Genomic DNA, 70,189 nt, shown 5'->3' with positions numbered 1-70,189 from the left:
TTCCCGATGGAAAGAAAAAGCCCTTTCCCGGTGTGCCAGCGCCGATTTCACAGCACGCCTCGATTCGGTTTAACCGCAGCCGTTTAACCTTAACCGGGAGGGTTTGAACACCCCCGTGGGTCGGACCCGCTCCCTCCCCAGGGCTGTGCAGGCGGGTTTCCACACGCGTTAGGGGCTCAGCACCGCGCCCGGATGGCACCCACCCACGCGTGGAGGGGGACACGGGCGACCCGGGGCTGCCTCTGCCCCGGGCACCGGCAGCTCCCCCGGCCCCGCAGGAGCTCGGCGGCTGCGGCTTCACCCCCCCTTCGTGGGGGAAACACGCGATGCTTTCCGTGAGAAACGGTCCAATTCGATCGTTTCCAAACGAATGATCCCGTAGGAAAAACCATGACGCTGCAAGCTAAGCGCCCGGGCAGCATCTTTCCCCGCAGGTACCCGCGAAATCTGCTGGGAAAAGGGGTTTGCTCCCAGCACCCTGGGGGCCAGGCAGGACTTCCCCCATTCACCGATTTTAAAGGAGTTAGGCGCAAACTGATTTTGCGTATTTTAAGGAGGGGAATTTAAGGGGGATCAGGAGCGCGGAGCTGAGGGTGCTCTGCCAAACGCGCTGCCAGCCAGCGGCTCTGAAAACAGGAAAAGCAAAACCATTTCTGCGTTCGTTATTCGGATTTTTAGTGAGCTCTGCGCCAGTTTTGGTGGGGGTTATTTTACAGATTTCTTCCCCTTTTCTCTCCGGCTTTCAGCCACGCACACCCCCTCCCCAAGCCCCCAGGTGCGCAGCGGGAGGATGGATGTGCCCCTTCCCATCCGCAGCCCGGTTCTCACAAAAAAAAGCAACCGCTTTGCTGCAGAAATCGGTGAACGTCGGGGCATAACACCCAGTGCTGCGGAAAGCCTTCCCACCTTGGCTCGGGCATTTCACCGAGCCATTTTCCCGGGAATGCCAACGCTGTTCCCTGCGGAACATTTTTAAAGCCCCCCCAAAAATCGCTTATAATATTTAGCTAGGGACCAGTCGTGCGAAAGGGATCGTTTTACGCGGCGTTATTCGGTTTTTTTCTAAGGAGGTGGGAAAGGTGATTAACCAATTTTTGGTGTATTTTAACTCTCTACGCTGGTACCTGCAAAGCAAAGGGGGTCCCGAATCTGCAGCACCCCGCGGTGCGGCTCCAGAGCCCTCTGATGCGTTACAGAGCGACCAGGGTCCGCTAAATAAGCGATCCATCATTAATTGGGAGTTTACTCATTAAGAAAATAATAATAACCATGGGAAACAGGTTTTGCTGGGAGAGCTTCCAAGGAAAGGCATCCTCAGATCTCTGCAAAGAGGGGAGCGGGGAACTGCAGTTGTTTACAGGGGGGATTTTTCACCTTGTTTGTGAAGATGAGCCCCGAGCCCCCCGATTTGGGTTGGGGAAAGGGGGGGAAAGGAGTGTAGATGCGGGATTTATTATAGAAACAAGGTTTTAAAAACTCAGGAGGTTGTCCTGGGGCGCAGGCGGGAGCTGTGCGGGCAGGGGGTCCCCGGGGCGGGCAGGGGGTCCCCGGGGCGGGCGGCAGAGCCCGCTGCAGCCCCCCCGGGCCGGGCCGCCGGCCTTTGCCTTGGCCGGGGCAGCCCCCCGTCCGCCTGCCGGGCGCTGCCCCTTTGCCTGGGGGCTGCAAGGCCGCTCTGCAGCCCAGCCCCTCTCCCTGCAGCAAAAGACGCGGGGAAACGGCCCACGGGTGGGGCTTTTTCCCCCCCCAGACGGATGCTCCGGGGCTCCCTCCAGCAAAAGCCGTTTTTGCAAGTGGGGCTGACCTGGCCGGTCCCGGGACAGCGTGAGAGCTCCGTGGGCAGAGACCAGAGGGACAAAGCCCCTCTGCTGCACCAGGGACCTCCTCGCACGCCGGGACCCGCCGGGGGCTTTGCTCCCCCGGCCAGGTACCTGCGCAGGTCGGTGCCTCCCGGAGACGGTGCCAGCCTTTCCCCGCTCTCCCGGGGGAGCCCTGCCCTCAGCATCCTTCGCCGGCAGCCGCTGTTCTCGCCGCATCCCTCCCCACGGGGGACCGCCGCGTCCTGCGTGGGTGGCTCTGCCGCCGCAGCCCCCTCTTCCCTCTCGGCAGGTGGCAAGGCAAAAAGGGTGGTGGCTGCTGAGGACCCCGATGCTGGGGACCCCAGGGACACTTGCCCGGGTGCTGGCACCCCCTCTTCCCCCGGGGGCCTGCTGGTGCTCCTGCCTCTGTGGTCCCGGGGGGGCTGTGCTGCACAAGGTCCTTTCTCCCTCCCGAGGAGCCCACCCGGACCCACAGCACCGGGCACCGACCCGGGGCTCTGCACCGCCCCGGGAACCGTGCGGGACCCCCGATCTCCCCCGGGGTTTTCCTCTCAGGGGCCCCGCTGCCCGCACCCCCAGCCAGGGGAGCGGGGTACCCCCGCCGCGCCGGGCCGGGCGGCCCCCTCCCGGCACTGAGCACCGAGGGGCAGCGCGGGGAGGCCGCCACCTTCCCAAAAGCCGTCGGGTTTGTTCGCAGCATCTCTCGATATTTAAGTGCAGCCGAAGCCGCCGGACTGGTTATTATTTAGCCCGACAATACACCGTCCCCGCGGCTTTTAGTACCCGTGCAAGAAAAGAACGGTTTTCTGTTTGATTTGGGCAATTCCGTTTTAACTTCTCTCACCTCTGCCTGCAGACGGATTTTGTGTGGTGCCCCAAAACGGGGCCATCGAGGGGGCCGCTGGCCCTCGCCTACCCGACGCTAAAAATGCCCCCCTCCGCCAGCACCGGCACACCAGGGCGATTTCCACGGGGTTTTGGTTTAAAGTTGGGAAGAAAACAACGAAAAAAAGTTCAATAAGCCTGGAAACAAGGCTAAGCCCCGGGGAAGCCCCTCGCCCTCCCCGTTTGGCGGGGACTCCCTGGCCCGGCCCGGCCGGGCTTTTCGCTCCCGGAGACTTTGGGGGCTGGAGGCGATTCCCGACCCCCAAAAACTTCAGCGGATCGAAAGGTTTCTCCAGCACCGCCGTTCCCATTTTACCGCTAACCCGCCGCAGTTTGGGGCTAGAAAAGCTGGAAATGGCTCCTTATTTTTTCTGCCTGCCACAGTGCTCTGCCAAGGAGCTGGGAGAGGGGAGCGTCCCTTCCCGAGGGTCCGCTTGGTTTTGGGGCATCCCCAGCACCGGGCCCCGTCCCTAGAGGAGCCCCCCAGGGGGAAAAAAAAATTGTCCGAGAAAGTATGGATGGCTCAGCAATGCCAGCCTGGATTTACATCTGGATTTACACCTGGATTTACACTTCGGGCCGCCTTTAAGGGCGAACTTGTTTGCTGAGGGATGGCCGAGAGCATCACTCGCCGGGTCCCAGCTCTGCTCCGGCTCAGCCCCGCTGTTCCTCTCGGTACCCAGGTCCTCGGGTCTGAATCCCAGCCAGCCAAAAAGCATCCCTCCGGGAAAGTATTCTAGCTATCTGTCCCTGAGCAGGGATATAAATACCCGGAGATATTTTGAAGATCTCTGTGGGAAGGGATTGTGTCTCAGCGGTAGCGCTCGGAGGTTATTACCGCTGGAAGCGGTTTGTATCGCGGGGACTGCGTCCCGCCAGAAAACTCCTAAAAAATCCCGCGCTGAAGAAGGCTGTAAATTCCTGTGCTGCAATATTTCATCCAAGGACGTAATGGAAAATGTGGGCTTCGGGGACGGCGGGGGGGACGTCTCGGGACGGGCAGAGGGGGGAAAAAAGAGACAAAGCGGGGGAAAAACGTGTAAGATTTTACTTTTTTTTGTGTGTGTTCCCCCCCCCCCCTTCTCTGACCAAAGCCTGAACTTCTGCCTGAGGCACGGCGGCTGACAGCCAGCCCGCACCGCCCCGCAGCTTTGCTTCGCACCCGCTCCTCATTTCGGCTTATTCTTTCCCAAAAATCTCCCCCAGGTCCCGCCCGGTCCTGGAGGCCGGGCTCTGCCCGCCCGGAGCCCCGGGGGGCCGGGGCTGGGCTCTGGGTGCCACCGGGCAAGGCCCCCCCCACCGGGCACACGCACACGCGTGGGGCAAAGCGTTGCCGTGGGAGGGAGCCGCAAAAATGGTCGGGGGGTGCGTGTGTCCCCCCAAATACCACCTCTCCCTCGGCCCGTTCACCCCCTCCCCAGCGCGCCTCTCCCTCTGCCCAGCCTTGAGCCCCTCGCTTGAACGCACCCCCTCGGCCTTAAATAAACATTTAGGGATCAATTTGTCGCGGATTTGGGGCCAGCGGCCACGGGGATGGCCGCGACTGAAAAAAAAAAAAAAAAAGAAAACCAAAAAAAAAAAAACCCAGTCGAGGGAAAAGGGCCGGTGCTGGGGAAAAGGGGGGGGGATCCTGCGGGTGGTGTTAATGCAAAGCAGGGGCAGCGGGGAGGGGGACATGGGGCGGTCACTCCCCTCGCCCTGGGTGGTCCGGGCTCGCAGAAACACCCCGGCCCCTCTCCGAGCAGCACCCAGCCCGCCTATAACAATACCACCTATATACATTTCCATACTCGGATTACACCCGGCCTGGTTGCAAAGTTGACTTCACTTAAGCAATTAGCTAGTAAAAATACCTTCGGCGCAGGAAAAGGAAGAAAGCTCGGATTTGTCTATTTTTACACAAAACACTGCCCGAGTTTCGGGGAGGGGGAGGGAAGGGGAGCGGGTTTGGGCCGGAGCCGGGCGGGAAGCGCAGCGGGGCCGGGGGTGGTCGGGGGGAATATGCGGGGCCGGGCCGGCAAAACGGGCCCGCAAAGGTGCGGGGATTAGCAGGGCTAATTGCTCTAGGTGATCTTTTATTTTTCTTCTTCTTCTTCTTTTTTTCCCCTTCCCTGCATCTCTCCCCCTCGGGGGCGGGGGCCGGACCTGCTGAAACCACCCAAACCCCCAGCAAACAGCAAAAGCGAGTCCCGTCCCTCTGCGGGGGCCAACCCGCAGCCTCAACCCAGACATTTCCCCGTCCTCTCCCCTCCAAAAACCCATCCGCGGCCCATCTCGAATCTGAAAGTGCCTCTGGGACCTGCGTGGAGGTTTTATAAGCAATAAAGTGTCACCACCAGCCCCTCTCCCGGCGTGTTTCTCCCCCCTCCATCCCTCCGGACACCATCACCCCCCTCCTGCATCAGACACCCCACGGCCCGGCATTTTCTCCCCAAAACTCTCCTTTCCCCAATTCCCGGGCTCGGTTTAAAACCCTCCAGCGTTTCTGCTATTCCCACGGCGAGGCCTATAAAACCCGGGGCGATATATTTCCATTTTTAACGTTTGCTGGCTATAATAAATACACGGAAAACCAAATTTTCACACTCCGAAAAGATACTGCGAGAGGGAGAAAGGGCAGTCGTGCCGGGACTGGTTTTCTTTGAAGGGGAATGGTTTGATTTCCACGGCGAGGGTGGTTTTTTGCCGGGAGATATTTTCTTTCCTAGTGGAAAGGCTGCCGGTGGCGACGGTTTTGAACGTGGGTTTCACACGAGCTCTTTGTGTTGTGTTTCGAGCTCCATCCCCGGGTGTTTTGGGTGCAGATCGGGGAGATTCAGTCGCAGAGCGATGTAAAGCAAAGCAAACCACCGTTTTCGCGGCCGGGGGTGGGGGGGTGTCATTCGATGCGGAGCAAAGCTCAGGGGCAGCGATGCGCTCCCCCCTCCCCGCCAAAATAACAAGAAATCCAGCGAGAAGCGGAGGGTTTATTCTGCACCAGCCGCCCCGGGGCTGTGAGCAGCCGGGGAAGGTGATCCCTTCCCCAAAAAGCGATTTTGGGGGTGGTTTTTTCCCCCCCGTCCCTGAGCTCCGCGCTCTGCTCCGCGCCCGGCGGCCCCGCTCGGGGGGGAGCAGCGGCCGCCGCACCCCGGGCAACGGGAGCAGCCCCTTCTCCCCCTCCTCCAGGGAAAAACTCCAGAAATAACTGCTCCCCCCTCTCCCACCCCCTCCCCGGGTACCTGCCCCCGGCCTGGGGTTTGCCCAGAGCTCTCCCCCGCCTGTCCCCGTCCCCAAAGCTCCCCCCTTGCCCCGGGAACAGCAGGGCCGGTGTTTTCTGCAAGAGGAATTATTTTGCGGAGAGGGGGCAGGCGATGGGAAGGGGAAGGAGAGAGGGGGGCTGGAAAAAAAAAAAAAATGCCCCTGATGTGAAATCCCTCTTGGTTGTATCACAGATGTGACAGGCGCCCCGGCGGCTGCTCGCAACTGCTCGCGAATAACGCGGAGGGAGTTTGGAAACCCGACCGGTATCTATCTTTCTTTTAAAAGGTATTAAATTATCATTAAAAAACTTTAAAAGCGAATCTGGAAGCCGGGGGGGGGGGGGGTCCCCCTCTCTCTGCAGAGGGTGCAGCGGGACAGACCCACAGCACTGCGGTGCGGCCTGCAACCGGGGGGGCGGGGGATTTTTTTTCTTCTTTCCCCCCCCCCCCCCTTCCTTTCTCTCTTCCTTTCCCTAATCTTGAAAGCGAGCGGGCTGCAGCGGCCAGCACATCTGCTCCGCTCCCAGCCGGCAGCCCTGAAAGCCCAGGCTGCTGCAGCCCTGCCGCCCCCCGCTGCCCCCCACCCCCCCGGAGCGCAGGTTTCCACGCGCGGTCCGCAAAAAGGTGACAAAAGTTTAAAGGGACTTACCTTGAGTGACAGCTCTCCTGATGGGCCGATGCTCAAAAGGTTTTTTTTTTTTTTTTGGGGGGGGGGGATCTGTGACCCCCTTTCTTTCTATTCTGCTTCCCCCCACCCCTTGTGCGTGCCCGTGGCATCGCCGGAGCTGAGCATCGGGCTCCTGGCATTCAACTGCAAACCTTCAGCACAGATTTATATACCCCCCCTCTAAAAAAAAAAAAAAAACAACAAAAACCCAAAAAACCAAACCCACCCTCATCCCTAAAGCAGCCTCGGAGCAGGCGAGGGGTCCCAAGCCCGTTCCCATCCCCGGCCCGGCGGCGGAGGCAGAAAAGGGCATTTCGCGAGGCAGCAGGAGTTTTCGCCGATTTCTTTTTATTAAAGCACCCCCGAGCCCGTGTTTACATTGCGCAGTATAAACATCCTGCCCGGGCCCGCCGAGCTTAAAAAGAGCGCACGAAAGAGGGGGTTTAAAGTGGGTGAAGCTCCGCGCTGCGCGGAGGCCGCGGGCGGGCAGCGCCTGCGCTGCCCTGCGCCTCCCGCGGAAGCTCCGCGCTGCCCGCAGGCCCCAGCCGCCGCGCCCCGGCCCCTTCCACGGCCCGCGTGGGGCCCTTCCCACCCTCCCCCGTGATTTTCAGCAGAGGCGGTGGGGAGAAAAGAGGCGGGGGGGCGGGGAGGGAGCGGCCCACGCAGCGCCGCGGTCACGCGTGGCACCCCCCCCCCCCTCCCCTCCGTACGAGGCGGCTCCCCCCGCAGCGGGCAGGGATGCGTCGCGCAGCCCCCGCGTCGGGCAGGGCGGCGTGGAAAGGGCTCTTTAAAAGCTGCCCACCAGCCGGGAGCGGGGAGCGGAGGGGGGCCGGGACAGGGCGGCGGAGGGGGCCGCCCGGGAGGGCGTGGGGGAGCGGGTCGGGGCGGGGATCTCCTCTCCGCTCTTACGTCTGTCAAGGAGCGGCAGACGCCGCTGCGAGAGATAAAGTAAAAGGCGAGCGGCGGGGCCGGGGGCAGACTCGACAGCCACCGCGATGGGAAGCAGCTCCCCGCAGCACCGGCAGCGCCAGCCCAGCTAAAGCCGGGGGCGGGGGGGGGGACGGCGGCGGCCCCGGGAGCCCGGCCCGCCGAGGGGCAGCGGGGCAAGGCGGAGGCGGCGGCGGCCGCCGGCTTCTCTCTCTCTCTCCCCCTCTCTCTCTCTCTCGCAGCAGCCGAGCTCAGATCGCTTCCACCCGCCCCCCCATCCCGCCTTCCTGCGGCCCCCCCCGACCTCCGCCTCTCGCTCGCCTTCTGCAGCCGGGCTCGGATTTAGGGATAAAGTGGGAGGAGGAGGGAAAAAGGCGGAGGGGGGGGGGGGGGGTCGCTTCCATTTGTTTATCCACGGAGGGTTGAAGTCTCCCGGTGGAAAGAAACCCCTCCGGGGGGCCGGGAGGAGACCGGGGGTTGGGGGGGGGGGGGGGGGGGTGAGTGGCGGCGAGCCCCCAGCAGCGTGGCCTTTTGGGGGGGCGCGGGGGGGAGGGTGGCGGAGGAGGGCCGGGGCTGGCCGCCGCGGACCTGGCCGTAGATGACTGCAGAAGCGCAGCAGGCTCTGTCCTCTCAGCCCCCTCCTCCTCCGGTGCAGAACAGCTACGGCCCCATGTCCTCCGTGGCCGAGAAGCAGCCGCAGAGCTCGGCCATGGACGCCGCCTCCGCGGCGCCCGGCGGGGCGGCCGGCAGCGCCCCGGGCAGCGGCGGAGCCCCGGGCAGCGGCGGTCCCAAGGCGAAGAAAACCAACGCTGGGATCCGGCGGCCGGAGAAACCGCCTTATTCCTACATCGCCCTCATCGTCATGGCCATCCAGAGCTCGCCCTCCAAACGCCTGACCCTCAGCGAGATCTACCAGTTCTTGCAGAGCCGCTTCCCTTTCTTCCGAGGCTCCTACCAGGGCTGGAAAAACTCGGTGCGCCACAACCTCTCGCTCAACGAGTGCTTCATCAAGTTGCCCAAGGGGCTGGGACGCCCGGGCAAGGGCCACTACTGGACCATCGACCCGGCCAGCGAGTTCATGTTCGAGGAGGGCTCGTTTCGCCGCCGGCCCCGCGGTTTCAGGAGGAAATGCCAGGCGCTGAAGCCCATGTATAGCATGATGAACGGGCTCAGCTTCAACCACCTCCCCGAGAGCTACGGCTTCCAGGGCTCGGCCGGCGGGCTCTCCTGCCCCCCCAACAGCCTCTCCCTCGAAGGGGGTTTGGGGATGATGAACGGGCATTTGTCCAGCAACGTGGAGGGGATGGGACTTGCGGGACACTCCGTGCCCCACCTGCCCGCCAACGGCGGGCACTCCTACATGGGCAGCTGCACCGGCTCCTCGGCGGGGGACTACCCGCACCACGACAGCTCCGTGCCCGCCTCCCCGCTGCTCGCCGGCGGCGGCGTGATGGAGCCCCACTCGGTTTACTCCAGCTCGGCCTCGGCGTGGGCTCCCTCCGCCTCGGCGGCCTTGAACACCGGCCCGTCCTACATCAAGCAGCAGCCCCTCTCGCCCTGCAACCCCACGGCCAACCCGCTCTCCTCCAGCCTTTCCACGCACTCCCTCGACCAGTCCTACCTGCACCAGAACAGCCACAACACCGCCGAGCTGCAAGGTAAGGCGCGGACACGCGTGGGAGAGCCCCCACACCGCCTCCGCGGGGGTCGGCCCGGGGGCTGCCGGCGGGGGCGGGCGGGCTCGGCCGCCACGCGTGGATCCCGGCCTCGCCGAGCCGCCCCGCTTCGTGGAGAGTTTTAATGCACCCACCCGGGGGAGGAGGCCGCCGTCCCCCCCCCGCTTCTCGCCTCCCTCCCCGGGGGCAACCGGGCAGCCGTCGGGGCTCGCCCCGCTGGGGGACCCGCTCGCCGCCGCTGCGGGGCTGGCAAGCGCCGGGCCAGGGCTCCGCTCCGCCGGGCGGCTGCGCTGGGAGCGGTGGGCTCAGGCAGGCGGGGAGCTGCGGGAAGGCGAGGCCGGGGATGGACCCGAGGGGTCTTCCACCTCCATCGGGACCTGGAGGGGGAAAAAAAGGGGGGATTTCCCCACCGGGGGGTCCGCCGGCCCCTCCCGGCCCCCGCCATCAGCTCCTTTCGGGGTTGCGTTTTCCAGGCCCATCGCCTCCCTCCACCCTCCGCCCATAGGGAAGCCGGTGGCCGGGGCCCCCCGAGCCCCGCAGCCCAGGCCCGGCCCCGGCCCCGGCCCCGCAGGGAGCTGCCGGGGGTGGATTTGCCCTGGCTCCCGGAGCGGAGCGGGGAGATGGTGTTTTGGCCGGGAGGAGGCCTCGGCAGGGACGAGGCCGGCGCTGGGCTTCGTCCTGCGGCCCAGCCTCACCTCGGGGGGGGCTCTCGGGGCACGGGGGAGCCCTGGGAGCCGTGGCCGGGGGAAGGGGCAGGTTTGGGGGTCCCCGCACATCACCCCGGGCCTTCGGGGGAGCGGGAAGTGCCTGGCAGAAACGGGTGTGAAACGGAGCGTTAGCGGGTCAAAAAGACGAAGCGAAACGGGGGGAAAAAAAGCATCAGCCGGGCCGGTACGGAGCGGCCGAGGCCGGGCACAGCACCGGGCCGGGGCCGGCGGGCACCGGGGCCCCTCCTGCTGCCGGGCCGGTCCCGGCTCCGGGCGAGCGCACCCAGATCCGCTGGAAAACGCAGCAAAAATCTGTCCCCAGGAGCCCCCGGGCCCGCCCGCGGCCTTTAACCGAAACACTCCGGACTAAGACCCAAATTCCCGGCGGCGGAGCGGCGGGGAGCGCGGTCCCTGGCCGGGCGCTCCTCCCCAGCGCACCCCAAATTTTCGGGGCGGTTTTTGTGTCCGGAGCCGGCGGCAGAACCGGCAGCAACAGCCCGGCCCTCGGCGGCTTTTCGCCCTCGGCCTCTCCGCCGGCCCCGCTGGGCGAATGTGCTCCCCGCTCCGCACCCCGCGGACATTCCGCGCGGGCGGAGGCGATGGGAAAAGCAGCCGGTACCTTCAAGGGGACAAAATGGGGGGAAAAAAACCGCAAAAAAACCAAAACAAAACAAGCCAACTACAGTAAACCCAACCCAAAGCAAATCCCGTCTCCTCGAAGCGCCCTTGGGCCGCGCCGTCCCGCGGCCGCGGGGGTTCCCTCCTCCGCACCTGTCCGCGCCCGCGGAGCCCCGCCGGTGCCCGTGTTATTCCTGTGCATGCAAACATATACCCAATTCCGCGCTGAGACCCGGGGGCTGCGGAAGGTTTGGGTTTTTTTGGGGGTGGTTTTGGTTGTTTTTTTTTTTTACCCCCAGGCGGCGGCTTTCTCCCTCCCGCGCTCAACCTCCTCTACTAAATATAATTCCGATGGCTGACAATCTCTCCCCCCCGTCCCGCAGGCATCCCGCGGTATCACTCCCAGTCTCCGAGCATGTGCGACAGAAAGGAATTCGTCTTCTCTTTCAACGCCATGGCCTCCTCCTCCATGCATTCAGCGAGCAGCGGCTCCTATTACCACCAACAAGTGACATACCAGGACATCAAGCCGTGCGTTATGTGATACGGGGCGGAAAAAACACCTCCTGGGACCGGCAAGGCCTGACCCGGGCACCGAGCCCCCCCCAGGACCCTCTCGGTGGAAGGGGGGGGCTCTGCAGACTGGCTTTGTCCAGGAGGTATAGACAGGAGCCCCGGGGAGCGGCAGGGGACCGGGGCGAGCGGCCCCGGGGCTGAGCCTGCCCCGCAGCTGAGCATCGGCCGGACCCGGCCTCCAACGCGGGTCTTAAATCACAGACGGTCTCTGCCTTCTTCTGCTTCTTCGCTTTGGGGTTGGGTTGAGAAGAAAAGCAAAACCAGCCCCCTCCCCGGCCCGAAAACCTCGACGGCGAGTTTGGGTTAAGGGTTTGACAAATGAGGTTTTGATGCTTCTTTAAAAAAAAAAAAAAAAAAAATTAAATGACGAATTGGGTTGTGTATTGGCACTGAGCGATGCCACCCTCCCGGCTGGGCGGCGCGGAGCCGGACCGGGCTGGGGGGGCCGGGAAGGACCCGGCCCCAAAGCCGCCGCATCCCGCGGCCCCTGCGCGCTGCACCGCGGGGGGGAGCGGAGTCTCCGCGGGGTCCCCCCGCCCCAAACCCCTCGGTCCCGTCTCACTTCGAGCCCCTTCTTCCGAAAAATACCTTTTTTTTTTTTTTTTTTTTTTTTTTTTTTGCCGGCAAACACCCAGCGGGCAAAAATCTCTCAGAGGGATTTTTTTTTTTTCTTAGTTATTAATATTTTTTCTTTTGCCTGCATAAAGACTGCAGGATGAGACCCTATGCAGAGAGAATAAGGCACTTTGAAAAGAGACAGCCATGCTCATTCTGTTATTTATTCTACATATTTTTGTTGTTGTTGCTAATAATCGAGACACGAGTAGTCTCAGTTGATCAGTATTAAATCGGTGAATCTCTGTTGGCAATATTTGCCATATAGATTTTTTTTTTTTAGTTAACCTTTGTAAATTTTAAACCGATCATGGTCTCTGTGTAAAGACAATCCTCCATATGTTTTTATAGAAATATATATATAATGAAGGATTATTCCCCTCCCTCCCCCCTCTATATTTTTTTTTTCGCCCTAACTTTGTCCAGTTCGGTGACACCTATTTTAATTCTTTCTGCACTGTATAAAATTGTAATTATGTGGGGTTTTTTTTTTCGTCCTGCCCTTTTGTGTACGTTTTGTCCCTAAAGAAAAAAAAAAAATCGAACCGAAATAAAACATGTATGTTATTTGTACATGGGCTTCACGATTGTATGAGCAGCAAATAAAGGAGCATGCGGTGTAACACGCGTAGTTATATCTCGGGAGTCGGTGGGCTCCGCGGAGCGCTGCGCAGGGCGCGGAGGGGCCGCGGAGCGGAGGGGCCGCCCGCTGCAAACCTGCCTGCGTTTGGGGCGATCGTTTCCCAGCTCGGGGCGGGCTCGAAAGGGCGTTTTTGGGGGGTTTGGCTGCGGCTTCCGAGGGACCCTGTGTCCCGGGTCCCCCCCCTTTCGCTGCGCGGAAATATTTAAAATCAGGATAATGCAACGAGGAGGGAGGAAAAGCGGAGGGGATTTTTATTTTTATCTTTTTTTATTATTATTATTTTATTCCCCCCCCCCAAGTAGAAAGCGAAAGGCGGTGTTTGACAGCTCTTTGCCTCTTGCTCGGCTGCAGGGGTGCCCCCGCGGCTCCTTTTTCCCTCCTCCTGCCCCCCGGGAGGGACGCGGGCGTTTCTCGGGCAGCCCGAGCCGCCCATCCCCGCGGCCTCGGCCCCGCGCCGCGCAACCTCCGCTGGCAGCGGCCGCGCCGAGAACCGCGCTAAAGCTTCCCGCGGCTTTTTTTTCCCCGCGTGGAAAAAATCATCATCATCATCAAACCCAAGCAGATAAAACTCCTGCACCATCACCGTCCTGCGCTGGGCAGCGATAAATTCGCAGCGAGGGGAGAGCGGGCAGCGGGGAGGCAAGCCCGGCTCTTCTGAAAAATAGGTCTTTTCCTGCAAAGTTTGGGTTTATTTGGTCTAATTCAGGATACTATCACATCCAAGCAATTTTGCTTTAATCCGTGGGCCGGTATGTCTCTATCAACACTCATACTGCAAATATACATGCACAGCAAAAATAGATGCACGCGAATTAGTCTGATTATTGGCTGTGTATTTCTGTCTTTGTATAGGGAAATTAGGTTACTGCACACTAATTAGCCCAGCTGTGTGTCATCAGCTTAATTAAAAGCAAAGCTAGCTGCTAACAACAAAAATAAATCTAATTATTCTTTTAATTAAGGCAGGTGGGAAAGGCTTTATCAGAGTTGGTGGATGCCTTTCTCGGAGCAGGGGTTTTTGTTGTTTTGGGGGGGAATTGTTTTTTTGGGGGGGCTTTTTTCTTTTAAGAGTAGGTCTGTTTAAGCTAGCTGCAATCAACCTGCAGTAATTATTGGGGTTTCCCTGCTTTTATGCCTTTATGGATTGATCCTTCCCTCCGCCGCCCACGCCGCTGCCCGTCGCTGTTAGAGGTGAGCCGTGTTGTTACCGTCCTTTTTATACACAAGCTGAAGACTGAGATTTTTGCTCCTGAAGCCCAGATTTGCGCTAGCTGTGGCTGAGGTAAAGGTCCAGGGTTAGGGGTTCAGCCTCTGCCAAGTGGTTTTTTCCTTCCCTGAAATCCCACTGTCGCTCCTGAGGTTCGTTTTCAGCCCTCAGATTAATTTTGGACTCGTTTGCACGCAGGACCGATGCCTTCGCGGCCTGGCCTCCGCCGGGCTGGAAAGGGCAGGCAGGCACCTTGCGAGCCTCAGGTCCGGCTTGAAGGGGTTTGATATCTGGCCCCCAACAAAGGTTTACACGATTCATTTTTTTCTCCCTCCTGTCGGTTTCCAAACCTGGAAAAACAGAACCACCGCATACCGTGGACGCCACATATTCCTCAAGCCAGTGAGCGCAGTCTAAACAGACAGCTCTCCATCTCAGACACCTACACCAGGGAGGAGAGGGTGAAACCCCACAGGCTCCTGCCCCCAGCCCTTCTTCTGCACAAGGCAAACTTGATTTTTTCCCTGCGTATATCATCCCAGGGGATGGCAAACAGCCTAGCTGCTATCACAAGCGGTCCCTTTGTACAAGCTCCGCTCGCACGTTTGCGGGATCGGTTGGGCTCTGGTAGGAGGCGAGGAGAAATAAGCTTGCTCAGAAGTGCTGTGGGAGCCCTGTAAGAGGAGATGAGACATAGGCTCGCTCAGAAATGCGGTATTTGCTCACGTAAGGGCCCGGATCTGCCCCGGTCAGCTGCTGTGTGTTCAGTATCAGCGATCTGCTCACTGCTCCTCGTCACCCGCTTCCCAATCCATAGGTGATACAACAACGCCCTTTTCTTGGGGTTTTGGGGCATTTCTGCTATAGGAAAGAGTTTCTCATTGCAGACGTCCTGCGCAGGCCCATGAGTTTTCTACAGGGCTGAAATTCTGGAGCAGAACAAAGCAGGGAAACAGGGCCTGGTGTTGCCACCTGGATTGGGCATGAGATGAACCCCTGGCTCGGGGGACCTGGGGGTCCCCAGGCGTGCTGCACCCACGGCAAGGACTGGGATGGCTGCTTCCCTCTGCGCCTTCCCTGGGTGCTTCCTCCCGTCCTTGCAGGGCCACCGCCGGGCTGGAGCTCCGCATCTGCCGCTGTCACCTGCCCCGGGCTTGTGTCCCCATGGGGGCACAGGGTCGGGTGTGGGGGGCGCAGCGCGGGGTGATGCAGGGATCCCAAAGCAGGGCCCCCCGCAAAAGGAGATGCGGGGCTGGGTCCCTGCTGGGGGGTGTCTGGATTTGGGGGGGGGGGGGGGCGGCGGGGCGACCTGCGGCCCTTGTTGGGGGCAGGATGGTGCCGAGGGAGGGGGATTGGGAGGGACCCGGGGGGAGCGGGGCCGGGGGCGGCGCCGTTCCCGTGGCGGCAGCGCCACCTGCTGTCGGCGGACCGGCACCGCCCCCGCTCCGCGCCCGGCCGCGCCCTGCCCCGAACCGGGCTCCCGACCGGGCCGCTTCGGCCGGTTTCCGACCTTTTTCTCCATGGGCTGGGTGTTAAAGGCTTGTTTTCTTTTATTTATTTATTCCCCCCCCCCCTCCCCCCCCCCCCTTCCCTTTCTGGCATCCGGAGCTCTGAAGGGGAACATCCCTTTATCCCAGGTTCAGATTTAGCATCGCAATCATCGAATCATAGAATGGTTTGGGTTGGAAGGGACCTTAAAGATCATCTGGTTCCAACCCCCGCCATGGGCAGGGACACCTTCCGCTAGGCCAGTGGAAGCCCCATCCAACCTGGCCTTGAACGCTTCCAGGGATGGGGGTATCCACAACTTCTTTGGGCAACCGGTTCCAGTGCCTCACCACCCTCAGAGTAAAGAGCTTTTTCCTTATATCTACTCTAAATCTCTTCTCTTTCAGTTTAAAGCCATTACCCCTTGTCCTATCGCTACGCTCCCTTGTAAAGAGCCCCTCTCCAGCTTTCTTGTAGGCTCCCTTCAGGCACTGGGAGGCTGCTGTAAGGTCTGTAAGTGCAATATTGGCGATCGAACATGCCAGGCGAAACTCATTTACGGGACGCTTCTGGATCAGGCCCTGTTCCGTGCCCAGGTGGGGCAGATGGGGACGCTTGGCACAGGGTAGCATAAAGTAGCCCGTGACCACAGACACTCAGCACATGGTGCTCTCAGATGGGGTTGGTTGCCCAGGCTAGCAGAAAACTGGGTACCTTGGGGACTTAACTGGTGGGAACAGACACTTTGAATCTTAAACAGGTATTTGGAAGGCCAGGTTCTGAGTTTGGTACCAGCTTTTTAGTAGGTAAAAGCTCAGATCCATCAGAATAATTGGGTGCCTGATTTCTCCCTCAAAACGAAGAAGTTTGGGACCTATGTACCTTGGGGGATCCGAGCCACAGTTCTTGTCGCTTTTGAAAAGGGGACTTTGATTTCTATGTCACTGAAATGCTTTTGGAAGACAAGACCTGAAGGTTTGTTCCCTTTCCATGCACGTTTACAAGCGTAACTGCTGCCTGGCACCGATCTCCGCAGGAAAAGCCATTGCATGGGGTGCTCCCCTTGGCTTCGCAGGTGCACATCCCTGCCAAGGATCTTTGCCAGTGGGAGTCATCCTCAGGGACAAAACAGCTGATGGAGGTGAGCTTGTGTCTGGCTAAAGGAGAGCCCTGGATGAGCAGGAGATGCCCTGAGCGCCAGCAACAGCTCCGCAATCGTGAGCTGGTGTTTTATTCATAAAACAATTATTGGATTGGCTCGACAAGTGAGGAAAGGCACGCAGCTCGTTTTTTTTTAAGTAACTTTCACTGCCAGTATTCATCTTGCCCAGTAAGAAACTAAAATCAGAATATTATTAAGGAAAGACAACAGAAGGAATAAACCTTATTGTTATTGGGTTGGAGCTCTGTCTATTTGCACAGGCTTATAAAAAGCTCTTTGAGACCAATTCCCATTATCACTGGTTGCTCTGATCCATCAAACTTCTGATAAATGTTTTAAACCCAACCTTAAAATGAGCTAAACATTTGCAAGGGAGACGCGGGTCCTTCAGAAAAATTCACTGAGGTGGATGGCTGTGTAGTAAATGTGAATCTCCTCTTCTCGGACACTTCTCGCAGGTCCTCTGAGCGATCCCAAGAAGCCTGCAGGCCATCAGAGGGCAAATGACAATCCTCGAGATCAAACCATCTCTGTTTAAATACGGAAAGAGATGCGGGGGCACTGGCAGTGCCACTTTACTTCAGTAGTTCTTAACTGGTGTAAATACATGAGCTGAACATAGGCGGTTCTTTATTTAAAGCGGCAGGAGTTGAAAGACCCAGAATGGTACAGAAAGTACAGTTCTGCGGCTCAGCTCAGCTTCGGGCTAATTACTGAAAAAACAAGCAAACACACCTGGGAAAGCAAGACGACAGGGCCTGGAAAGTTTTGCAGGGACTTAGAGTACCAGGAGTTCACTTGGAGCAGGACTTGCTCCAGCAATTGTGTTCCTCTGCGGTGGGACAGAAGAGCCGCTGCAGACCAGCTACCCGAGCGATCGCCTCCTTCGGAGAGATGGAAACGCCACGCTTCGGAGCCTGAGCAGTGCAGGTGCCTGGAAACACTCTGAAAACACGATATCCCTCTGGAAAAATGTAAGTATTACTCTTGTCTGAACAATTATTCACTTAAAAATACTAAGGAGTGGCAGCAATGGGTACACTAACGCCTAGAAATGTAGAAGCTTTTGCAGCATCTCATGAATGTTGCCCTTTGCCCCCTCCCACCTAACAGTCCCGTCTGTTTGCCTTATTCCTTAAGGAAAGAAAATCAACCTGGTTGAGCTCCATGTGTTGCTGCGTGGGGTGGGTGGACCGTAACAGATGTATGTGACCTGCGAGGCCTCTGGAGGAGGCAGGTTTTGGGAAAAGTATTGGGGTTTCTCTCTCCTGCCTTGTCTCGCAGGGCAAGAGAGCTGTGGTTTGTCCCTGGGCTGGCGAGAGGCTTGTGTGGGCTACCTGGACCGGAGCAGGGGGACCCGCAGGATGGCACGCTTCCCAGCCACGGCAGGGCTGGCCGGTGTGCGGAGGCAGAGCGACCACGCCGCCGCAGCTCTCCGTTGGGAAGCAACAAGACGCCGGTCTGGGACACCAGGTACCCATCACATGGAAAAATCCAAAGGCTACTGCACTGTGGGGTTTTGGGGGGTTTTTTGAGAGCTTTTGATGAGTTTCTAGCCTGTTCTCTCCAGTTGTTTTCCAAAGCGGTAGGAATTACCAGTTGGATCTATCAGGAGCCGTCTCCGCCTTCCTCATTTTCCCATCTGTAGAAGGTGGGTGTTACTGGGGCCGCTGTAAAGATGGACTAGATAGGTCCGTATCCTGAACTCATTTCTCCCAGTGACTTCAGTGGGATGCCCAGCCCAGAACAATGGCAGGATACACGACCCTAAACATTTCTGCAGGGCTTTGAAAGATGAAAAGCAGTGACTTTTATACCTATGTCCGTGTAGGGGCAGGGAAACGGTTCATGATGTTTATAGCAGACATCACGGACATTACACATGAAAACATGGGAAATGGTGCCCTTTTCTTGTAGGGAGATAATCTTTAATAGATGGCAATGAGGAAATAAAAGCATTCGTACACAACAGCCTACCTCACGGAGGGGTATGTTTGCCTCAGTAACGTGGCCACGGCCACAGATGTTTCCTCCAGAGCCAGAACGGCCGCATGGGGCTGTTCCTTCGGAGGAACCGGAATGAGAGAAATCCCAGCACAGCTTTTCCTCCCCCTCCTCACCCCTCGCTGCAGTTGTGGAGAAAAACGCAGCCCCAGTGCTAGGTTTTTCAATGGAAACATTCCCCTAAAAACATTTTTTTCTCCCTTTGGAGCAGTAGAGGACGATGAAATAATAATAAAAAAAAGACATGACTTGAAGACAGTATTTAGCCATCCCTTTGCCGAGATATTTTATTGGTCTCCAAAGATAATGGGCTGAAGCCTCCGTCCCTAACGACTGCTTTCTGGGAGGGGACCAGGGGCTGATGCGCATGGAGATGCTGGAGGGCTGGATGAGGACCTGGCTGTGGGACCCAGGACAGGGCTTTACTCTCTTCCCACCCCGATGGCGAGATTTTTATTTTTCCTTTTCTCTCCGTGGAAACAAACAATCCCTGACTCTTGTCACTCAGAGAAGACTACACAGCAACACGGCTTGTTTACTCGCTGTTGTCTTCGGTGGATTGAAGCTGTGTGGCCTTGTCCTTGTTCCAGGAAATGCATGGACATAGCTGTCTGAAGGAAAACCCTAATGATTGTATAGTTTTCAGTGCTAAGTGGCAGTCAGCCACCTCGCTTTTATTGTTACCAGATTATAACGTTGCCTCACTGCTCTGTGCCACACACCACGCTGCGACTAGCATCATTCAACAAAAGAAAATCCCCTCCGAAGTGACCATGTTCTCCGGCCTCATGGATCCGGTAGAGGCTCCGTTCATCTGATGATACTGTTTTCTCTTCGCAGCTCTCCCGCGAGCGAGGATAGGAAGAGGGGCAGAATCGCCCCGGGAAGCTCACGTCCGTGATGCGACACCTCGGGTGGTCGCTGCTGGATCCCACACCCTCGCAGCTGCCGTCGGAGCGGAGCTGGGTTTGCTCACACCGACCAGCCTCCGGAGCTGTTCAGCATCTTTCCCACTTGAACCCTCAAAAAGAGGGGTGTGCAACAACAACATCCGAACTTGTTTGTGCCATGAAAGGAGCTGGAAAGAATGCGCTGAACCACATGACAAGCGAGGACATCAGGCTGCGCAGAGAATAGAAAGACCTCATTTTTAATTACTGTTGAACAAAGTTGGCTCAGTAAAGTATTTCCCATTGTACTGCTGAACTTTTCTTCTCCTCGCACAGCAGTGAAACGCGGGCTCCTCTGCTGCTGCAAGTGAACAAAAATCAAGCCTGCGTTAGGGATCACTTCATTTCCTATTAAAAGCAGACTACCCATCCATCACCAGCGTTTCAGAGTTTTCTGCAGCGTCCAGGCATTTCCTCATCGCTGTGGATGCTTTTATCATGAGTCTCAAGAAGCAAGGATGACAGAAAGAGACGGGGGGTGACGTGCTTAAAGATATCTTCTCCGCCTTGCTCCAGGCATGAGTGGTCACAGAAAGGCCATCACAGAGACCTGGCTTGAAGCAGCGAGGCCTCTGAAGTCCTGGAGTGGTGCTTCAGTCACAGCAAGAAAGAGGGGATTACGGGCCGGTACCCACCCGAGATGAGGCGTGTCTACGTAGAGGTAGCCTAGCTCAACCTAGGTGCTAACAGCAGGGCCACAACTACACCAGGTACGAAATGAAGAAGTATTGCTCGAGTAAATGTGCCCATCTTTAGAGCCTGTTAATTCGGACTGTCAATTCTTCAGGGCACGGACTTCATGGTTTGATTGTCAGTAAAATATCTTGCATAGTCTTGGTCTGGGCCAAAGTAAAACATAAGCAGGCTTCAGTTCCTCGAGTTTCATTATGAGATTGGAGGCCAAGGATTCACTAAAATGTACTGCACTTCCGCTTGGTGGAATTAGAGAAAAGTCAGGAGTGACTCATGTATAACTGATGTCTTCCTGAGTGTGCAGAGAGCCTGAAACAATAGATCGAAGAGAAGCAGACTGCCCCATTCACTTTTTCTTCAAAATCCGCCGTTTCCTCAAGTAGGAACTTGGTCAGCCCACAAGAAAAAAAATCCGCATCATACAGCTGAAGACACCAGAAAGCCACGTAGGCGTGCGCCTTGGGCAGTCTTGCATTATTTAATTAAATAGCAATTTAGCATCTTGCATTGAAATGTCTTTTAGCTAAAGATGAGCAACTTCCCAAGCAGCGGTAAGGGCCTCATCCTCGTCACCGCTTCCCTTGCTGTCCAAGACAGAAATTGCGTTGACTTTGGAGCGCGCGGGCTCAGACTCCTGTGGCGTTGGTACATGACGCGTTTCAGATAGCATGAGCTATACCCTCCTCCCCACAGGTAAGCTTGTAGAACAGCTTTGCTGCAAGTCATGCTGCTTTTTTGCAGAACGTAAATACTCCAGCTCTTGTTTTTCATGTGGGAATCCTACAGCAACCCAAAGGTGATTTCTGAGGACTACTGTTTTGCCTCCGTGTGACCCCTTACTACTAAACCTCTGCAGAAGCCCTGAACCCTGGTGAGCCTTCTGCGGCTTCAGGCTCTATTTTCAACAGCTGCCGGTACCAATTCCTTCCCTGCAGGTTGTTGCTCTTGAAGCAGAGATGACAGAAATGAACTTGTACCTGCACTTCAGTTGCTAGCGATTCGCTGAAGCTGCTGGTGCAGATGGGTTTGCAACAGGCTGCCAAACTCTGACCTGGGGCAGCTGCTACCTTAAATTAAAAACACGCTTTAATGACTTTAAGAGGGCAAGGCCCAAAAGACCTTGCGTTTATTAATAACCTGCATCAGAAATGACTGCTCAAGTTGGAAAAACAATTATCATAACATCGTTATTTCAGTCCATTCAAAATGCTAACGAATGGTCCACTAGCTTAAGCTTATAGTAACTATTTTTCTTCCCTGAGCCTAACTACAGTTACATACCCCTACCTAGTTAGGATCTTCTCCGTAGCGTGATTTGGACTGTTAATTGCCTATTGGGAAAGTAACACGATACGGGGTAGTACTGCGAAATGCGGCCTCACAATACAGGACAGAAGAAAGCGACAGGAGGGATGAGAAGCGCGGAGATCTGCCCGCCCGGACAGGGCCCTAGCACAGCTCACCCCGGGGGCTACACACAGAACCACAACTGCAAACAGAAAACCATCTTGACGTGTTCGTCCAAACCAACCTGGCCGCTGACTGCACACAGCGCGGAGAGCAAAGCGAGCAAACGTCACGCATTGACATATCGCATTAACATGTAAAGGTATCTGCACTGAAACTTCAGATCTTTGTTAAGAAAAGAAATAAGGTAGAGGATGAAATTCCCACAAATTTGACCAGAGAAGGCTGGTTCAGGCTGTAATGCAACACGGGAAGACTGAGATGCTGGAAGTTTTCATTGGCACAGTAACTGTTTTTTAACTGCTAAGGTCACCTGGGCATCTTCCCCAAAGCAAGCAGTACTGCAAGAGTCAAAAAGAACATCAAATGATCACGTTACTTAATTTGCCATCATTTGGAAGGGGAAGGCAGTGATGTAGAATTATTTTTTTGCTTTTCTTTCCTAAGCTCCTGATGTAACGAGTATGTTTAAGTAGTAACATAACCCCTGACTCTTACCCTTGAAGTGCACAACTACTGACACAAGACGCAGAGGACTCTGCCGTGCTTGTTTTAATTCAGACTAAGTGATACTGAAAATAATTTTGAGCTGGAGAAGGAGAGAGCATTTTAGATTTTAGAGCACGTCACTATTTTTTTTTTTTTTTCCAGAAACCTTTTCTTGGTTGATCTTACAAGAAGTTGAAGCAATGCTTTCCTTGAGCCCGTCTGCACAGAGTACATGATAACGATGAGAACTTTTTATTTAATACTGTACAAAATGTCTGACCCTTGAGGCATAATAACTTGCTTAAAATATACTTAACAGTACCCTCTGGCTAAAAAAAGTTTCCAACTCATACTTAAAAAAATATCCATTTCGATGCTTACTTTGACTATGTGCCCAGCATCAATGGCAAAAGTGCTTCTGTTTAGAAAGGATGGTTCAGCCAAAATTCAACTTGTTTTTCAGGAATAGGAAACCGAAGGAAAAAAAAAAATGTAATAAAAGCCATACCAAATAAATCATCGTTCTCCTTTACACTGTAAGGGAATGTTCGTGTGTGTGCAAACCTTACTGTGCACGCTAGTGCTTGATAGCACTTTCACAATGAAACGTTGCCAGTGCTGCTGTCCAACCCTCATCGCTCTCCCATGTCCTGGGTGCAGGAAGACCACGCTGGTGGTGACAAAGACACAGCAGGAACAGGCTTCGTTACTATCTCCAGTAACTTTGCAAATGACTCCATACCAGACTAGGCACCCACAAGTTTTGACCGTGGCCTGTCTGCTTTTCATTTCCACTACAATGATTAATATTAATGTAATTTCACAGAGGCAACGGAATCACACCGAATTATAACAGGCAAAACAATAAGGAAAAGCATCTATTTTATAATTATCTGCATCCATGAAAAAGGCACGTGAAGTGTTTTGGGGAAAAGCAAAGGAGAAAACTGGTCTTCACTTTCCTCTGCCAGACTCACAGAAGAAATATAAGGTTTACAAAGGGCTGAATTAACAAAACGAAGCTGAGAAAGGGGATACCACCTCTTCCACCTGATGTTAATAGCTATTACCAGAACTCCGTGGCTGAGCCGGTGTTTCCACAGCCATTCATCAAGAGCACAGAAAAGGCAATCTCTTCCCCCCGGCCATTTTTATGAAAAATACGCTGAAAACTCCCAAGAGGCAAACCTCATTTTTTAGTAAACAGAATTGTAACCCTTACGACAGATTTTCTGCAGCTGGCTTTTAAGCTCCCAAGTACAAATTTGCAGGTACCACCTTTAGATGACAGAACATAACCACCTTGCTGCGTGTGGCTGCGCACAGCTACCAAGGGGCAGGTTTTTGATCCGGGCCTAACAAACGTACGCACCCAACAGCAAATCAACCCCTGGCCAATGGAAAACAAATACACCGAGCGTCCATGCTTTGGGGATAACTCTTTAGAGAAACGGCCCCTCTGTCATCTGTCTTGACAAACACACTTTGCGTGTACAACTGCAGGAATGAGGCAAGTCAGCTGTGAGATGTACGCCTCGTTTGTTTGGAGAGCTGGCTTCGCGCTTTGTTGTTTAGCCTGCAGAAATCAGAGGATATACTAATATCCTTCAAAACTTAGGTTGGCTTCTCACAAAACAATGAAAACATGCCTATTTTTTTCCTCTATTCATATTCATTTCTGACTATTGATTTCTACTTGCCCTTTGTTTCTCTGATTCTTGGCCAGCTCAACTCGCAAACTATTACCCCCGAGGCTCAAGCCTTTCAAAGAGGATACAGCACTCTCTGCGGTTGCTTTATCCTTGTAATCGAGAAAAGCCCTGTGCTGCGCTCCTTGCCAATTCAGTCGTAAAGGAGTTGCACGGAATTCCCTTAAAGCACATTTCAGCTCGCTCACTCTTACGCTGGGAGGTATGTTCCCCACATACACAGTAGTAATCGTGCCAGATCCCTCTAATCTGGGACTTAAAGAATCACTTTCAACATAATGCTGTCCTATTTGAGCCGAGCCCATTGCAGCCTGTGGTCTTGTATTTTCAGCCATCGCCTTCTCGTTTAACGCTGCTGGTGTGTTGGCATTTGCCAAGTCTGAACGTTCATCTTGGAGGGTAACATCCTTGCCAGCCTGCTTCTCTCTGTATCGAAGACTCTTTAGGATGGGGATTTTTTCCAGCATTTCATAGCTGACCTAAAAAGGAGGAAGACAGATACAATTATGAGATTTCTCTCCTTCCAGAAGAAGGAGAAGACCATCAGGACCCATTCGTGCCATAAAAAGAGAGGAACCTTATTATATTGCTACCATTCAGAGTGCAAGAGCATTCAAAATGTTACTAATTGTTGGCCCGATTCTGAAGTCGCTCCCTAAATACAGGCTGCAGGACAAAAATAAACATTAGTTACCCTTTAAGCAAGCAGCACAATGTAGATCCAGCAGGAAAATCAAAACCAAACTCAGAACTATTCGATTTTGACATTTATTTATCAGGGTGCTTTCAGATTCGCGTTCTCATTGTTATCCCTTAATATTTGCTTTGACCGAGGGCCTGTGCTCCTGCTCTGGCAGACTCTTACACGCCTACAATTCATCAGACCATCAGGCACTTTCATTCTGCAGACCTCCTTGTGCTCTTTTCCCCCAAAACAGGATATCCCATAGGCTGGGTCGTACAATGGGGAGGGACGATGGTGTTAAGTTTGCAGCTGGGGAGCGTGCCTTGTAGCGGGGCTCCTATGAGTGTGGGCCCAGCCGGAGGCACGTTCTCTGGTTGTGGGACATCACCACAGCCTCCCTCTTGTCATCCGACCTCACACACCACCCGCAGCTACTCATCAGATCCCACACCAGTCCGCTGGGTTGGATCACGAAACGGAAGAGCGCCCGGACACTATACTTCAAAACTGTGAACCCTCCAGCCCTCCATCCATCCCCAGTTCATAAGCAGCTTTTCTGGAAGGGCTCTTCCCCTCAACAGCTGAACCCTATCCATCTCAGGCATGAGATGCCCCAGGCTGCACTCAGTGACTGGCAGGAAACACAGTGGTTCCCTAGCTAATGTGGTCTGGCTCTTGGCTTGCAGACTGCAGTTGGAAGGAGGAATAATTCGTACTTGGCTGCTGGACAAGCAGAACATCCATCAATACAAGATCCAATTCTTAAATTTAGGGAGCAAAACAGAGCCTAGGGAAGCGATGCCTGAGCTAGCAGAGACCCAAGCTAGTAGCCCACACAGTGTGAGCAAGCCACTCTAGCAGGCTACTGCACCCAAGCTTATGAGCCACTACTTCTCAGCAGGCTGTACTGGACTAGCACCAGCATACCCTGGCTAGAATATGCCTGCAGATCTCCCAGCTCAGACCTCTCTCATCTCAGAGCCCCTGAATTCCTGGTTCTACAATTATAGTCAGAGTGAGTTTGGATCTGGCTGCACCACATAACGTCTAAAATTTACAGATCTCCAGGGGGAGTAGCCCAGCTCTGAAGCGACTCGAGTGAAATTGAAGACAGGGTGGGGGCAATGTTAGGTTCAGGCAACAGGAAAGCCAGTCAAGAGAAGTCTCTTAAACGTTCCCAGGGCTCCTCTTCTGAGGAGCAAACAAGCAAGTTTTATTTCAGGCTGAAACTAAATAAAAATATAATTTACGTAAAGCCTGTCCTAGCTCTACCTTGTTAATATAATATCAAACAGCAGAATAGGACTAACCAGTATGGGCAGAGGCCACCTCCATTCTGCCACACTGCAGACGCAGAGTCAAGGTGTTTGGGATCGGGCCCTTTAAACAAGCGAACTTTATGACTGAGAACAATTTCTGAACAAATCTGGCCTGATCTGGCAGCTAGTACAGAGGGGCAAGGACTTCCTCTGGGGCTCTGGGAGGCTCCGCACTCGGAAAGGTACATGCCACTTTCAGATTTTGAAGAGTTATTGCTCTGTGGATTCTTGGACGGGTTTCTTTTTCTCAGCCAAGTTTTCAGACTGCTGTGTTTGACAGCAAACTCCCCTTCCCTGGGTGATACAACATCAAACCAATGGCTGAAGCCATCTTACTTTGTTTTTACTGGCCAACAATTAGGAACATTTGTTGTCCTCTGTCAAATTTCTATGTGAAATGTAAGCTCTATGCTAATTAAACCAAACAGGAAAAGCATTTTTCTATTCTCATGCAACTAATCACTCCTGAGCCCAAAGCACAACCTCAGCCTATTACCAAGTGTATGTACAGTTCCTTTCACCCTGAAATTAAACTCAGTTCCCAAGGCACGGACTGGGTGTTGAGTTAGAAAGACCAATGCTACCAAGGGCAAACCCTCACCACTTTGTAGATTAAGGGAATCAAAGAGATGGGCAATGAGAGGATGATCTCTGGAACTCCCAGTCTTTCAAGGACAGATCGAGGATGAGTTCGATAAGCCAAGGGCCAGCACACTCTCTAAGAGACTTCAGCTGGCCAGGCTTCAACACGGCCTCTCCTCTCACTAGAGGGACCAGTGGTTTTTGGCATTTGACTGGAGCTCTTTGAGCCACCGTTTCAGGCTCCCTGCAAACTCAGGAAGATGCAGTTACAACAGCATATACGTCTTCGTAAGGGGTATGAACTAGTTTTCTACAAAAGCTGAAGCTCTGCTCATCAAACACCACCCCACGAGGCGAACCTATCGTTACCTTAAATTCCATCCTCTGTAGAGATAACAAAAGCAGTTGATTTGGCACTCAGATTTGTTTGTAATACAAAACATTCTGTAAAGAAACTACATTAGACAAGTTCTGACACTGTCAACTGACATCCTTCTGCCACAAGAGAGAGACAGTGGATTTACCTTAAGGGCTGTTTTCCCCGGGGCCTAGGAGAATCTTTCAGCTGGGCCAAAGGTTTCACATCCTTCCCTATTTTTCCCCACTTTTATGTCAAGGAAAGGCAGAAACTCAGTTTGGGATTTCAGAGTTTCAATTCAACAAAACAATTCACTACATTTTTTGGGGTGCAGGGGGTGAGAGCCAAAAGGGCAAAGGGGGCAGTGGGCAGCAGAGCAGAGGAAAAAGCTTGCTCTGCTCTGTTGCAAAATAGCAAACAAAAGAACTCTGTGGTAGTACAATGTGTTGCTAATTACGATCATGCAAAGAGTTTCTTTTGTCTTGTGAGCTGTGGAGGATTGCAATGATTTATTTCCACATGGAGAGAGGCCAAAGATATTCCTCCTCTCTTTCAAACAAGCTGCACGTTTCTTGGTCCTGTGCCGGCTGGTCACTCCTTCCTAGCCTTGCCTACCGCTTTCGGCTAAGCCAGGATGCAGGGGACCTGGGTTCTACCCCAGGTCTGGGTGATCCAGTTATGCAGACCTGGGCACACCCAGTGGCGGAAGCTTCTTCCCTTGCTCCCCCCATCCCTATAAAGTCAAGGCCAAACCATTTATTGATGTTTGTAAACTTTGTACGGAGTGTTGGGATTTAGCTAAACGATTGGCTTTGGCAGTGAAGCCAGCTGAAGAAGTTTCCTATTATCCCCTGACCACCAATTCCCAGGCCAGTTCCATACTTCAGCCCTCTGGGGTTGGCCAACAGAAGTGCTTGTGGGTCTGCGCTATAAACTCAGTAACTGAAGTGATTCAGGTTAAAAATAACTCCACCAAAGGCAATTAATCATTTAACAATCCTGCCTACTCCCTGCCATAGCTGGGAGAGCCTTGGGGAAAGAGGACAGCAGGGTAGATGAATTCTTCTGGCACACAATGACCGGGCTATGGGAAAGGAGCTGAGAAGGGAAATGTGGCCCCTTTTCTGACAGAAACCTGAAGAAAACAGAGTCTTGGATGCTGACTGCCAATACAAATCTCCCAACACTTAACCCTGAGCATCCACTCTTACGACACCTGGTTTGGTCCCAAAACAACGTCGTGGCAGATGGACTTCAGCAAGGTCTCTGCTGGAACATCAGGGCTCTCTTCAACCTCTGTTATTCCAGAACAGTGAGTGTAGCCACTTTCAATATTTTGCTGGGGAAAATGAAAGATGTGTTTGTCCTCTGACAGAATGAGTAATGCTGACCCCTGATATAGCGCAGGCCAAGCCAAACACCACTTTGATTTCCCTGGCAGCAGAGGCGGTGCAGTTCTGATGTACGGCAGATGAGGGAAGGACAGCTATAGATCGGAGAGCATGCTAGGTCTGCTATTTAATTCTGCTTCACACAGCTACCCATCTGCACACACCAACTGATACAAGAACACAGATGATGCTGTGGCCCTGCCCTGCCGTGGAAGGCTGCGAACAAGACCAAACAATCTTTAGTACAGCAGATCCACCAGCCCTTCCAAGTATTGAGGTGTTTGAAAGATTCATCCTTGTCCACCCTGAGGGGTGTCTGACCCTCGAGTCCTCATAAAGGCCTCCAGGACGGAGCCCGCTTCTCGTGTTGTCTCCTTAATCGGTTGCTTGTTTCAAGGAGCACTGCGCTCACAGGGGTTTAAAGCACTGACAAAGCCAAGACAGCTAGGACGGGCCAGCACAGTTGAACATTTTATCATTCATTTGCACAAAATGCCCAAATATGTGCACGCAATCCGAGGGCATATTTCTGGGAGCTGGCAGCCCGTGAAGTCTGCTAGTGTCCCTCAGGAGAAACTTATGCAACCCACATTTGGAATCCATCAGCAAAAACTGATTCCATGGACTCTGCAGCAAGGGGCAGATTTGCAAAGGTGTTGAGATGTTTAACCATGCGTGGAGGCATGCCCTGCTCACCTTATCCCTCCGAAAAAAACAAAATAAACCACACCTTGGCTAAACTGACAGCAATTTTCTTCTGATGGCAACACTGTATGCCTGCTGAAGGTTTTGCCAGCTTCAGTGTGTGAATTTTTTGAACAACATCATTTTACTTTCCAAATATTCCATCACAGCCCCGAATCAAAAGCTGTTTGTTGTCAGGTAGTTTCCATCTCTGCCACTGCGTGCTAAACTCTCTCAACGTTAGACCCAGGGATTCCCCACAGTTCATTTCATCTTGGGAAAAATCTTTTCCTACTTCTATAAAATTCTCAGCAAAAGAATGATTAAAGAAACAGAAGGAAATGCTTGCTAGAATCTAGTGATTTTTCCACCAACTACTCTCATTTGCCTCTTCATGACCCCAAATATTTTAATTGGTCTGTACAGTTTCAATTTAAAATAAGCACAGCACAAATAATTCCATAATTGTGACAAATATAATAGCGTCACAGATAAAGATCACAGCTACCCATACAAAATACTAAATGAGAAAGTAAGTCGTTTCATGAATTTAGAGTTCCCAGAAACAATGGGTTAGATTTTCAAGACAGATGAAGCCAAATAATTCTCCACTGGCATCCAAATAAAGTTTTCCAGAGTGCTCAGCTCTTAGCAGCTCTTGCTGTCCTCCAAGAACACATATTGATTTCTCAAAACCCTGAACTCAGATGCAGAAAACATACCCATATACACACTCCTGTACTGCCTTTGTATTTAGAAGTGTTTCTGCAGTGCCTAGCACTGATATTGATAACGCTTCTTTGGTATTAATAATATTGTAGCTCTTATACTTCCTTGGAAGTCTTTAAATCAGCACTTCTGTGACAAAAATCATAGCAAGTAAGTCACATGTTCCTGTTTGGAAAAACATACTACCTCGACAGCAAGAAATAGCTCAGCTGGAAATTCTGCACTGAGAAGAACTGAAAGGAGGCAACTGAGGGCAAGCCATGCCAATTACCTCAAGAAGTGAATCGTTTACTCACAGAGGAACACCTATTTACGCAGTCCCCATACCTGACACACTTCTTCCTTCCTGCCTAGCACACAACAAACAAAAACACTCCAGGAAAATGCAGTATCCCTTTGAGCACAGAAATCTAGCCTGGAGACATGCAGTTTGTTTGCTGCATAAGTACCTTCTTACCTCTTTCGAGCTGAAAACAGAGTGCGTGTATTAATGGCTGTTTATCCGAACAGCTTCAGGAAAGCATGTCCTTTACAACAATGCTTAGCTGTAATCCCATGTTTGCAAACACCTTTTAATTAAAGCTCTTAAACGATTGTCTTGGTTTGATCCAGCCATGTTCCTGAAGGATGAACTTTTCTGCAATGTATTTTACACATCACACATCTTAACAATGAAGTTAAGCTACTTTCTGTTGCCAAAACACCATATTTAGAAGTGGGTTATTTATTTACTCACTACCTCTTGGTTCATTTAGTTTTGCTCGGAGGAACAGGAATGCACCAGTAAAGCCAGGATTTGAAGGAGAAAAGGTTGTAGAGAAAAGGATGAGAAAAGGATGTAGAAACAGCCAGGAAAAGTCAAAGGACAAACACTTAAATAGCCCCTATCAAATCCTGCATTTTTAACACCCTGTCCATTAACTAGACCTCCCACCTCCAAGACCCTCTGTGCAAGAGTTGCTCATACAGTTACTGCCACAACCACAAACCAAACACACACAAGTGGTTCAGCTCCCTGTGAAAGAATAATGCCAATTTATTTCTTCTTCATATAGACACAACACTTTGTTCTTGTCCCAGAACACCAGAAATGTAATGATTATCCCTCCTCTGGCTAGTATTCTCCAATATTCTTATCTAGTCAACATATGCTCTGAAGAACAGCCAAAAGCAGTTTCAGGTGTTAAATCAATACTCAAAGGCTCAATCGCGTAATGTGCTCTGTTCTCAGTGAAAGCTGTAGAAAATCAGCCAAAGGTGTATTTTTCAGACAACACCACTAATGTAGAGATTAGTATAGAAAAAAAGTTTCACTGTCTCATGTAAACTGGCTAAAGTCAGCAAGCTTTAGATACAGCTCTACTAAGCATCTCCTCAAGTGTTAGACACGAGCACAAAGGAGCTGCGGCAAATACTTCATTAGTTTATGAGGCGTATATTAGAACACTGATCTTGATTTTTTTTTTTTTTTTATGAAAAGCAAAGAAATGCAAAAGGTAACATCGAATTTGATACGTGGCTTGGGAGTGACTGACTTTGCATGAGCAGCAAAAGTTTCACAAAAATTCAATGGCCCCTGCAAGAGACTGCATTCCCCAGACCTTTGAAAAATGTTGCTGCTAAAGGGAATCAGACAGGAAAAAAAAAAGAGCGTTAGCAAGGCCACTTACTGAGATTGAAGTCTGACGCTAAGACAGACAGAGTGTGATCAAAAGTATGTTGGCAAGATGGATGGAGCACAAGGGGTAGGCCTTCAAAACAATTACATTCAATAATATCCTAAAAAAATTATGATTCAAAAATAATTCAATGGAAAAAATGCACTAGTACAGACAGAGCTTTTATTTATTTATTTATAACCTCAAATCCTCAACCACAGGCAGGGTAAAACACTCTCCCACCATAGAAATAAAAATAGTACTGGCTAGAATTGTTTGCTGTAGATACATTACCTTAACAAATTTAACTCTTTTTGCTGGTTGGCAAGTGCTTAACAAAGAACTCTTGATTTCCCTAGCAGTATTCACTAATAATTCCTCAGTGGTTTCTGCAAGACACGGGTATACTATTCCTCATTTCAGTCTTCCTACTGTTACTCAATCATGCGGGATTGCGTCTGCTCCCTAACTGGATAATTTTAGGAATGAAAATCTAATGACAAAGAAAAAGTTTTCCCAGCATGAACTTCCAGTAAAACAATTCACTAACTGCTTTTCTGAAACCATTTGTGAAGCTGCTAAAGTTTCTGACAATCTCGGGGAAGGGAAGCCAAACCCATAAAACAATATTTATCAATAATGATTAATGATTTAAAGCGGTATAAAGTCACTATTCCTCCACCTGAAAATGAGCTCCAGCCACAAATCCGTCTATCCTTTGAAAGTTAATCCCATACATCCACTACGTAAACAGCAACGTACCAGCCACTAGGTCACGCTTTCCTTTTCACGACCAGAGCAGCACATATTCCACTCATTTCGCACGGCCTAGTGCCATACAGTTCTCGCTATGGTACTGTCTCCAGAAAACGAACAGAGCCGATTTCAATGAGCCCTGAGGAATAAAACACAAAGTGCAGAGGCCCCTCATCTTACATAGACTATTATACCGCAAATGACTACAAGAAACGACGTCTATCTTAAAAATCCACAAATGATGTTTCCGGTGACTCTCACCCTACAATCCATTTGATACAGCAACCTCAGCTGCAATAATATATTCCTCCTCCTCACCATTACCACTTTAAAAATGCTGAACACATATGCTGCTGTTTTGTTTCGTCTGACAAACACATTTGCTCCTTTTCCAAGTATTTCTAATACAATAAATGTGTTTATATGTAAAAATGGGGGACTTATCAACAGGATGGCAGTACCAGTAAGCCACCATTAGCAGAGGTAACTTGCCTTATGCCATATTATTCCCTGAGGTTTCGGTCGTTTGCAATTAGTCTTGATAGTTCTTGTTGGAGTGAGTATGTAATCCACAGTTAAATCATGATCACCAAGAAGCTCTTCTGCTATGTCAACCACCTACCAGGAACAAGAGATTTGGTAAATAGTTAAAAACAAATTCACTAAAATTGCGCACCGTTCCTGATGTCTCGCAACATGTGAGAAATCTGTCGACGACAGCGGAAAACAAAGAAAAGATGCTACGCCAACATCATCCCAAGTCTCTTCTTCAGACGTACCATTCAGTATCACACAGTTCTGACTCGTCACTTGAGAGCGGACATTTTAACTTACCTGGCAGTCATGCACAATAGTAATTACAGGTGTATCCGCCTGCACTGCGCCCATTGACACCATCATTGCATATTCCATGTCTGCGTAACCTTCCCCTTTTCCAATCCTCCAGCCTGAAACACGCAGAAGCAAACAGTGACAGTAAACACAGAAACGGCAGAGTGGAGAGGCAGGTAACTGTCAAAAGCATGCAATTAAACTAAGCAGTCTGCAACAGATAAACCAAGCACAGAGTTGTAACTCAGGAAAAATTCAGATCAGCATCTCTCACAGAATGCAACTTTCTTTGTAATCAGCACTGAAATTAGAATAAAACATTAGTTTCAATGAACTCCTAAAGGATCCCAGGAGCTTCCCATTGGGGCAAATGGGCTAAATTTGGTTTAACAGAGAAATAGTTTATTTACCCATTGTAATTAGAACCCTCTACTCATGTCAAACATCAGTTAACTTCATGCGGGTAAAGAGGAGTCTAGGTCACACACAAAGAGCATGTTATTTTAGGCAATGGATAAAGTCAGCGGCAAATTTTTCACCACAAGCAGGTCTTCAAAATACCAGAAAACTCAAAATCTGATCCCTAAATAGGTACTGAATCAGCAGCTGTAACATGTCCTTTCACACACCCTGCAAGAGCAGAGCAGATCCTCTGAACCCCTCTAATTCTTTTAAAAGAAAAAAAAAAGAAAAAAAAAGAAACCGCTTGCCTGAATAGTTCTACTGGAGGCCAAAACACTGGCCTGCATGCTCTAAACCACACTGCTGCCTGCCCACTAAGTCCTGGCGGCTTTGTTGTAAGCAGGCACTGACTCTTCCTGGTTGGATTGGGATCAGTGACTTGTCACACAGAAGAGACAGAACTCAAGACCGTAATTCAGTTCCAAAGACATGTTTGGGTCTGCCAGAAGGAACACGTAGCGTAGCCTACTGACATTGTGAATTGCGACTTAAGACCCTCCTCCTGAAAAGCTTACGAGGCTTTATCTTACCTTTTTCAGAGACAGCCACTGATCCTACAACAACCAAGTCCACTCGTGCTTTCCCATCAAGACCTACAGGCACACTGTATTCTTTTATACCCTGCAAGAAAAACATAATTTTTGGTTCGCAGAGTGCGGAGTCTTCCAACCAGTGATGCAGAAATCCAGAATATTTTGATAAATCCAAGTAACTCCCCACGTTTCAGTGTTTCTTCCATGTATAGCCAAGCTGTACATGTCTGGAAAGCTATCCTCTAGGGAATCCTAGAATATATTCCCTGCTGCAGTGACAAGAATTTTGGCACCCTTCAAGGAGAGCGAAGGGAGGTGAGCACTTTTCTAAGCAAGGTTACTTATTCAGGATCAAAACCTCATATTCTGAAACCCTTTATTGGACGTCCATTTCTAAAAATGAGGGCAAATGACACTTCCTACCCTACTACTACTAACTTAAAGTCATAATACGTAAATTCATGCCCATGAGGAATATCAGAGCACTATGAATTCTTAAATTAATTCTCACAGAGTTAATTTAGACACAGACAGCTACAGCATAAAGATGTTAAGCTGCCTGTCTGAAATCACACAAAATGCTTTACTGAAGCACAACCAGGTATGTAAGCTGGATCACTCTCCGTTTCACATGGCATCCACTGCACTGCCAGTTTCTCCACACCTGTACCTTTAAAAGCACCTTCCAGAGCTGCCTACCTGTTCCCCGAGACTCCATGCCTCAACACTTTGCTGCGTGATCATCATTCAGGATGTGCCACTGCAAAGCTAAGCTATCTTCACCGTAACCTTCTATCTAAGATACTAATGAACAGAAAAACCCACTGTTTCTGACAAGTGGAAAGAAAAACCTTACATAGCCCTTTTTTTCTTTCCCTCTCTGCCCCCTCATTCCCACCCACCCCTCTTCAGGCCCCTCTCTAAAGAACATATCCTAACAAAATTCTGTACAGAGCTGCAGAAATTAAAAACAGTATTTACTTGGGCTTTCAAACATCAGAGGTTTAAAACTTAAAAGACAAGTTAAGTTTAAAACTTAAAAGACTTAAAACTTAAAAGACATCTTTTGATTCATTCACTCTTAATACATATGTACAGTGTAATGTAAATCCTCCTCACACCAGTTCAACTTTGTGCTAAGTTAATCCTCACAATAAAAAGCCAAATACTTTCCGTGTAGAGCACAAAACCAAAAAGGCCAGTAATTTCTGGCTGACTATCAGTAATAATGCTCATTATCCACTTCACAGCAGTGTGGTAAGAATTGTTTGCACAGTGCTTTGTAAATATAAACTGCTAATAGCATTTATTCATTAGTATGCCTGGTTGGGAGAAAAACCAGACACATGGTGGTAAGATCACAGATCAGATATAAGGCCTGAAGCAGGTCAAGAGAAAGGTCTCTTTCAAAAGTGCTCTTCAACCCTGAAAAGCTTAATTAGTTAATGACTTTCATAGAAATTCCAACAAAGAAAGTCACTACTAATTACCATCCATTTACAACCCTCAGTTGTATACAGGATTACTGTAGAACTTTATTGCCTTTAGCAGGAGATAAAGAACGAAATAAAACCTGTATAGCTGGCCTACTCATTGTGTACAAGTTACGTTTTCATATCAAATAAAGATGCGGAGAAAATAACGCCGGTTTCTCTGCCAAAGGACTTTAGCTGTACAGTATGATATTTTAACACCAGAGGGCAGCAACATACCACGTTTCAAAAGAAAATCGTCAACACGTTTTTGTACCTCAGTTGATGCAAATGACAGAATTAATGTTTCTTTAGATTTTTGATTCTGAAAGAACTGATCTTTCCTACTAGTTAGTAAAACCTAATATTTTATTGACCAGATTATGCAAAAACTGTAAACACTAAAATATTCCTTACAGGATTCACTAGCTCAAAAACTGCAGAATACAGGAGTACTATGTATTAGAAACGTAAAGATCAAAGTCGCCTATGAAAGTTGCTCATAATGTTCCAAAAAGCATTCACAAAATATCGATACCGTTCTGCTAATAAAATATAGCGAAAAGACTAAATTTACTCATGATTTAAGTACCAACAAAAAAAAATATTAATGGTGGATGCGTACACAAAACAAGGAATAACATACTAGTAGAGGAGTGTTTCAGGTAGCATCTGGTTTTCCAACCTCTAGCTGGACTACCATAACACAACACTCTTCTACAAGTTAATTCAGACCTCCCCCATTTGTCGTTCTTACTCGAGACGTAGCACATATTCGCAGGATCTCCTTAGTTGCACCTGAAGGTGGAACGATCTTATTGAACAGCCCAGTTCTCAGACGCGGTGTTGGAACAAGCAAAGTCTTCCTTGCCTGTGTAACAAAAGAAGTTATCACATTAAAAAGAGGTGGGCTCATTTTACACTAAAGAAATATTTTTACTGTCCCATAGGTCTCCGTGTGGTCAGTCATCTTATTTGCTATAGAGTAGTCAGGACTGTTGATTGTGTAGCGCTTGTGGGTGAATCGCCTCCAGTACAGCAAAATTCCAGACAAGATTTTATTTAAGAAATAGATGGCAAGACATTCCTATTGGTCTAAAGCGCATGTCCACAAATGAGCTGCACATATAAGCTAGTGACCATGCGTAGGTCTGAGGGAAGCCTGTCACACATTCATCTCGTGATAAACGTAAGGCAGTTTGAGGCAAAGCTACATGTTTCGGGGAGTAAGAATACAATGACAGCGAAACAGCTATTGCTCCGCAGAAACATTAATTTCCCCAATCCCTACCTGCACCTTCGCCGTTTGCCAAAAAGGCAAAGACATCCTTACATGAGCAACCTCAAAAGGCTTAGGAATAGTAAAGCTCCTGCCGGAGAAATGGCGTTGACCATGAGATGCTGCCAAGGACCATGCTGCTGTCCCACTCTCCTCCTCAGGGGTGCGAAGGTGCCGTTACCTGCAGTGCAGCTAGCCGAACACCTTCCAGAGGTTTGTCCGGATCCACTTTAATCTCGCGTGCTCTGTTGAACACATCCAGCTCTTTAACAGAGCAGCAAGCCTGGTGAGACCCCTGTGTGAAGAAAGGAACCAAGAGAGAAGGGAATACGTTCACTTACTTCCAGTGTTAGAAAGCGAGCGTTCTTCTGGGGAGCATCGGGGTTTATTTTTACAGTATTGGCAGCTTTGAACTCCTGTAAACCCAGAAGCCTTGTCGCAGCATGGGAGGCCCCCTGTTTTCATAAGATATCAGTGCATCACCAAGGAGTCCACAGCAGAGATGAGAAATTTACAATCTTTCATCCTACAGAGGGGCTGATTTCCCCAGATTTTAAATATGAGGACAAACTGCTAATTTTGTGATGTTTTCTATGGGAAACTCTTACATACTGAGCGCTTGACTAACATCTTGCAGGCCTCAGAAAAAAGAGGGGATCCAAGTAAACTGACTTCACCCTCACTCACACCTGGTTCAAAGCTGGAGACCAATGTCCCCTTTTAGTCAACGAATACAAACAGACTGATTTAAACACAAGCCATAGTCAGGGACTCTTTTAGATGAAGACTTTCTGGACAAGGCTCTCTCTTTAGAGAGACTATAATGAACTCGGAAGATTCGCTTCTTAACTGAGTACGGTGCTCAAGCTTAGCAGAGCACACACTCCCCTTGCAATTTCATCTGTGATACCCCCTTGCAATTTCACCTCTGATATCCCCTTGCTTAAGGGCGTGATAAAGCCTCAGGCTTCCTCCACCAGCTTCAGTGCCAAACGAAGGCAGAATGTTTCTGCCAATCCCTTGAACAAAAGCAGAGCCAATGTCCTAACACTGCTCATGGGCTGAAACACCCAACACATCCCCACAATGCTGTTTTGGTCATCATTACTTCAGCATATAGCAGATATGTGGCTGCACACCTGCAGCTTGGATTAAAACAGGCAAAGTGGCGTCCTGAGTAACTGAATACTTGAAAGTCCTCTGATATCTTCCTCCAACCTGCCAAACTAGGGACGCAATGAAGCCAGGGCAGGAGGAAGGGTTCTCCCACCACTGCCCAGCAACACTTTGCCAGCAAAAGCTTGGCCACCATTCGCACTTCAGCGGCATGCTGTATGCTCCTAGGCTAAGCCCTACAGGGCGGGCAACCTCAGCTTTCCAACCCCACAGACCTGCTGAAGATCCCGGGGAGCAAAATCCAGTTCTAAATGCCTCTGTTTCTTCACCCACAAATATATTTATGTCCTTCACAAAGTGTTTTGGTATCTGCTGATTAAAACGCAGCACGCACCTGCCTTGTCAGGTGGCAATACCTGTGTTTCTTTACTCACTATAAACTATACATCCGTGCTGTTTGCGTGGTGGGGTTTCTCAGAGCTCTGCCACCCTCTGCCGTCGCTCACCAACCCCACAGCCTGCAGGAACGTGCGGTTCACGGTCGCCTGCTTGAGGGCTGCAGCCACAGGCCGGGAGCAGGCAGGGGAGCTGAGGCGGGGGGGGGCGGCCCTGCCGGCCTGGGCCTCGGAGCCCGCCGGGGCCCGAGGCTGTGGGGGATGAGGAAGGAAGCGGCCCAGCCCCGCAGCCGGGTCGCCGTACCTTGAAGTTGGGGATGCGGCCGTGCACCGGCCGCGGGAAATCGGCCAGGCCGCTGGCCTCCAGGTGGTCCCACACCTTCTCCCGCACGTCCCGCTTGGAGGCACCTGGAGGAGGGCAGAGCTGAGGAGGGCAGGGGCGGGCGCCTCACGGGGGAGCGCTGCGACCGCCGCCGGGCCGCCACCGCCGCCATCCCCCCGCCTCCCTCCGCCCAACGGTCGCCCCCAACGGCCGCGCTCGCGCCCCCGTGACGTCGCCCGCCGCCCCGCCCCGCCGCTGACCCGCGCGCAGCCGCACGCCCCCCTCCATGGCGGCGCCACCGGCGGCCGGGAGAGGAGGAGCCTCCGCCTTAGCCCCGCCCCTCCCGCGGGCGTCTACGGCGGCGCGGAGGGGCCAAACAGCCTCGAAGGCGAAGCGGGGGAAGAGCGGGGGTGGCGGGAGGCGATGGCGGCGGCCGTGGGGCTGTGCGGGCCGGGGAAGGGCCGTGGGGAGACCCCCGGGGACGGGGGAAACCCGTCCCCCCGCTGGGCATCCCGCGTTGGGCAGGAGGGAACCTGGGCCTAACGGAGGGTCCTGCCCTCAGGGGCCCCCCGGGGTTATAGAAATAGCGTGGTCTTTCAATCACGTGCTATAGCTGGGGGGAAAGCACCCCGCTTTTCATAAAATAAACTTCCCAAATCAATTATTTGTCCGATCAAAAAGCGGCCGGGCGTGAATAAAGCGATATCCAGCCCCTACGTGGGCTCCCAAGTCCGCCAGCTTTCAGAAAGTACACTTCTCGCTTGCGTTTAATAGGATAGCAAGTGGTTGGTTTGCATGATTTATTATTTAGAGAATTAACGTATTTGACAATCACCCCGAGAAGAGGAAGGTCGTTGAGAATCCCGACATTCCTGAGCGGAGTGGGACGGAAGGGTCATGGGAACAACGAAACGGAGGTTTATTTTCAAGTGTGTCAGAGAAGGGGGGGGAAATACGCTTTTGAATTTGGTTTCTAATCTGCTTGGCTTGGATGCTACCGATACACATCCACCATCAGAGCCGACTGTTGCTCTGCCAACCAAAAAGCGGAACAAATTCGGATGCTCTCCCCTGAATAGTTGCAGATGTAGCTGGGCAGATGCAAACGCGTTTTCTCTCTGTGGCTGCTGTTGATTGCTGAACTGTTCTTTTCACAGTGCGAATCAAAGGCCAGGACTCTGCCGGGTTCAGGAGTCTTTCCCCCTCCAACGATGTGTGCTTTTTCGAACTCAGATTAATATCAACATATTGGGCTAAGCACTGCGGAGCAGCTGCGGTGAGCCTGAGGCTTCACCTTTCCACCAAAGTCGCTCGTAAGCGTTCAAAGAAAGTACTTAGAGCCCTGGTTCTGCAATGGGGTGCGTTTAGGAAGAGCCTTTTCACTACCTCCGAGTGCTGCTGGAGCCAGTGGGAATCCGTCCAGGCATAATAGACCACCCATGTGGAGCTGGGCCTAAATGTTTGAAGCTCATTCCTCCACTTCCTACCCACGGAAAACTCCCAGCGACTTTGATATCTCTGCGGGGAGTTCAGGATCGGGCCTTTGGTGAGCAATTTACAACCTCTCGGTAATTCAGCATTGCGATTTGCACTCCTGGGCTGCGAGTGCCAGCGCTGTCCGTTTGTCCGCCGTCACCCAAAATCGCCGCGCTGCAGCTCATGGGACTTGTTTCGCTCCAACACGCCCTCTTCCTCCTCTCCTTTGAGGAAGGGAAAGCGCGTGAGGTAGCAACAGTGCCGTTAATTAATACATTAACAATCAAAGGGGGCTGAGGTCCTACCAGACCACCTACATCTCCCTCCAACCCCCACGCAAAACGCGCAGTAAAGCTGTTCCTTACGTGGATTTGGCGTCCAGAAAAGAGCGCCTGAGCCGGCTTTAGAGAAATCAGGGTACTTTGCCTCGAGCAAATGAGGAGTTTCCTAATAGGTGACGTCTCTTCTGCTGGTTCAATTCCCTGCTTTGATTCTACAGGTCTGAAATTTGCTCCAAATTACTTTTCCAGGGTCTCTTCTATTCATGCCTACTGCAACCTTTACGTTCGCTCTGGCAGCCTGATGTGGCTCATACGGATGCCACTGGAAAGCTTCTGTTTCCAGCGGGAAGCAGACAGGGCCACCAACATCCTTGTAAATGGAATTAGTCTGTTGGAGGTGCCTGAATCACTTCTAATACCCATTTTACCAAACTGAATAAAATACTCTAGTGAAAGAGGTTAAAAAAGGATCTCGGTGTTGCATACAGAGGGCAAAATGCAGCTCTTTCTTGAAACACCCACAATTTGTGAAAACACCTAGAAAAAGGGAGTGCCAGATGAGTACAGCCCGGGATTACAAACCCTGTGAACAATGCAGAATGAAACTCCTTGTGCTGCGGGAATCATTTCTCTGAAGCGCGGGCTGAACACGCAAGGGCAGCCACGGAAAACAGACGAAATGCGCCCGAAGAGGAGCGCTGAACTCGCCATGTCGCTCTGCTTGGGTTTCAAGATTGAAAATTAAAAATAGGCTGCACATTTGAAAGGCATCATTTTTAAGTGAGGTTTTCAGTCATACAGCACATTAGCTGGGTGCTAGAAACTACTCCTTTGGATCGCTGTGAAATGGATTCCCACGTGTGAATAAACAGTGTATGACCGAATTTTTGTGCTTGGGAAATAACCCGGCAAAGGCGGCACATGAGGGCAGGTGGGGCCCAGCCGGGCTGACCTGTTTGAGCCCAGCAACATTGCCTGCTGCTGGAAAATAGGTGTGGGGCTTGTGGCAGCCCCTGTAGGCAGCGGTGGGTGCCCTCTCCTGGGCTGGCCACCAGTCCAGATGCAAAACTGGTGAAGGAGCAGAAAGCCCTGTGCATCGGTGGGTCTTAGCTGGACTGATGTCACCGATTGCATTGCCAAGACACAGCTTTTCCTTCCTTCCTTCCTTCCTTCCTTCCTTCCTTCCTTCCTTCCTTCCTTCCTTCCTTCCTTCCTTCCTTCCTTCCTTCCTTCCTTCCTTCCTTCCTTTCTTTCTTTCTTTCTTTCTTTCTTTCTTTCTTTCTTTCTTTCTTTCTTTCTTTCTTTCTTTCTTTCTTTCTTTCCTTCTTTTCTTTCTTTCTTTCTTTCTTTCTCTCTTTCTCTCTTTCTCTCTTTCTCTCTTTCTCTCTCTCTTTCTCTCTTTCTCTCTTTCTCTCTTTCTCTCTTTCTCTCTTTCTCTCCTTCTTTCCTTCTTTCCTTCTTTCCTTCTTTTTCTTTCCTTCTTTCCTTTTTTCTTCCTTTCTTTCTCTCTCTCTCTCCCTCCCTCCTTCCTTCTTGCCCTTTTTCCTTCTTTCTGTCTCTTTCTCTCTTTCTCTCTCTCTTTTTCTTTCCTTCTTTCCTTCTTTCCTTCTTTTTTCTTCCTTTCTCTTTCTCTCTCCCCCCCTTCCTTCTCGCCCTTTTCCCTTCTTTGTCTCTCTTTCTCCCTCTTCCCTTCTTTCCTTCTGTTTTCCTCTTTCTCTCTCTTTCTTTCCATCTTTCCCTCTTTTCTTCTTCCTTCCTTCCTTTCTCTTTCCTCCCCTCTCCCTCTTTCTTTCCATCTTTCTTTCTTTCCTTCCTTCGTTCTCCCTCTCTTCCTTCCTTCCTTTCTCTCTCTACCACCCTCATGCTTGCTTTCTCGCTTGTTCCCCTTCTCCATCCTCTTTCTCTCCCAGACGCATCTTGCTCTTTCTTTTTTGCCTGCTCGCTCTCTCGCCCCCTTCCTCTTTGACCCTCTGTCTCCTTTCCCCCCTCTCTCCTTTCCCCCTCTCCTCCTTTCTCCCCATCTCCCCCCGTCCCCTCTCCTCCTTCCCCCGCGCCGGACTCCCGCACCGCCGGGGCCCCGGGGCGGGCAGCCGGTGCCGGTGCCGGTGCCGGTGCCGGTGCGGCCGTGCAAGCCCCTCGCTCTCCCGTGGGGGGCAGCACACGCCGCGCAGAGCCCCCGGGGCGGGCAGGTGAGCGCTGCCACCGCCGCCGGGGACCGGCCGCCGGGACCGGCCGCGCCGAGCACCGCCGCACCGGCAGCGCCGAGCACCCGCCCGCCGCGGGGAGAGCCCCTGCGGAGGGGAAGGGGTCAGGCTGGGGCTCTCGGCGTGCTCGCCAAAGGCAACTAAAAGCCGCGGAGGGAAACCCGCCGCCTCGCCGCCCGTGGCTGCGGGGGCAACGCGGGCGAACGCCGCTCCCGGAGTCCCGCCGAGGAAGGGAGAGGGAGCCCCGCCGTGCCCGGGCGGAGGGAGCCCTCCCCCGTGCCTTCTGCTCTCTTGCTTGGAAGGACTCCTCTCTTTGCGCTCCCCCGTTTGGAAGCTGGCTATTTTTCGTAATTATAATTTTTTTTTTCTTTCCTGCAATTTGAAGTTTGAGCTTTCCCGAGCCTGTTGCTTTAGCCTCTGTTAAAGCTCCCAGCTGCAGCAAGCAAAGACCTGTTGCTGCTTCTTGGTTTTCTGTAGAAATTCATCTCGGTAAAGTTTTCAGCCGAGGAGAGGTAAGATTCAATCGAGGTTATTTCTCGAGAGCGTACCAGGCTTCGAGGAAGGGACAGCTCTGGGACGCCGCAGGGCTGGCTTGGGGCAAGCTTTTGCGTTTAAAAATGCCTGCCTTTGAAAAAGTTATATTGTTTAAGAAATCCCGTGTGCTTCTGCAGGCTAAGAAAACGCCCTAGTTTTTATCAGAAATATGATTTCTTGGAAAACCGAAGATAAAATTGTGAAGTCGTTCTCAAATTATTCCAGGGGAAAAAAAAAGTTTTCTCGATAGTCCTACACTTACATGAAAAGTATCAGCAGACCTCGCAGAATTTACTATTGGTTTTCATAAAAAATCCCCCCGACGCTGCTCGGTCGATGAAACCCTCCCAGAACATTTACATTTATTTCCATCAAAATTAAATAACAATTTCGAAGCGCCCGGCGAAACTTTCCGATCAATTTTCCCATCGCAGACCATTTTTAACCTTGCCTCCTTGTCGAGGAGCTGCCTTTTATTTTTATTTCTTTTTTTCCCCGGCTATCGCATAAAATCGTTTCCTTTCTTATGAAGAAAATCGCCGGTAATTAACAGCCCCGCCGAGTTCCCACGGCCGGAGCCGGCTGCGGTCCGGTCCCCGCCGCCCCGGCTGGGAGCGGGGACGGGACCCTCGGTCCCAGCCGCCAGCAAAAATCACAAACTGACTTGGAGGGGGGGGGGGGAAATAAATCTTTGTTTAAAGCCTTACGAAACCACACAAATTGCAAGGAGGGAAAGGCAGAATTACAGTGTAAGAAACCCAAAAGATCAGCGCTTGGAAATCAGAGCAGGAGCAGCCGGGCTCGGGGAGGCAGAGGGAAGGAGCCCTGCCGAAGTGACAGCTAATTAATTTCGACCTTATCTTGGTCTCTTTCGGGCTCGAATCGATTTTGCAGTAACTAATTTATTTTCTTTTTTTTTTCCCCTCGCTCTTTCCCACCTTCATTTCTTCGCTGGCGGATCCACGCTTCTCCCGGGGGGGACGGGGCAGCTCGCAGCAGTTTTTTCCCAAATCCCTGAGTTTACACTTGGTCACCATGCGTCCCTAATTGTCCCGCTCTGATTGCCTCTAATGAAATCATTAGAAAAAAAGGCAGAGGGGCGGATTTCACACGCACAAGAAAATCCCCCTCAACGGCCGGAACGAAAAAAAAAAGCCACTTCGGTGCGCTCACTGTTTTCTTTCTTTTTTTTTTTTTGTAAAATAATAATAATAATAATAATAATAGTAAAAAAAAAATACCCTCCAACTCCCCCAAAGCTGCCGAGGGAGCTCTCAGCCCCCAGCGACGGCGGGGCCCGGGGCCACCGGGGTGCGAGGGGCCAGAAGCCACCCACCAGCGGGCGAGCGACCTGCGGAGGCACCCGGTGGCCTTTCCCGAGGAACCGCCGGGCTATTCCATTTAAAATAAATATATTTAAAAACAAAGGGGGGAAGAAGGAAAGGACCTGCCCGGCCCAGGGGCACCGTTATGTCGGCATCGCGGGGCGGTGCGGGGATGAGCGCGGTGTCGCGACTCCCGCCGTCCTTGAGATCAACCTGGCGCAAGAAAAAAAAAAACAACAAAAAACCATCAAAACCCCAACCCCAACCCCAAAACCAACAAAAAAAAGTGCTTAAAAACTTGGGGTTTTGGTGAAGCGCGAGGGAAGGTGCCGCGGGCGGGCAGAGCCCCCGGCCAGAGCCGCGCGGCGCTGGCTCCTTTTGGGGCCAAAACGTTAAAATTACAGAGGGGGGGGATGTATATAATTTTTGATGCCTGTATATATAATTTCAGAGCAAGGCAAGGCGCGCGTGTGCGTGTGCGTGTGTGTGTGTGTGTGTGTGTGGCGTGTGCCTGCGTGTGATGCTCGCAAACGCCACGGCATCCCGCCGCCCGCCCTCCCATTGGCTGCGGCGGCGGCCGCGCGCCCCCCCATTGGCTGGCGGCGGCGGCGGGGGGCGGGGCCAGCGGGGAGTAAAAGCGCGGCGGCGGCGCGGGGCGAGTTTTGAAGCTCGGCGGCGCGGCCCGGAGCTCCGGCGGCTCCGCGCACCCCGCGCCCCCGCGCAGCCCTCGCCAGGAGCCGGCGGGGCCCCGCTGGAAGATTTCGGCCCCTTGTTGTGACGAGAACTGGGTTTCCGCAAAGGCTGCTTTTTCTTTTTTTTTTTTTTTACTTTTTTTTTTCCGCTTTTTTATTACTATTTTTTATTTTTTATTTTTTTTTATAATTCCCTTTTCCTACGAGAACAGGCCCCCCTCCCCCGCCCCGCTCCCCGCCTCCCGCTCCGCAGCGGCGGGCCGTAGGTGTGTATATAAGAATCACGGTCACAAAGAGGGAGGGAGAGGCCGCCAGCGACCACCCTGCCCCGGCGACCCGAAGGATGCTGCTGCGGTGCCGCTGCTAGAGGACACGCTGGGATTTAGCTCGTCTCTGAGACTCTCTCTCTCTCTCTCTCCCCCCCTCTTCCTTCTCCGCAGAGGGGTCCCGGACGGGGGTGAGGCCCTTCCACCCTCCTCCTCCTCCTCTTCCTCTCCTCCCCGGCCGCGGGAAGCCCCTCTCCATGATGCAGGCTCGCTACTCCGTCTCGGACCCCAACGCTTTGGGAGTGGTGCCGTATTTAAGCGAGCAGAACTACTACCGGACGGCGGGGACGTACGGCGGCATGGGCAACCCCATGAGCGTCTATTCGGGCCACGCCGAGCAGTACGCGGCGGGCATGGGGCGCTCCTACGGCCCCTACCACCCCCACCAACCCGCCGCCCCCAAGGACCTGGTGAAGCCCCCTTACAGCTACATCGCCCTCATCACCATGGCCATCCAGAACGCCCCCGACAAGAAGATCACGCTCAATGGGATTTACCAGTTCATCATGGACCGCTTCCCTTTCTACCGCGAGAACAAGCAGGGCTGGCAGAACAGCATCCGTCACAACCTCTCCCTCAACGAGTGTTTCGTCAAAGTGCCCCGCGACGACAAGAAGCCGGGCAAGGGCAGCTACTGGACCCTGGACCCCGACTCCTACAACATGTTCGAGAACGGCAGCTTCCTGCGCCGCCGGCGCCGCTTCAAGAAGAAGGATGTCTCCAAGGAGAAGGAGGAGGCCCGGGAACGGCTGCTGAAGGAGCAGCCCAAGCCCCCCGGGCTGCCCGGCTCCGACCTCCCCAAGGAAGCCTCCTCCTCCTCTTCCTCTTCCTCCGCCTCGGCGCCGGCCTCCGAGAAGAAAGTGGTGATCAAGAGCGAAACGGCATCTCCCGAGCTGCCGGTGATCACCAAGGTGGAGACGCTGAGCCCGGCCAGCGGCGGGGCCCTGCGGGACAGCCCCCGCAGCGCCGCCTCGCCCCCCGCCGCCGCCTCCCCCGAGGGCTCCCTGCCCGAGCATCACCCCGCCGGCAACGGGCTGCCGGGCTTCAGCGTGGAGAGCATCATGACCCTGCGGACTTCCCCCGGGGGGGATCTCAGCCCGGTGAGTGCCGCCTCGGGCAGGACGGGCGCCGGGATGCCGCTGGGCTACCCAGCGGGGCAGCCGTCGGGCTACAGCGCGGCGTGCAGCCAGGCCCTGGACACTAGTGGGAGCTACCACTGCAGCATGCGGGCCATGAGCCTCTACAGCGGCGAGAGGCCGGGCCACATGTGCGTGCCCCCCGCACCTCTGGAGGAGGGTCTGGCCGAGCATCCCACCGGGGCCCCGTCGCCCCTCGGCACCCTCAGCCTGCCGTCGGGGCAGGAGGGTGCGCTGGGGACCGGGCATCCCCACGGCGGCGGCGGCGGGGCGGCGGGGGGTCAGCCCGGTACCTCCTGGTACCTCAACCACGGGGCTGAGCTGAGCCACCTGCCCGGCCACACTTTCGGCTCTCAGCAGCAGACTTTTCCCAACGTCCGAGAAATGTTCACCTCGCACCGGCTGGGGATGGAGAGCGCCTCGCTCAGCGACCACCAGGTGAGCAGCAACTCCGCCTGTCAGCTCCCCTACAGATCCGCGCCCTCCCTATACCGCCACGCCGCCCCCTACTCCTACGACTGCACTAAGTACTGAGTAGCCGCCACCCCCCCGCCTAGGGCCACCCGCCAAAAAAAAAAAAAAAAAAAAAAGAAAAAAATAATTATTATTAATAATAATAATTATTAAAGAAAAGATCGGGAGAAATAAAACCACACCAAACGCTTCAGACGGAGGGGAAAAAAACATTAAAATCTGACAGCTTCCCCGTGGACCTGGGGGCCACAGAGTTTGGAGATCCCAAGACCCGTTTCGGGCCTCCTTAAATTCCAGGCAAGTAAATTCTACTTGAAAAGGGGGATCTCTCCTAAAAAAAAAAAAAAAAGAAAAAAAAAGAAAAAGAAAAAGGAATAATTCTATATATATATGTTTATCTAAAAGTGGCAAATTTTATATGCTAAAGTATAGGGGGTCTCAGAAAAATAAGTTATGGACCAATATCACAACGACCATTTATACGTTTTAAAAGGAAAAAAAAAAAGTATATAAATATATATATAAAAATATATGTCCTGGGTATTTTTTAAGTTCTCTGTTGTGCTGTAAAAAATGTGTGGATTTCTAATCAGGCTGATTTTCAGAGCCATTAATATAATATTTAAAGTTGAGTTCACTGGATTATTTTTGTCTCGCCCAACGATTCTTAACTTCCAAATTAATGACAAATGATTTCTTCTTCTTCTTCTTCTGTGTACAATTATGCAATAGAGTTTCTTTCGTTTTAGAGCTGTTCTTTTCGCAAGACGAGGAAATAATTTATTTTTTGCTGGTGGATTTTTTTTTTTTTGAAAGAAAAAAAAAAGACAAAGTATCTGATACTTTTTTTATTATTATTTACGACGTGTGATGTTTTGTATAATAGATTTCACCTTGACCATTCCTAAGGACAATTTGCTTTAACCTGCTTCAAAGTTCGTTTGTCTTATGTGGTCCTAATTGTTGTACTTACCTTAAAATAAATCCATGCTGTTTTTTTCTGCTCCAAGTCTGGCGCTTGTCTGTGTATATACGTGTTTTTTGCAGTTTTTTCTCCCTTCACCTTTCCTTCATGCGGGAAACTGGTTGTTTTTAAAACAAAGTCCTTTTCCTGGAGCCTAAAGGTTTATTATCATGATTTGATGAAAGGTTTAGTTCACGTGGAGAGCTGGAAATTATACAACTGCGGGGGGGAAACGAATAAGGCACGACAGGGGCGGCCGGCTCGGAGCACCTCAATCCCAAATCCTTGGCCAGCTTGAAATTTGGGGAAATTTCCCAGGCCTCCGGTGGGGAGAAGGGGGAAAAAAGGAGCAGCAGGGAGGAGGATTTCTGCTTCTCCTGCCCCGTCCCTGTCAGCGCAGGCCTTGTGCGGTGCCTCGCCTGCCCCAGCGCCCGGAGCCGGCTCTTTCCATGACAGAAACCAAACAAAAATCCCTTCCATTATTTTTATTTTAAAGGAAACCTGAAAGGCTACAAGTGCATGAGGGTGATAAGAGTTTCAACCCGGACTCACTGCAGAGTCCAAAAGCAAGGTAGAAAGTTCACTTCAGAATCATTTTACAGTTTTTAAATCCTCTCCCTTATGAAGATTTGGCTGATTTTAACCTTCTCTTTATCTATTTAAGCTCCTATTTGCAAGGCCGGGCACTGACAGATGCTGTGCCTTTCCCCCAAATCAACCTGAACCTGTTAAAGCAGCTTTAACCTAGTGGGGGAATAGCAATGCTGAAGGCATGGAAATGCCGGGAAAGCCTGAAGCCGGCTTTAGGAGAGCTCTTCAGGGCTTTTCAAGCCCAGCTCCTTTTCCAGCTGCCCAGAGGCTCAACCGTCCAACATTTCCCAGAGCCATTTCCCAGCCGTGCCCCCCTTCCACCTCCCGCAGCCCCCCAGTACCCCTCGCAGCCCTGGCTGGGTTCGGGAGCGGTTATACCTGCGGTAGGCTGTTAAAATCGATGATATAAATTGGTTTTGATCGGGTACATTTCGCATGCGCTAGAAAGCTGGCAAAAAGTACCGAAACTCTCCGTTTAAATGAGAAAAAATGTCTGAGCCTCACTTGATCTGTATTTTAAGGAACATTCTTGTAAAACTCTTGCCTTTTTTCCTGGCTCTCAGAGGGTGTTTTTTTTTTTTTTTTTTTTCTTTCTTTTTTTTTAATGCAACAGAATCCAAATTGCTATTTTAAAGAGAGAAAATAAATAGAGTAAAGGGTAAAAAAATAGGGTAAAAGGGTAAAAAGAAAATAAATAGGGTAAAAGGGTAAAAAAAAATTATAGGGTAAAAAAAAAATAAAGCGGTGAAGAATTCTTCCCCTGGCTCAGCCCCCTTCCCCACATGTTTTCTTCCCCGCGTGGATGGCAGGGGAGCGCCGGGTGGGTGCCTGCGCTCTCGGAGGTGGCTGAAGTCAGGTGGCTGCTGTGGGTTTTCCCACACAAGTCAAGAAATCCCGGGGCCGCTGATGCTCCCACATCTTCCCACACTGGCTAAGGGCGCTGGGCGCACGGGGACCCTTCCCCTCCGCGGCAGGCAGGGGTGCTGGGGGGTCTCCCTGGGGCTCTGCAACCTCCCCCCCGCTGCTGCTGGACAGTTCCTGGGGGGCTGCAGCTTGGGCTGGGCTTGGGGGTCCCCTCTCCCCACCCAAAACCCCTTGGTGGTGGGTTTTCTCCCCACCCCGTCGCAGTGGGATGCTCCCCCGTGGGGTCTGCACTGCTCCCGGCCCCTCGCCCCCTTCCCTCCCTGCTGGCTTTGGAGGTGGCAGGATTTCAGGATTTTAGGGAGATTGGCAAGAGAATGAAAAAGCCTCTATTAGGTGCTGGGAGCAGTGCGGGCCCAGGAACTTGCAGGATCAGGCCTGTGCATCCCCATCTGGGGCAGGTGGGCATCCAGCCCCCCTCCCTGGGGCAGGGGCTGAGGGCTGAGAGCTCCGTCCCTTTGCTGTGCCCCGTCCTGGGGCGGGTGGGGGGTGTCAGTCCCCATCTGCCCCTCTCCATCGAGCCCCAGTCCCCCCGGCCTTTCCGAGGGGAGCCTTTTTGGGTGGGCTGATTTCACAGGCGAGGTGAGAGCAAAGTGGGGGTGCAGGGACCTTTTCGGGGCTGTATTTAGAAGCTGAGATAGGGAATTTGATAACGCGATAGGAGTCTACCGCGACAGGTGACTTCATCCAGGGCAGAGGGGGAGGAAGGACGGAAGGAGGAAGGCCCAGGGCAGTTGCTGCAGAGAGCTGCGACTGGATCGGGCCCCACAGGCCCTCGCAGCTGAAGGACCAGCATAACCCCCCCCTGTAGCAGATCAGGAGGGCGAAGCTCAGCCCCAGGGGGGCCTGGCTGAAGCTGCTGCATGGCTGCTTGCACCGGGTGGGGGCCCAGCGCAGTTCTGGGCAGCGGATGAGGATGGTGGATGTTTTTTTTTCTTGCTGTGCTGCCATTAACCTATGGATTTGCAAACCTGTCCAAAAGCCCAGACAGCTCCAGGTTTCGGGAGGGGAAGGGATGGTGGTTTTCCAGCTCATGCCCACTGGGAAGGTTCCTGCGCAGGGTGTCTCTGCAGCCTGGCCAAGGGAACATTTCCCTGGTGCTGCAGGACCCGGGTGAAACATAATCCCTTCAGGAAGCCCCCCAGGCTTCTGCACAACACAGGCATGGAGCTGTCTGGTCCCCCCCAAGCCATCCCACCTCCTCTAGAGCTCGGCAATGCGCCGTGGGAAGGTGCCGGTCAGGAGGTTTTTGGGGAAGGCCGCTAGCTCTTCTGTCGCTTTGGAGGGGACTTTGCAGAAAGTCCATACCAGGCGCTCAAAGGCCGGGAGAGAAAGAAATATATCCCAAACCCCGCATCAATATCGAGTGACCTCGCAACCGCGCAGTGCTGTGCATGGCGAGGGGGTGAGAGGTGGCAGCTCTCACTGGGCCCCTCCAGGAGGTCGTGCCTAAGGGAGCCCAGGCCGGGATGCAGTGGGAGTGGGGAGCACTGATTTACACCCCTGCTCCCCCCAGGCCGGGATGCGGCAGGAGTGGGGAACACTGATTTATACCCCCTCTCCCCCCAGGCCAGGATGTGGCGGGAGTGGGGAGCACTGATTTACACCCCCGCTTCCCTCAGGCCGGGATGTGGCGGGAGTGGGGAGCACTGATTTACACCCCCGCTCCCCCCAGGCCGGGATGCGGCGGGAGTGGGGAGCACTGATTTACACCCCCGCTCCCCCCAGGCCGGGATGCGGCGGGAGTGGGGAGCACTGATTTACACCCCCGCTCCCCCCTGGGCCCCCGGGCGGGAGCGCTCCTCGCTGCTGCTGCTTTAAAAGGGGCTTGTCAGCTGGAGAGGAGGGGAAACACGTCCAGGAGCGCCTCCATCGTCGGCTCCGCGGTTTTTTTGGTTTGTTTTTTTTTTTTTTTTTTTTTTTCGTTCAAGGAAAGAGCGAGGATAACAACAACAACCACCCCCCTCTCCGCCGCGCCGCTCGCTTCCCCGGCCCCCCCGCAGCCGTCGGAGCCGCTCGGAGGGCTGCTCCCGGGCGGATAAAGCAGCGAGCTGCAGCGATGCCACCGGCAGGAGAGGGACAGCAGGCAGAACATGAGCTGGGAAGAAGGAGCAGAGAGAAAAGCCGCATCCCCGCCTCCAAGGATTTCCTACCGCGAAGAGGGGGAAACAAGGAGGAAGGAAGAATTTTACTGGGGGAGGGAGCTCAGGGAGTGAGCGGGAGCCCGTGTGCCTGTCTCCTGCCGTACACGCGAGTATTTATTGTTTTAATAATCCGTGCTTGGAGTGTCCCAAGGAGCGGGGGACTCCCCGAGGTGGGGAGAGGAGGGGGCTGTGCGGGGAGGAGAGGGTTCTGCCTCATCCCTCCCCGGCGAGGATGCTCCAGGGGGGCTGCCCGGGAGTGCTGGTCCCCAGTGTCGAGACGAGGGGAGCCCCCGCCCTGCCCAAACCCTTCTTCTCCCTCCCCTTTTTTATTTATTTGGGGGTTTATCGCATTTATGGCACGCATTATGGATCGGTCCTGCAGCTCCCGGGGGCCGACGGGTGTCTGCACCGCGGGGGAGGGATGCGGCAAGAGGGGTGGGTTTCCCTCCCACGCGTGGGGCCGGCCAGTGAGCGGGGATACCCCCCACCCCCGCCCCAGAAGCCACCTCCCTCCGCACCCCAGCTCTATTTCCCAGGCTCGCATGGCGGCTTGCAGCCTTTAGAACTCATCTGCGGCTCCACAGCCACCGCGCTGGTTTTTATCCCGGGAGTGAAAGCCCTTCGCCCGACGGTTTGCTGGAGGAACGGCAGGACGGGAGCAGAAGTGGGCGAAAAACCCCACGGGTGAAGGGGAGCTTGCAGGGAGGTCCGGGGGGGGGCATCGCCAGGCTATGCTGGGGGACACCCCGGAGCCCGGCTTTTACCTCTTCCCCTGCCAGGTAAAAGTCTCACCACGGTCGTGGGAGCCGCACCGATGGGATATTTCTCTCTGAAGGAGGAAGGGATCCCCCTCAGGCCTCCTCTTCCCTCCCCCGGAGAAATGATGCTCCACGGCGCAGGGTCTCCCCGGGGTCTAACGCAGGGCTGAGCCGCGGGGGGCTGGGGAAACAGCCGACACCTCCAACCGCACCGGAATCCTTCGGGGCCTCGGATTAAAGCCGTTACATCAGTAAATTAAAAAAAAAAAAAAAAATCCAACAACAGAAAACACAGCCCCAAACCTGGACGTTTATACAGAAAAAGAGCATCACAAATTCCTAATGTAAGCACCGGCCAGCTGTGTGCACTTGTAAAGTTGTTATAATCCCCCTCCTTGTTATAAACAGGAAAGTACATAATATAAAGCAACAGGCCCGCATTCACAAATACTGACCCTCCTCCCCGCGCCTGCCAAATTCCCCTTTTACGAAGCTCGCTGCAGCCCCCGGGCGTCTCCCCCGGCCCGGCCCTGCCTGCCCGGGGCTGAGCCGCGCTGAGCCCGGGGCTCGCCCTCCGCCCGCTCCCGGGTGGCCTGTCGCGACAGGGAGGGGGGGGACACGACACGACAGGGCCGGGCCCGGCCGCCGCTGCCAGCCGGGTCCCCGCAGCGGGAGGCGCAGGCTCCGGCCGGGGAGCCCCGCCACACCTGGGCCCCCCTTCCTCGGGACTCCAAGTCCCTTTTCCTTCCTCCCCGTCGCAGCGCTGCCTTCTCCTCTCATCCATCCCTTTTTTTCTGCCCTTCTTTTTTTCAATTTTAGTGATTTTTTGGTCGTTTAATGCCCCGGTTTTCCTGCGGGGATCCTCGCCCGCTCCTCCCCGAGCTCCAGCAGTGCACATCCTGCTCTGCTCTGTGTGCTTACAGCGTCAAGGGGTGGACGTGATATTTCAAACATCAGATCAGTGCGTTTATATATTGGGTGCCCGGAAATTTTTCCAAATAAACACAGCTTGATTCGACTTGGGTGGGCAGACTTATCAACAGACTAATTCTATAAACAAATGAAGGAATAACGCGGAGACCATTGGCTGGTACCAGCAAGACACGTGGAGACAGCTTGGAGTTTTGTAGCAATGAAATTTTAATTAATGTGGGTGGGCTGAGAACACAAACGACTGTTTATCAGAGACAATTTATTTTCCAGTGCTAAGTCAACATATAATAGCAAACTTACAACAATTATTTAACTTTTTTTTTTCCTCCTTTTTTTTTTTTTTTTTTTTTTTAAGAGCTATGAAGCAGGGACAGAGGCAGAGCGAGCTCCTTCAGGCAGGGCTGGGATCTGAGCTCGCACAAATAGCTCCCCGGTGGACTCGTCCCAGGTTCCTGCCCTTCCCCGTCCCTTCGCTCGGCTCCGAGGGGGAAGACCCGGCGCTAAGAGCCCGCCGGCGATGAGCCACATCTACGGCAGCCACCTCTCCCCCATGGGCAGCCCCTCCATGCTGTACCTCCCGGCCGCCCTGAGCTTCGCCCCCAGCGGTGCCATCTCCCGGCAGGACCCCCCGCAGAAGCCCCCCTACAGCTACATCGCCCTCATCGCCATGGCCATCAAAGAGGCGCCGGAGCAGAAGGTGACCCTCAGCGGCATCTACCAGTTCATCATGGACCGCTTCCCTTTCTATCACGACAACAAGCAGGGCTGGCAGAACAGCATCCGCCACAACCTCTCCCTCAACGACTGCTTCGTCAAGGTGCCGCGGGAGAAGGGACGGCCCGGCAAGGGCAGCTACTGGACCCTGGACCCCCGGTGCCTGGACATGTTCGAGAACGGCAACTACCGCCGGAGGAAGAGGAAGCCCAAAGCCCCGGGGCCACCGGAGGCGAAGGGCGGCGCGGCCCCCGCGGACGGCGGGCAACCGGCCGCTCGCTCCGACGAGCCCAAGAGGGCCAAGGGGAGCGGGGCGGCGGACTCGGGCGAGGAGGGGGGCCCCGGGCCGGCGGGGGGGGAAGCGGCTCCCCCCGGGGGTCCGCCCCGCTGCGGCGGCGCCCCGGCCCCCGCCGCGCCCCGGCCGCCGGCCGCCGCCGCCCCCCCGCCGCACAAGAGCGACCCGCGGGGCCGCAGCTTCAGCATCGAGAGCATCCTCGCCCAGGGGCTGCGGCAGCCGCCCCCCGGGGCAGCCCCCAAGGCGGCCCGGGAGAGCCCGGTCGGTTGCCTCGGCGGCTCCCTGGTCGCCAGCGGCGGCTTCGGCCCGGCCCTCAACGCCTCCCTCATGCTCGACTCCCAGGTGCACGGGAGGCTTTACCACATCGGCATCCCCTTCCTCTCCTGCTTCCCTCTCCACTTCTCCGAGGCGGTATTTAATTTCCAGTAGTTGCCCCATAATTATACCCCCTCCCCCCCCCCCCCCCGCCCCGGTCGCTGCTCCGGGGGGGGGGCGATGGGAGGGAGAGACCGGACTCAGACCTCATCAAGCGGGTAAAGACCGAAAAAAAAAAAAAAAAAAAAAGCGATGTTAAAGGTGACTCAGGATTCCAGGGCATTTTCAAGGCACATCTGGCTGCGGAGCTCTCTTTAGCGATTGCCTCCCACCCCTACCAGAGCGACTTTTAAAGGTAAAAGGGTTTTCTTTTCCCGTGGGTGGTGGAGGTAGGGAGGCAGGCAGCGGGGGGGTCCCACGCTGGCCTCCAAGCCCCGTCGGGTTTGCTCTGCACCTTTAGTCTTTGCATCCCTCAGGTTCCTCAGACCTGGTTTCTGCTGAGCCCTTTGGGTCTCTGGTTTTCTTGTGGTTTTTTTCTTTTTTTCCTTTTGAAAACCCAAACCGCCCCTTCCATCCCTGGGGGAGGAGGCTGAGTTTTGTTTTGCCATTAATACCCACGGGTGCCTGCACATAATAATTCCTGATATTGCCCTGCCGGCCCAGTCCTCCGAGTGGGAAAAAGACAGGTAACCGGAGCTGAACTAAGGGCAGACCAGATAATTCAGGCTCATTCTGCACAATCCTGCTTGCTTTGACTCAGCACTGTGTATAACTCATGGCGTTAACGCAAGCTGGTTTCCTGCCTCGCACTTGTGCTTCTCGAGTATCGTGATAGTGTTTCTGTCTCACTGATGTGGCCAGAAAGAGGGGGATGGATGAGCAAACACGTCGTGAACGTGGAGATGCGGCCGGTTTCCATGTCTTGCTGGGATCAGTTGCTTCTGACCAAAAAAGACTGAAGCAGAGTGGTGGAGGCTGGTCTTGGTGTTTTGAAGTAGCTGTGTTAATAACCAGGACAACTACCAGGGGAAAAAAAAAAACATATCAGCTATGTTTATAAAGTTTTCTTTTTTCTTAAAGAAGGAAGAATCCAGACACGTTACAAGCAACAGTGAATATTTCTCTTTTTTTTCTTTTTTTTTTTTTTTTTTGCCATAAATAGAGGCTTTTTGTATATTAGCGGATAAATGCCCTTTTGGAAAAAAAATCTATATTCTCAATTTTCATTATGAAACCAAACGTATATCCAATAAAAATATTTTGTTCAGGACTGTGGCTGATGCGTTGTAAAACACCCCCCGGCTCGTGCAGCCGGGGGGCCGAGGCGCGGGGCCTGCTGCTGCTGCAGCAGCGAGCTCTGGTGCAAATACCCTGGTGATGGCATGATGGACCCCGCTGCCAGGAGGAGGGAAAAGGTGGGAGAGGCTAAAAACAGGAGCCTGGGAAATTACCCATTCCTTGCAACTGAGATAATGGTTCCCAAAATGATTCTGTTTCCCCTCCCTCCATCCCGCCCCGTCTGACTAGCGAAGCCTGTCCTTAAATTAGCACCTGGACTACTGGAAATCTGGGTTTCTCAGGTGAGGTGTGATTCAGCTTTTGCAGAGGAAGGCCGGCATCAAAGTGCCTTGACATCTCGACCGGGAGCTCAGGGGAGCTCATTTCAGCATAAGGCAAAGAGCTCTCATGTGGGGAAGTACAGAAAATCTCCAAAAGGTGGGAAATGATGTTGAGTGTCCCAAAAGAAAGGTACTCATAGGCGGATCCCTGAATAGGCAGAGCTACAGCTTCTCACTGTGAAAAAAGAGAATAAAAAGGGAGAAAGGGGCTTTTTATATAGATTTGCAAGATAGACTTTATTTAAACAAAATCCCAGCTTAGTTCTTGCCCAGCAGAGACCTCAAATCATCTCTCCACCCCCAGCTGCTTGCACGTGCTAGGAGCTGGGCACGCGTGTGAAACGGGGGGTTAGTGCTGCCGCCGAGGGTGTGCGAAGCTGGGTCTGCATCAAGCTCTAGAGCCGGTTCCCACTGGTGGGGATCCTGCATCCCTCATCTCCCTGCAGCCTGACCCACGGAAGGGTTTTGCCCCCAGAAAGTGGTTATTTATGCTCTCTGTCATGAGGTGGTTTATTCCTAGAATTTATTCCTTTTTGCTTCTTTAAAAAGCCTCCCCCGAAGGAGCTGTGGGTGCTCCCACCAGGCACAGGGAGAGCTGTGCGGGGCATGGACCAGTGCGGAGCACCCTCACCATTCCCGGGCGCCTGCACGTGTCCAGGAGGTGCTGGCAAGCAGCCGCTGTCAGCGAGGGTGAGCGCTTGCTTCTGCATGCACGGAGCGTGAGGACAGCCCCATGTAAAGAAAAATCCACTAAATCCCCCTCCAAGCAGTTTTAACCTGTGGCTTCAGGCTCCTCTGCTTCCCTTTCTCCTAACTTGGCACCCCAGCTGTGACCTCTCCAGTTTTGGCACCTCTCAGCTGCCATTCCAGCTCCCAAAGTCCCTTTTTGGACCTGCAAACAGGGCCTTTATTCCTTTGCTACTTGTACAAGTGTAACCTCTCTACCTCAGGGCCCTTTCTGTACAAGGGCACCTTTTAGTGGCAGGTCCTGGTGAAAAAAAATCACCTGAAGGAGCAAGTCTCACATTAGGATTGCAGTTTGATATGTACACAATGTATATTTTTATCACAGGTACGTTTTTTGGAGATGCAAGTCTTTCTACGCAAAGGGAATTTATTTTTTGTGAAGCTTTGCTCACGGTGACATTTGATTTTATTTCTGTTTTGGTGTAGTGAAGTGGGATCAAGTACAGCTGCAAGATTTAAAAGCCACACTGGGCCTGATTTTGGTTTCACTCAGGAGAGTAAAATTAGTAGATTTAACACATTCTGCACAAAAGTGACACTAACTCGAATGAACTCAGGACTGAGTGAATAGTTATGAGTGGCAATTTGGAATTAATTGGGATCAGGCCATGGATGTAACTTGCAGGGGATGAGTACTGAGAAAAAGGGTCTTACTGCCAATACGCAGAATGACTAACCGCACACGGCTTTTGCACGTCATTTGTTTATATATAGAGGAGAAGAAGTAATGGTACAATAAAAACAACAGTGCTTCGGTGCAGAGAAATAAGCGCGCGTGTCCGTACACCAGTACCTGATGTTTGGATGTAACTGAGCATCCTTTAATCCTCTATACATCACGTGAATTTTGGTGCTGTGCAGTACAAAGTGTGCCATACAAATCTCAAGGACTTGACAAGCTGCAAATAATTGATGTCAATGGTTTCACACCTGCTTCACAACCCAAAAAAGCAGCTGTCAAACACAAAACTGCCACCCAGTATTTAACTCATCCCTGGAATCTTCCCCCTCCCGGCTTTCCCAACCTCTCGGGATTGGCTATAAACACGAGTCTGAAATACTGTGAAGAAATGTAGAAAATAGCCTATGATGCAGTATAAACAGCATACTTCTTGTGTGGGCGATATATATGCCTTTCCGTTCCACTGGAGAGGAATGACCTCTCCCAACCGAGCAAGGTTTCACGTCTCTGAGGTCTGCAGCCAATTTTAACTCGTAGGAGCAGAGAAGAGCGCACAGTGCAAGAGGCTCACAGCAGAGTCCTTCAGTTCACGGAGCCGCTTCGCTCCAAACACAGGTTTCCTATGAGCGGAACTGAAAATTTGGCGTATTAAAATAATTCAGGAATTTAATTTCTCGTAAATGGGGCTTCCAGTCTTTACATACGCTCAGTGTGTGTTCTCTTAAAGTTGGTCCCATAGCATATAAAAAACAAACAAACAAAAAAAATCAAGTATTTACACATGAGCAGAAGCCACTTTCAGGACTTGTCACTCAAAGTGCATGGCTGTCCATGGCTGATTTCAAGGTGACATAACTCTAAGGGACTTTGTCACTGCTTTAACTCCCCCCCCCCCCCCCCCCCCTTTTAAATGGTTAATTCCCTTTCCATCCTTTAGCAAGGAAGACCCACAACGGGGAGAGCATCTCTTTTCACACCAAAACCCACCGGCCTCCTGCTAATTGCTCCTCAGCCTGTTGTGAAGAGCAGCCAATTCCTGAAACGAGAGGGGGAGAAGGATCTGCTTCTTTACTTGATTCATAGCCCTGCTCACCCAGAAAACAGATCTCCTGGGAGACAGCGTTTTGGATATTAAACAGATCACATATTTGATTTTAAGTGAAAGACCAAGAAGACAAGATCACAGAATTAGAGAAGTTACAGATGGAAAAGGTCTATGAGGTTATGTAATCCATCAGTCTGGACATTGCATAATTGCTCCCCACAGTATATTTTTAGTGCTTTATCCAGACAAATCATTAAGTGCTTTAAAATGGGCCAGATTCCTCAAACGCAATGCGTGCTAAGTCACAGCTGATTTCACTGAGGCTCGTAGCTTCCAGTGTCTAATAAGACACCAGAAGAAAGTTTTGTGTGGTCAAGGAAAACAGCATGGACTCTCCCAGAAATAAATACGAGTCTGATTCTGTATTCCTTATAGGAATCTTTCCTAAACCGGCCGAATTAAATCTCTTAAATCTCATTTTCGGATTATACTGAATAATACATTATTACTTATTCAGATGTTCACTTAGTCCAAAGTAAAACATTGTTAATGTTCATGTGAATGCAATTTGTTTTAAGCCAGCTTCAAAGCCAGTTCAGTAAAGCGTAAAGAATGTTTATTTAAAATACAGTTGCTAAATTTAGCATGAGCTTGGTTAGCCTAAAACTTAGCGACATTTTTAGAGAGCACATTGCAAATCAGGAATGCATGGAGAAATAAATAAACTTTCCCACATTTTTGGAAATCGAGTAAGAATTTGCAAGTTATTTCTTGCACGGGCAATTTCTGTGGATTGGAAAGCATTATGAATAATGCAAATATCCCACTAAACAGACACTTGAAAGCACAATGCTAATAATTGTCATTGCAATTTAATTTCAAATAACGCTCCCTCAAGGAGGAAACAACACTATTAGCAGTCAGCTATTGTTACAGAAATTATGCAGAGCATCAACAACATGTTTCAATATTTGCTCAAGCTCTTTGCAAAGCACCAAAAAGCGCAACGGAGCTGTGGTTGGCTACAAGCCATATTCCAACCCCTGCAAAGGAAATCTTATGTTTGAATTAGGTCCTGTGCCTCTTCCTAGTAATTACGACGCTGGATTTGACACCCACCCCTCGCGCATTGATTGCCGAAGCCCTCTGGCCGGATCCTTGCCTGGGTTAAATGCCAGCCCGCCTGCAGGTTGAGCATTTAGACAGAAGACAGATGATTTTAAGCGTTTCCTTTCCATTCTTTCAGCATCACCTCCCTGAGTTTACGCAAGTAGAAGAGGCCATCTTCATGTTAAGTGACATTGCCCTAGAGAGACACGCAAAGATGAGCAGACTTGCGATGGGAAGCAGTTAAATTCTCTTTTATTGGGTCAGTATCAGAGGGCTGGAGCCTGGAAATAAGGCTCAGTTTTCACCATCTCCCTCTGTCCTTTCCATCCTTTGGCTGGTGCAAGTGTAATACCTGTTTCTGCTCCTAAGGTGGGAGGATTACAGCTGTCCCGCTCATGGGGCTACAAGGCAAAAGGGATGTGGCCAAGTGTCCCCTGGCGTCACCAAAGACACCCATGGACTTCAGTGGGATTGGGATCAGCTCCTCACCAAGCAGCCAGGTGAAATAAGGGCACATGGAAGAAAACACTGAGGGTCTTTTTTTTTTTTTTTTCCTCCAAAGACAGAGCTCCACAGCTTCCACCAGTTTTAGGCAGCTTCAAGCATCTACACCCTGATCCGAAGCTCCGTGACTCAGCTTTACGTGCAAGCACCAAGTCCCACCTGTAGACCCATCCTCCCCAGCCACCTTGCATCTCCCTCGGCTCTTCAGATGAAGGTTTGCAAATACACTAGCCCAACACACTAATTCCTGAATCTGCAATGAGGTAGACTCCTTAATTCTTCACTATCTATCTTCAATTGCTTACTAAGTTGCTGTTTTCATTAGAAAAGCAATATGTAATAATAGTTGTTAAAATAATTGTATTTCTGTTTTTACATCTGTAAAGATTAAGTTAAACAGTATGAAGCCCATTAAACTATTTCATGTCATGCTGCCATAAATTTCCTCCATTCCCATTGCTACTATTATTCCAGAGTAAACTCTGAGATCAAGCTGCTGCCACAGAGAGTTATTTATAGGAGCTCATTCATCAATAAAAACTTCAAAAGAAATCTGTTACTCTTCTATTGGGAAGCCAAAGAAAACTAACATAAAGACAACCCTGTTAAGAAACAAAGCTAAGGAGACCACAAGACGTTTAGTTAAGGAAAATCCTGATTTCTAACAAATACCATGCAAGGAGAGGAGGAGGGGGGAAAAAAAAAAAAAAGATTGTTGGCAACTGAATCCTTTTAAGTTATTTCATTCTCATTGGATGGTTAAAATAAACTGTTAAACAGTTGTATTTGTACTGGCTCAGCCCCCTCATTAGACTTCATGTGATGGATTTGTGATCTCGCAGTGTGTAAGGAGCTCTTCATCTCTTGCAAAAGCTGGTGTTGTCTTTCCACTTGTCTCAGCTGCTCGTACACCCATCCATCAGCACAGCAGAAACCTAGTGAGTGAGATGCTGAGTAGGCAACTGATAGCATCCACCTCCCTAAAGGCAGATATATATAGAATAGCAAAAATCTGTATTTCATCATCCTTATTCTCTCTTATTGCACTGTCCTCTGAACATTTGAGCTATGCAGCATTGGCTTTGATATAATGATAGAGTTAGTCCTGCAGAAACTTAAATACACAAGGGGTTTAGTGCTGGGCTTTCCTGGACCAGCATGGTCCTCGCAGAACAGATCAGCTCTCTTTTCTAGCAGGACTCTTTGGAGCCACATCAGATCTCAACACATTTCATTTATATCACAGCGTGCTGGTTTTGGCTGGAACAGAGTTAATTTTCTTCATAGTAGCTAGTATGGGGCTACATTTTGGATTTGTGCTGGAAACAGTGTTGATAAGAGAGGGGTGTTGTAGTTACTGCTGAGCAGGGCTTACACAGAGTCAGGGCCTTTTCTACTTCTCACCCCACCCCACCAGCGAGGAGACTGGGGGGCACAAGGAGCTGGGAGGGGACACGGCTGGGACAGCTGACCCCAACTGACCCAAGGGATATCCCACACCGTATGGCGTCATGCTCAGCACATAAAGCTGGGGGAGGAAGGACGAAGGGGGGGACATTTGAAGTTACGGCCTTCGTCTTCCCAAGGAACCGTTACGTGTGATGGAGCCCTGCTTTCCTGGAGATGGCTGAGCACCTGCCTGCTGTTGGGAAGGAATGAATTAATTCCTTGTTTTTCTTTGCTGGCATGCGCAGCTTTTGCTTTACCTGTTAAGCTGTCTTTGTCTCAGCCCACGAGTTTTCTCACTTTTACCCTTCTGATTCTCTCCCCCATCCCACTGGGGGGGAGTGAGCAAGCAGCTGTGTGGTGCTTAGTTGCCAGCTGGGGTTAAACCACAACACATAGCAATTAACCATAATTTGAAAAACAATCTCTCCCCTTTTTGTCCCTGTCTCACTAAGAGCTCCAGAAGAAGAGCAAGATCTTCTTGGAAGGCTTTGCAGGAACAGGGACTCAGTGATCAGCTATGTCACGGTAACGGCATCCTCAAACTGTTTTTTGAGCTCAGCAGACAGACTCACTTGTTTCCATCACAAGGATCTGAGTCCTGAAGGCAACATGGACTTCAAGCTCCCGGTACACATTGCATAAAATATTGTAATCACATCCCCAAACATCAAAGCACAGAGGTGAAGGTGCTCTTTCCCAGAGATCTCTTTACATCACTACCATAGGATTCATCTCAATCAACACTAGTCATCAAACAAGTCAGTACCTGGTCTATGCTGGCCATCGAAACTGTCTTCAGAATCTGCCAGGAAAGTAAAACACCTTCAGAGAGCAGGACTTCCAACCGTCTGAGGCACAAGTTTTAGAGTGGGTGAAATCACCCTTTGATTATATACGGAGCAGCTGGATAAGGTCTGTGCTTTAGAGCATTAGGGGAGGTGAAATCCACCTGCAGCAGATTGCTTCTTCCAGACTAGCTGTCAGCTTGGTTGGCAAAGGCAACTTCTGCCTAAGCAGAGTCCTCTCCAAACTTGCCCAAAGGGCTCCTTTTATTTTCCTTACAAGCCGTTCTTGGTTGGATTGTGCTGCAGTGGAGGTAAGACATCACTACTTTCCTTCTGCTGAGGATTTAGACCAGTGAGTCCCAAATGGACAACTAGTGATGTGACTGAAAAACAGCCCAGCAGTTGCTTCCCCCAGTAGAGGTACCAGGTAAAGAAATTTGCAAAGACTCATCAAATTATGGGCCAAATAAATCTCTTTCCCCACGAGATCTGAAAGCATTACCCTCACTTTTGTCCATCTTTGCTTCGCTACAAATTGAGGCTCGTGTATCCAGTTTTGCACCGATATAATTACAGTCGTTCAAAAACATGGGAGAGCCAAGTCCGTCATGTTGACTCAATTATGCCAAGGAGAAAAGTTTTTATACATTGCTACAGCTTATATTTGGAATAGGTCTAAACACTGTGGACACAATGATTATTAATAAACATGAAATGTCTCTGTATACAAACCAGATTTATTCCAATTTAACTGTACCTACTGTTAAACATAATTGCTTTGTTATGAAAAGGGCAAAAAGAAGCCCTTAATTGTTGTGTCTGGTTTCAGATTAGACCCTACGTAAATTCTAAGTAACAGTAATTGTGACCCACTTCTTATGGAGTATTTTTCCTTGATTTCTCTGAAGTGTTTTGCAGGGAAGGTCAGTAGAAAGCCCCATTTTAAACACGGGGAAATCTCCTGATTATTTGTTTTGGATGGCTGTAGAGGAAATTGCATACGTTTTCATGGAAAACAATCCTCTGTTATTATCTTCTGTCCTAAGAGGGAGGGGAAAAGAAGCCTGGTGACTCTGATCCGACTCTAAATTATCCTAAAGTAAATTCCTGGCAAACCAAATTAAGCCAGGTGACTCTGGATTTAATGAGGGTAAATAGTACCAGACTAAGTTAAAGCTTAAAACAGGGCACCTAGCTGCTCTGCACTCCTTTGCAGCACGATAGGTCTCTTGAAACCTTTGATTGACTAGTTTTATTTTCTTAGCTTATTTCAGAGATATTTTACTTATGGCTTGAGCATCAATATGAAATAGCAGGTCTGCTGTTAGCAAAACAAAGTGGAAAAAACCTGTAGCTGTAGTTTATATAAAATTAAGAAAATAATTGTGTTTAGAGTGTGAAATGCAATCATGTAGCAAAGCATGCAAAAATACTTCTGTCTGATAAGGCTTGTGGCTGAATAAAGACAGCCCAAGACCAGACTGAGATGTGATTCAGCCCTTTGAAGTCTCATGGACTAATTATTTTTGTATCCATATATGATTTCTGTTGCTTGGGAAAAAAACCCCAAATTAAAGCCCCTGACAGAAGGGAAAACATGCATTTTAATTAGAGATGGCTCTTAGAGAAGTGAGAGATCGGGTATTTGCAGGGTGTGTGCAGACTGCAGAATCCCAGCTTTGATGAAGAGCAAGCAACCTTCCAGTTAAATGCATTGACGGGAAAGGAGTGGGAGCGGTGTTGGAGGTGCTCTCCTGCCACTCCAGACGTGGGGCTGGGGTCCTGGCTGTAGAAGCTCCTGCTGGTCTGACTTCCTTGGGGCCAAGGGCCAAGAGGAGCAAGAGGGAGTGTTTGGAGGGGGACATTGTCCCTCCCTGTCTCAGGACTCAGACAAGCTTCCCTGAGTGCTTAATTTGCAATATGCAGGCTTTGTCTGGGCAGGCATCTAACAGGGCTTTGTTGGATTGTTCGCTCAACCTTGCTCTATCAAATGATTTTGTCAAGTCTTTAATCAAGACAGGACTAGTCATCCTCCACCCTGGTGGCTCATCATATGTTGAAGACCTGTTAGCCTGTCCTTGAGTTTCTGAAGGTGTAAGCATGTTGTGAGAAAAGTTCCTGAAGAAGCTGGAGGGTGGGTGGCCTTCATTCCCATTCCTGCTCCTTAGCAGGACCACCTGGTGTAGGACATTTGTCCAGAGTTTCCAAGGGCTCAGCAGCCTGGACAAGTGGTCACTGCCCACAGCTACTTGCAGAGCAGCTGTGCTGCAGTGGGTCCAAGCCTCTTGGTACGTCAGACTGATGGGAACGGTGCACATGTTGTCTGAGATGTGACTTCTGGTTCTCTTTGACCCTGTTTTGTTTCCATTGCAGAGTGGCCCATTTAGCCTCCACCTTTTGTACACAGTATAAACAGATGCATGTGGGCAACGTGCATGAGCTACTCAACCCTGCCCCACTTCAGAAAGAAAAATTAAATTACTTTCTTTCTACTCAGGTGGCTTTAAGGAATCAGTTCTGCACCAAAACTTGCTTGTCTGCCTAACCATAATGAGGAATAAGACACTCCATGGCCTTTTCCAGTCACTCATTAAGATTTCTTCATGCTAGGGCGTTAACATCAAGTCTCCAAATGAGGTATGCTGCCTCTGCTCTTACCCTTGTACATTCTTCCTGCTTACTTTAAAAGTGATCATCTTTTCTTCCATTAATAAAATAAATCAATAGGGGAAAAATATCTTTCAAATGTCTAAGAAATGAAGTTTCTCCTTCAGAGTGTTAAGCTACAGAGGAAACATGAAGAATCAACTTTGACACACTTGACAAATATTGAAAGGGAGCTAAAGCTAAAAGGCAACTCCTTGAAGACTTTGGATCATTAAGAAAGTACACGAATGGGTTGAAATTCTTGAAAGAAAACCTATCCCAGACTTACTTGGTTGGATCAGTGCCAGGGCTGTGCGTTTGCCTCCCAAACTCTATCACAGTAACGATGTCTAAGGGAAAATCCATCTCCTCTTATTTCCTAAGGTTGGGAAGGATCTGTGAGCCGATGAACCGGGGGTTCCTGCGTGTGTGTTTGTGTGCGCGTGTAATGCTTAGAGCAGCATCTGTGAACCCATAAATCCTGGCTGACTTTGCCCCAGCAAGGGTAAGACCAGCAGCTCTGTTTTGGCCCAAAGGGTGACAATCGGAGAGCTGGGCTGGGCTGCGCAGACCTTTCCCAGGCTCGGCTTCTCACTGGATTGCGTTGCATCGATTGAAAAGTGCTCGGATGCAAAACCGAAGTCATGGCTGCCCAGAGTCCTGTGTGAACCTCTGCAGTCCTGTGTATGTATGTGACACAGGGAGGTCGATGTGGTGTTTTATACAGTGAGGATCCTGTCTTCGAATGATACCCTCTGCCCTTAAGAGAGGGGCTTGCCCTGGAATTGAACGTGAAGTCAAGGGCAGCTACACCCTAGCCCCGTCCTTAGCTAACAAGAGAATCATATGGGTCCCGTAAGCGGTGCATCTCTCCTGGGTGGCCTGAGAACTGCTTGGCTCCTCTCCATCAGCTCTCTCTGGCTTAGGCATCGCGGCAGGCGTAGGAGTTGAGCCCCAAGTGGACGTCCGATCCAGAGGGTGACCTTAAGGACCATGGAAACTTCACATGTGAACTATTTGAGACCGCATGTCTTCCTGTGTCTCTGCACAGCTCTCACACAAAGGGTCCTGTGTCCCGGGCCGCACACAACACCCCAACAACAATTAGGTGACTCAGCTCCCCCGGCACGGAGGTACGCACCCGGCTGAGCGGACCACACTTGGCTCTGCAAGGAGAGGGCGAGGGGAGGTTATTCGGGGAAGCGGGTTTGAGGGTGGTTTGGTGTGGGCACTCCGTGGAGAAGTCCATGCATCTCTCAACGGAGGGAGGGAGGCAGAGGGCAGTGGAGCTGAGCTTTCCCATGGCGGTTGCAGCGATTGCAAGTCATCTCGCAAGATTGGGTTGCGTCTGTCCTGGCATTCAGGCTTTAAAGCTCATTTCCAGCTAGTTTACTAGAAATAGCCTGTATAGCCGTAGATACGAAATATCCCAGGCTGGCGAGCTAACGTCTTGTGCTAACTGCAATCTGCAAGCTCTGAATTTCACAGCTGCGGTGAGACAGTATTTAAAATCTCAGAGACAGAAATGGCCCTCTGTAAAGCAGAAATTATAAGTTTTGGCCCCGTCTCTAACCTTTGGAGAGTTGCCCAGCTTCTGACAGTCTGTGATGATGTCTCTGTGGAGGAAATCCTACGCTGAAGAAAAGCATGTTTCTTTCTCCCAAAGTTATATTCTTTCTTTCATTCGGCCACCATAAAGGACACTTTGTCATCTTGACAGATCCTAAATATTGCCTCCTAATTTTACAGGAGGCAGATATGGGGACAAAAATTAAGGATTATTCAGGAGTCTTATTTATGGCTAAGGATATAGGGGATTTGAATGGAAATAACAATTAAACGCAAGAAAAAAATTCACACTACAGGTCACTGCAATCCCAACTTTTCCCCTTATGAACTCAAGCTGAGGAGGTTTTCTTCCCCTTTGTGATTTAGGCTTTGCTAAACTTCTCTGAAAATAGTTCATATATCATAGAGAAGAATTTCCATGGGGAACATAAATACATCTGTGGAAAGAAGGGAAAATTTTTCCTTGTCTCTGGGAATGGATGAGAAAGAAAGACAGTTGACGCCAAATATTAATGATGAGTGGAGGAATCCATCCAAAGAAGCGACCTATTGAGAATACTAAAACTATCCTAAAGTCACAGACATATAAAAATCTAGTACGGAACAATGACTTTTCCACTAATATAGGCTTAGATTCAAGAAAATATTTAAGCACATGCTTAAGTCGGTCCCTGTTCAGGACAGCCCTTAAGTGAATTGTTGAAGCTAACTTCAGCTTTATTGATGCGTTTTTCAGCCCTGTGGATACCAGCTGGCATTAAACGTGCCTACAGTTAAGTACATGCTTAAGAACTGTCTGGAAGGGAGATGTTTTCTTCTAGTGGGACCACATAACACAGTTTTCAATTTCTTTGCTTCAGGAAGAGCTAGTATTAAATTTGTAGTTGAGGGGACAGTGTTGAGGACACTCAGAGCTTACAGGTTTTGATCAGTAGAGAAGGAAGTCGGATCAATCTAAAGGAAATGCAAACCACATCATTTAAATACTGGGTGATTCATACACTGGTATGTATGCATAGATCTGTTGCATATACGGATATATATGGACATATACGTACCTGCACACGTTCTGTGCTTCACAGGCTTCTCAATTACATCCAGAGAGTGACAGCCAAGGGTAATGACAGAGGGACATTAATAGCTGGCTTTTTCTCATAAACATCTCTGCAAAACCATGCCTTGGACTTGTGATCCTTTCACAGAGAGGCGTGACTGGAGCCTCCCAAGCAACTGAGTGGGGCAGGGAAACCTTCCTGCCTTCCTTTGCTGGATGGGAAAGCAGAGACGCAGTTGTGTCAGCCATGCATGGGCATGTTCAGGCAGACCTGAGCCCCCGTTCTGCTGCCTGCACGTAGCCACAGCTGGCGTGGTAAGTGCCATGTACACTCTGCACTGTGCCCCACCAGCGGGAAGCTGCTGGGTTGTCCTGCCATCAATGCAATGTCCTTGCCATAGCCATTTAATCCCTCCCCTTTGCAGCCCACTTGCCAAGGTCTTGTGTTGCCATTTCCCACCTTAGAAGGCCACGACCTGCTCTTGAGCACCTTTTGCCAAGTTTCACGCATGATCTCACGCGCTTGTGTGCCTTCGCCTCCATCCTCTTGATGGGGAGGAAGCGGTTGGCTAGCGCAGGTGGTGTTCATACAAGACAACTTTAGATGTTAGCAATTCACTCCCTAATATTGCATGAGATCCTGTTGATGATGAGCTGGGGCTAGGTGTCAGCCACAAAGACATCACTTTTGCATGCTGTAACGCGGCACAAGAATTACAAAGCAAAACACACAAGCCTTCCTCAAGCGATTGGATTTGACATAGATGGATGAACAGTTTAATAGGGTTATTAACACGTCTCCACACTGACATCAAGAGCATTAAACCCTGTGTAAATAGATCGGGGCAAATGGCTCTGCCAATGTGCTGGAGGCAGGTGGGAACGCCTCTCCCAAGTCCCTTTGCGAGCCTGTGGCTTGCTGCTCTCTTTGCAGCCAGGGCATCCTTTGGCTCCGAGAGGGAGGTGCTGGGAAGGCAGCAGGCAAAACTATAGCTCCTTTCAGAGCTCTGTCAGGCTTAAGAAGAAGACAGGCAGGGTAGGGTCCACACCAGCCTCACCTGGCCTTACTTCTTCTGCAGAGCATCCTGGGGGCTGTATTGAGGTCTCCTAAAATAGTACAGAGACCATGTTCCTACCGTAGTCTTCTTTGGTTTCATCCCCAGGAGGTTAGATTGGCTTCATAATTATCACCAATACTGGCTGCTTCTGCATCCATCGAGGTTATCGTCTCTGCTGGGATTTCTCCTCCTCTGCTCGTGGTCAAAGCAAAGGGCTGTCTGTCTGGACAGGGTTTTTGGGCCACTTTCTGTCCACATGCATGGCGTTGTCCTGAGGCAGCAGTTCCTCCACTGCCTTTGCTGTGAGCCAGCGTCAACATTTGGGTAATACGATGTGGCTGTCACTCTGCAAACCTGTGCCTCATGTCCCGAGGGAGCAAGAGGATTAGCAAGGCACTTCAAAGCGTTGTGTAATTGCACTTTCACTCAACTCACACGGCTTTGTTTTCTTAATTTTTAAAAGAAATGTCAGGCGAGCCTCCAGGGACAGGAGAAAGGATCCCTCTCTTGGTGACAGGGGGTAAAACAGAGTCCACACATCATGTTCCTCAGACTGGATTGGCTGGATCTGGGCTCATCTAGTGCCTGCGAAAACGAAGGCAAATAAATCAGCTTCGGATTTGGTCCTTTTCATCTTCTGAACTTGCAGCAGTCAGCTCTCACCGCTGCTCTGCACTTGTGTGCTGAAGCTCCTCGCTCTGGCTGACTCAACGGGTAAGAGCCAGGTCTCCTGCATCCCCCTTCCCCTTCAGCCACCCCGCAGGGGGATGCTGCGGTGGGCTCAGGGCAGTTGCCTGCTTCCCTGACCTCACGTTCGGAGGTGATGCCTCTCTTCTCCCTCACACTAAATTAGTTAAGGGAGTAAATCCCTTTAGTCTGTGTACCATGCTGCTTCTGAGTGATTGAAGCTTGGGACAGAGGACTCTCACTGGACGTCCCACCAGCAGCTGAAGGATCAGTGCCCACCTCTCCTCCTCCCTGCCTTAACAGAAGAGGATGTTAAAGGTTATAAATGCTTTGCTTCCACTTAAGAAACTAGCACACTAGAGAAGAAATCAGAGATAGATAGGTGACAAATTCCCTTGGCTGCTACCTCATGGCATACCAATAGTGTCTGCCTTAATAGATTTACTTCCCGGTGTAGCTGTAACCTCACTCTCCTCTGCAGATAGAGGCTCGCTCAGCGGCAGAGCATGCTGGTGCAGCCATGAACTTTTCATTCGTACGCACCTTGGTATTCATACGTAACACAGCTCAGGTCATGGGATCCCTGATTCTGCACCTGGGTGCGGTAGGATTCACGTTTTGGCAAGCTCTAACATGGAAAACAAATCATCTGCCTTTGGAGAAAGTTTTAGGCTTTTCTTCAAAAGGTGCAGATTGTGCTGAAAATGGCAGTGGGGATTTCGTGCAGTTCATAGAGAGGAAAAATTTGGATTGTCAAGTCAAATTCTCTCCAGGCACAGTCAACCACTTCATGTGATCTTTTTCCTAAAGAAGTCAACCCTATCTTAAACTTTCCTTCCCCCCCCCCGCCCCTTCATCACTGTGGAAAGGCTCTGATTGCTAGAAATCATCATCTACCTTCCTTCCATTGACGATAGTTCATCTGCTAACTAGATGCTGGCTCTGGGGATGTTCTCTTTTCCTTTATTTCATCAATCTTCTTTCTGGCAAGTGGATTTTGAAGAGAGAATGAGCTATTCACTTAGCAAAAATGAAACTGG

The 70,189-nt window shown here is 51.4% G+C and overlaps 4 protein-coding genes across 4 annotated transcripts; 3 read left to right on the top strand and 1 right to left on the bottom strand.

Moving 5' to 3' along the window:
- Positions 1 to 8,133: 8,133 nt before the first annotated feature.
- Positions 8,134 to 11,080, top strand: FOXF1 (forkhead box F1; the record flags this gene model as incomplete). Its single annotated transcript, XM_082320915.1, has 2 exons — positions 8,134 to 9,193; positions 10,920 to 11,080. 2 exons carry the CDS (start codon positions 8,134 to 8,136, stop codon positions 11,078 to 11,080), a joined length of 1,221 nt encoding a protein of 406 aa, XP_082177041.1.
- An 11,705-nt stretch (positions 11,081 to 22,785) lies between these two features.
- MTHFSD (methenyltetrahydrofolate synthetase domain containing) lies at positions 22,786 to 38,399 on the bottom strand (the record flags this gene model as incomplete). Its single annotated transcript, XM_082319967.1, has 8 exons — positions 22,786 to 24,018; positions 32,194 to 32,319; positions 32,536 to 32,648; positions 33,525 to 33,615; positions 35,757 to 35,870; positions 36,460 to 36,573; positions 38,094 to 38,197; positions 38,372 to 38,399. The coding sequence occupies 8 exons, from the start codon at positions 38,397 to 38,399 to the stop codon at positions 23,503 to 23,505; spliced, it is 1,206 nt and encodes a 401-aa protein (XP_082176093.1). The 3' UTR covers positions 22,786 to 23,502.
- Positions 38,400 to 45,146: 6,747 nt separating this feature from the next.
- Positions 45,147 to 46,619, top strand: FOXC2 (forkhead box C2; the record flags this gene model as incomplete). Its single annotated transcript, XM_082319163.1, has 1 exon — positions 45,147 to 46,619. One exon carries the CDS (start codon positions 45,147 to 45,149, stop codon positions 46,617 to 46,619), a length of 1,473 nt encoding a protein of 490 aa, XP_082175289.1.
- A 6,768-nt stretch (positions 46,620 to 53,387) lies between these two features.
- FOXL1 (forkhead box L1) lies at positions 53,388 to 54,308 on the top strand (the record flags this gene model as incomplete). Its single annotated transcript, XM_082319356.1, has 1 exon — positions 53,388 to 54,308. The coding sequence occupies one exon, from the start codon at positions 53,388 to 53,390 to the stop codon at positions 54,306 to 54,308; it is 921 nt and encodes a 306-aa protein (XP_082175482.1).
- Positions 54,309 to 70,189: the final 15,881 nt, after the last annotated feature.

The sequence above is a fragment of the Platalea leucorodia genome (assembly GCF_965183815.1).
Source record: "Platalea leucorodia genome assembly, chromosome: 8".
Classification (NCBI taxonomy): domain Eukaryota; kingdom Metazoa; phylum Chordata; class Aves; order Pelecaniformes; family Threskiornithidae; genus Platalea; species Platalea leucorodia.
Note: the sequence above shows the minus strand (reverse complement) of the source record. Positions and strands in the feature narration are given on the sequence as shown.